This window comes from Pelodiscus sinensis, chromosome 22, assembly GCF_049634645.1.
Source record: "Pelodiscus sinensis isolate JC-2024 chromosome 22, ASM4963464v1, whole genome shotgun sequence".
NCBI lineage: Eukaryota > Metazoa > Chordata > Testudines > Trionychidae > Pelodiscus > Pelodiscus sinensis.
This window is the reverse complement of record NC_134732.1, coordinates 4,932,353-5,003,711: the sequence shown is the minus strand read 5'-3', so window position 1 is coordinate 5,003,711 and position 71,359 is coordinate 4,932,353. Positions and strand designations below refer to the sequence as shown.

Sequence of the window (71,359 nt, the reverse complement as noted above, 5' to 3'; positions counted from 1 at the left end):
GGCACGTGCCAGCCCCACAAGCAATGGGGCACATTCCATCTCTTTACAAATCCTAGTGTTAAGCAGATGGTACTCATTCCATCTTTAGAGACCTGCGTGGATACAGAATTTGCATAAATAAGCTGCATCAGTGGATGTGGTTACAAAGCAGATCTCTGCAAATTTGCAGAGTTCTAGATACAAAATCTGTATTCGCATCTGCATCCAGAAATGAGCTGCAGGTATAAAGCAAATATCTCAGGATTTTCAGGGCTTTATCCATCTTCCCAGAAATCTTAATAGCAAGCTGACTGTGCCTGGAAGTTTACACATCCAGTCCTAATTCTGCCATTCCCTAGCTTCCAACTGCTTGCCTTTATAAGCTTCTAGCCATTTTAGCAGAGGTTGGTGTGTAACATTTACATTGAGTCAGATCCTACGGGTGCCACATCTCAGGTACAAAAGGGGAAAAAAGGCAAGGCGTGTGGGATGATCCTGAACCCACAGAACTAGAGGGTGGGCAGGTGTTCACGGAGCACCTGGACAGATTTGCCAGGACAGCTACCTCAAATTAGCAATGATCTAAGGGAAACCCTGACAGGTGACAACCCTTCCAGGTCCTCAGCTGCTGAAAATGAACATAGAGGCATTGACTCCAATCACCCAATGAAGGATCCGTCCCCTTCTCTCTCGGGAGCTAGCTCGTTATTCCTCTGTTCCACTCTCTGGGAAGCCTGTCACCTCATTTTTCTTCTCCCCAGCAATGGTGGAATCCCATCAGTGACTGCTGGTAATTTTCCGCTACTTAAACTCTTTGCCATAAACCTGTGTTATAAACAAGAAACCCAAGGAGAAGCTGATGTTTGAATGATGCACACACGGCAGCCGATGGCCGTTGGGTTCCAACTTCCCCGCTTTTATTCTCAGTGGTAACAAGGCTGTGTCTCCACCCGGGAATTTTAGACACAGCTGGGGTGTGCCTTTCTGTCTCTTTTTTCTCTGCTCCCATTTCCATCCCCACGCCACCCCTGCAATGACTGATTGGAAAAAAGTCATGCTGGAAGGGCTTAAGCAAGCAACTGCTGTCTGTGCTCTGCACTGTCATCAGTGCAAAGAGGGGATGGGGCATGCTCAGTAGCTGTGGGGAGGCTGCATACTATCCCCTCTCCCTGGGGAAACCTCGCTGGCTGGCAGTTCAGCAGAGGCTAGGCTAGGTTGTGCCAGGTGGTCACCTGGGGCTTAGACCTGAGTGCCACAACCAGGTCTTCAGTGGGGATGGCTGGCATGAACATCAGCACTGAATACGGTCCCTGGTATGGGTCATAGAATCGGTTGGCCTTGTGTTCTTCTCACTCATACTGGCATGACTCCTTTGATATTGGTGGAGTTCACTAGTGGGACAGTGATATTAGTGAAGGTGACTCCAGTCTCTTCCATCAGTTTCACAGTCCTGTCCAGATTACAGAGATTTGTACAGCCCGAGAGAGAGAGGTTTTTGTTGCTTTTTTTTGTGAATCAGGTGCCATATTCCATTTAAAAGCTGCCGCTTTTTCTGTAATTTATTGATATCTGAGCATTCGCACTAAGCTAGTTGGCAGGACGATAAATGTCCGTAACTCCATATATTAGCAGTGTAAAAGAGAAATAATGTAGTGTGTGCTGATATAATTCTAAGCTTATTACTGTACAGTGGTGACTGCAGGCAGGTAAATTATGTTAATAATTCTCATAAATAAACTTCCTTGTTAACTCTAATTAGATACTCATACCAGCTTAATAAATCTTACATGCTAATATGAAACAGCACTCAACAAGCACAACTCTGTAGAGATTTTTGGCTCTGGTTTTGCTCTCTGGGAGATCAGAATCAGGTAGTCTGGTTTTGTTGTTCACTATTTGCAATAACAATAAAAATTGAATTTCCTTTGCCATTCGTTTTGATCTTTTCCCCATGCTTTATACTGGAGAACTTCCTCCTCACTCCATACGTAACACAAGCCATGGCTTCTTTGCTTCCTTGTATGCATTAGCTTTTTCACATACAAAGTATGATCTTGTGGTTAATGCACTGTGCTGTGATGCAGGAGATCTGGATACAAATTCTTCCTTTGCTGTAGATTTCCTGTATTATCTTGAGCAAGACACTTATTTCATGTCTTAGTTCCACATCTGTAAAATGGGAATAATGACTTGCCTTTCTCCCAGCTTCTCTGCATCTTCTTTAGCAAGGCTGTCCTCACACATATACAATTGAGTAAGGTATCCAGAAATTCGGGATATCACTGGGTGTCAACCCACGCACGTCTTCCTATCTCTGTTCAGTGGTTTCACTTCATCTGGAGAGAGTTTAGGTAACTTAAAACTGAAAAAGCCCACCAGAGCTATTAGCAGACACTGAACCGGTGAAAGACCCATACAAGCGGTAATGAAGCCATTTAACAGGCATTTGCCAATCAAAAGTATATACTGTTAGTCTAACTTTAAAAAAACAACCAGTAGTCCTGTGGTATCTTAGGCTATGTCTACACTGGATGTATCCCAAAAAAAGCATAATCGTTATTTCTAAATAATATTTCTGCTGTCCCTGTAAACCTCATTCCATGAGGAGTAAGGGACATTTTGGAATAGCGATTTATTTTGAAATAAGTGTTGTGTAGACAGTGACAAATTTTGAAATAAGTTATTTCAAAATTAACTCAAAGCTATGCAATTTGTGTTGCTCAAATTGCGTAGCTGATTTCACGTTCCAGGTGCAATGTAGACGCACCCTTAGAGACAAACAAAAATGTATAGTATTGTGAGCTTCATCGGCAAAATCCATTTCTTCAGATGAGGTGCACATGAAGTGGGCTTTGCACAACACTATATATTTTTATTAGTCTCTAACGTGCCACAGGACTACTTGTTTTTAAAGTATCAGAGGGGTAGCCGTGTTAGTCTGAATCTGCAAAAGCGGCGAGGAGTCCTGTGGCACCTTATAGACTAACCGAAGCGTCGGAGCATAAGCTTTCTTGGGCAAAGACCCACTTCGTCAGATGCATGTAGTGGAAATTTCCAGAGGCAGGTATAAATATACAGGCCAGAATCAGGCTAGAGATGACCAGGTGGATCCAATCAGGGAAGATGAGGCCCACTTCTAGTAGCTGATCTGAAGGTGTGAATTCCAAGAAAGGAGACGCTGCTTTTGTAGTTAGACGGGGAGCAAAGCAGAGCAAAGCGGCGGAGCACGCGGGCAGCGGACAGCCCAGACACGTCTGGATTGTCCGCTGCCCGCGTGTTCCGCGGCTTTGCTCCCCATCCCCCTGGTCTGCAGACCAGGGAGACGGGGAGCAAAGCAGAGCAAAGCCGCGGAGCCCAAGGGCAGCAGGACAGCCACAGCGTGTCTGGGCTGTCCCGCTGCCCCCGTGCTCCGCGGCTTTGCTCTGGACGCCTGTGGTACAGCAGCTGGGGCGCTGCCGGTTGGTCCTGCAGCGCCGCTCTGGGCGCTACTGGACCAACCCAGCAGCACCCCAGCTGCTCTGCCCCAGGCGTCCTGATTCAGCCACTGCTGGTCAGTTTCAGCAGCGGCTGAATCAGGACGCCTGGGGCAGAGCAGCTTGGGTGCTGCTGGGTTGGTCCAGTAGCGCCAAGGAGCGGCGGCGCTACTGGACCAACCCAGCAGCACCCCAGCTGCTCTACCCCAGGCGTCCCCAAGTCAGCCGCTACTGAAACTGACCAGTGGCTGACTACAGGAAGCCCCTGACCCGGGCTTCCTGGAATCAGCCGCTGATCAGTTTCAGCAGCAGCTGACTTGGGGATGCCTGGGGTTCTTAAATTGAGTCTGTATGTAAGTCAGAACTGGCGTCCAGATTCAGCCGCTGTTGAAACTGATCAGGCTGAATCTGGACACCAGTTCCGACTTACATACAGATTCAACTTAAGAACAAACCTACAGTCCCTATCTTGTACGTAACCTGGGGACTGCCTGTACTTTGCAGTTATTAGTGGGTTATGACTGCATCTGTCAGCTTCAGCTAACACAGCCCAGCGTTGTCACTACCTTGTGCCCCCTCTGCTGGCTGGCTGTGCAGCAGGAAAGCGTAAATCAGTCTTGAACTGTGCTTGGAGAGGCGCTCTGCAACACCGCGGTGTCTTGGAAAAGAGTTCCCCTCCTCCCCCAATTGTAAGGATGCAACAAGGCTCTCGTTGGGCGAGGTCTTGTCACCACTCCTCTTAATTTGTCAGGTCTCCTTTATCCGTGGCATCGAAGCAAAAATGGGCACAAGCCCTCTATTCCCCCACCTCTTTGCAGCTTACCTTTAAGCCCCGAAAGTCACTTGGTAACAAGGCTGGCCACCAAGTCACCAGCCACCACATACTACTTAAGGGGATTTTCCAAAATGCATCAAGGGCTTTGGGGCACACATCCATGGGACTTGTGCCCGATCCCTAAATCTTTCAGGTACATTGGGACTGGACAAAGTGGTGGACACTGATTTCCTTGTCATTCATGCAGACCAAACCCTGAAGTCTTTCCTTAGTAAGGGGTCTGCAGACAGAAAAAATATGCAGACTTTCCACCGCATCATTCTATCAGCAGGTATTTCCCCTTCTCCCCCCCCCCCCCAAAAAAAAAAAGAACAAATGGATCCATCCTCAAACTCTGCTGATGCTGAGAAGATTGCACAGGTGGTCTGTATCTCTGCAGGGCTGCTGACTCCTTCCACTTCCTGACAGGGCAGCCTTATCAATTGTTTCTTGCCATATTATTGGTTACATAGTACTTGTCTCTGCTATCACATAGCAGAGAAAGGGTCCCCAGTGCATTAGGCATTGGCAGGAGCTTAATAAGAGACATCTTGTCCATGGGCAGTGTGTGGAAGGCAAGCCCCAGCTTTGCCTCCTTCTGCTTGAGGTACCGCTCCTGTCACAGACTCATCCCATAAACAGCCTTGAGAGGAGACCAACATCACAAAACCACAGTATCTCGGCTAAACGCTGCTCTCACTTAATTTGGATTTACACAGACTCCATTTGGATTTACATAACTCCATTCAATCTGGTCATCTGTCGCTAAAGAAAAGATCTGCTAGACAGGACTGAATTTTTTTTAGCGCATGTAAGTTTGTTAGGGCACGTAAGCAAGCATGTCTCTACAATGAAAGGCAGATCAGAGGGGTTTAAACCTGCCCTCAGTGTTTCTTCACATAAGTCTGTTCAGATAATAGAAGGAAGTATTAGCAATATGATTATCATCCTACCACTTTCCAGTGCTAAAAAAGCTTGGACTTCATCTAAAAGGTCAGATTAAATGGGTGTATTTGCTTTAGAAAACCATCAAAACTATTAGTGTGCTTCACATCCTGCTTCCCTATTTTAGGGTGTCAAAGCGTGCCAACAATAAGGTACAATAAAGCCACAGCTCTTAGTCAAAGAGTTCCTGGATTCAAGAAACACCAGTTTTATTTAGCACAGCGTGACAGGGTCAAGCCAAAGGGCTGCAAAAGAGTAGAAGAGGGGGAGTATAATAAATAAGTCTATTTTTGTGAAGATGTATTTGTTTCAGATAAGTTATCATCGGAAAAGATTTTTGGAGAAGACCATCATCATTTTTCTAGTACCCAGTTTGAGACACCTTAAAGAGATCTGATTTTTAGAAAGTTTAGCTACTACCTTCTGAAATAAAACCATTTAAAAGTGCCTGAAGTTTGAGGGCCTCCCCCAAAATGAGGTACCCTAAATTATTATCCACTTTTGACTATATGAGCAGTTTAATTTGCTTCTTTGAAAGTGACAATACTAATTTAAAAAAAAAAAAAAAGAATCAGGCCCAGGGAATGTTGGAAGGGTCTCAAGTATAAGTCACTCTGCCATCCCACCTACATCTCCCGTCTCCACAAACAGGATGGGATGTATTTGTAACATATACGGTTGCAGAGTGCTTTCTCCAAACGCAAAGCCAGGGAAGCATTAGTCAGTGATCATAGAATCATATGTTGGAAGAACCTCAGGAGTCATCGAGTCCAATCCCCTGCCCAAAGCAGGACCAACGCTCTAGGGATGGAGATTCCACCCCCTCCCTAGGAAACCCATCTCAGTGCTTCACCACCCTCCTAATGAAATAGTTTTTCTAAATATCCAACCTAGACCCCCATATACACACGGCACCTTGAGACCATTGCTCCTTGTTCTGCCATCTGCCACCACTGAGAACAGCCTCTCTCCATCCTCTTTGGAACCCCCCTTCAGGGTATTGAAGGCTGCTATCAAATCTATCCCCCGCCCGTCCCCCTCGCTATTCTTTTCTGTAGATTAAAATAAGCCCAAATCCCTCAGCCTCTCCTCATAAGTCATGTGCTCCAGACCCCTAATCGTATTTGTTGCCCTCTGCTGGACTTTCTCCAGTTTGTCCACATCCTTTCTATAGCTGGGGGGGGTGGGGTTCAGAATTGGATGCAGTACTCCAGACATGGCCTTTCTAGTGCTGAATAATCACTTCTCTAGATCTGCCAGCAATGCTCCTCCTAATGCAACCTAATATGCCATTAGCCTCAGGGCCGGCCCAAGCCATTTTGGTGCCCTGCCCTCGGGGCGTGGGCCCGCACCCCTAGGGTGCACTGGCCCACCCCAGGACACACAGCGCATGAGCTGCCCAGCCCAGCCACTGCTGCTGGCGTGCAGCCCAGGGCGGGCCACACCTGGCCGTGCTGGGCCCCGCACCCATAGGGGGAAGGATACTGCTGGCCAGCACCTCGGGAGCCGGGCGTGCGGTGCCTGATTGCAGCTATAAGGGACGCCATACACCCCTGACAGCTGCCATCAGGTGCCCCCCATCGGCTGGCGCCCCAGGCAGCTGCCCGGCTCACCTACCCCTTAGTCCAGCCCTGATTAGCCTTCTTGGCTAAGAGGACACACTGTTGACTCATATCCAGCTTCTCCTCTACTATAATCCCTAGGTCCTTTTCTGCTGAACTGCTACATAGCTAGTTGGTTTCTTTCGGCTCAAGTGCAGGACTCTGCACTTGTCCTTTTTGAACCTCATTGGATTTCTTGTGGCCCAATCCTCTAATCTGTCCAGGTCATTCTGGACCCTATTCCTACCCTTCAATATATCTACCACTTCCCCTAGCTTAGTGTCATCTGCAAACTTGCTGAGGGTGCAACTCATTGCCTCATCCAGGTCATTAATAAAGATGTTGAACAAAGCCAGCCACAGACCCTCCCCCGGGGAACTCCATTTGATGCCGACTGCCAACCAGACATCAAGCCATTGATCACTACCCATTGAGCCCAACAATCTAGCCAGCTTTCTATCCATCTTACAGTCCATGTATCCACTCCATACTTCCTCAACTTGCTGGCAAGAATATTGTGGGAGACCGTATCAAAAGCTTTGCTAAAGTCAAGGTATATCACGTCCACCACCTTCCCCATATCCACAGAGCCAGTTACCTTGTCATAGAAGGCAGTCAGGTTGGTCAGGTTGCCCTTGGTGAATCCATGTTGACTCTTCTGGACCACTTTCCTCTCTTCCAAGTGCTTCAAAATGGATTCCTTGAGGAGCCCCTCCATGTTTTTTCCAGGGGCTGAGGTGAGGACGACCGGTCTGTAGGTCCCTGGATTGTCCTTCTTCCCTTTTTTAAAGGTGGGCACTGCGATACAATGAGATAAAGATGTAAATCACCTTAATGCAGGAAATCAACAAATGCAAGAGCCTCTCCTTTTCTAGGAAGTGCATGAAGACAACCCACTGCAAATTATTCTGCTGCTTGGATGGCTGCCCTGACCCAAGAGGCTGGAAGGCAGCAAAAGCTAGAAGAGCTTAAAAGGTTTGCAGATCTAGTCTCCATCATGGTATTACAAAACACCCTTCCTTGCCCATTCCAACAGGTATGACGAATTGATGAAAGGCAGTAAGGTAAAGCAATAGCATGAGCCAATGATTGTCAAAGCAGGTGGGAGGGGAAAATCCCCTAATGTATTTAATGGGCTATGGAACCAACCCCAAATTGAATGGCAAGTAGGAGGAAGGATTCTCTTTTCCTGGTGGGTGAAAGTTCTGAATTGGCACCACTATTCTTTACAACCTTGTTGCATGTGTCTCAACTACAGAGTTAGCTCAAGCTCCCCTTTGAGATACTTCATTCATGTTAGGCTGTCATAAGGGCAATTAGCTCAGGCGTTCCAATGTTCACCTCCACCCTGACACTCTGGTAGATTCAGAGACTGTAAGGTCAGAAGGGACCATTGTAGGGTAATCTAGTGTAACCTGGACATGGCAGGCCACAGAACCTCACCCACCCAGTCCCTCAGAAGTTGCACAGACTTCTGTTAGGGCACAGCTTATGGTTCTATAAGTCATAGAATCATAGAGCTGGAAGAGAGCTCAGGAGGTCATCAAGACCAGCCCCCTGCCCAAGGCAGGACCAATCCCAACTCAATCAACCCAGCCAGGGCTTTGTCAAGCCGAGACTTAAAAACTTCTAGGGATGGAGATTCCACCCCCTCCCTAGGGAACCCATCCCAGTGCTTCACCACCCTCCTAGGGAAATAGTTTTTCCTAATATCCAACTTAGACCACTCCCACTGTGCAGAGTGTTGTGGGAGAACTTGTCTGGTCCCTCTGGAGATCTCGGACAGATGCGATACAAGCCCAGCAGCTCATTAAAGTGAGCCAGTTTTAGTCTTCTACGGCCTTCATTCCAGCTAGTGGCAAGGCATGAATCCAACTCAGAGGAGTGAAACTGGGTGACTAATTGGTTTGTGAGTTCAGCCAGCAGAGAGAACCCCATACCAGAAAAGATAGTTGATCCAGTTCCAGAGAAATTTGGAATGTGTTGGAAAATCAGAAAAATCTGGTTTGGACCAGCAAACTATCTATGGACCCTTACAAATGTACAGACCCGGCCAAACAGTTCACAGGGCCCAAAGCAGCATGGCTAAGCCACACAGCCATGTGGCTCGCAGTCAGGGCAGCGAGTGAGCGGCCAGGTGGGCGGAGCTGGGAGCTGGGCAGCACAGGGCCCTGAATGCGTGGAGCCCAAGGCGATCACCTCACTCGACTTGCCCAAAAGCCGCTGTACACCCATGGGAAGGGGCACCCTACCCAAGCTGGAGACACATCCGAAGCTCCATTCTGAAGAAAAGAGATTCACTCCTACCCAGCAGGCTCCCGGCTATTCCTGGAGTGTGCTGCTCTCAAGTCTCTCCTGTTGATGCTGTTCCACTTCATTGCCATTGTCCTGGAGTCACCAGGAATTAATGATTAATCTTTAATTAGAGAATATGTCGTGCAATGAAACCTCCAGGAATACCTCCAACCAACACTGGCAACCCTTCAGGAAAACCAGGAGAGGCCCTCGCTGTTTTGACAGATGGACAGAAGGCATTTGGGGCTCGCCCATGCTCAAGTGGCTGAGTACAAATAAAAGGCTGGACAGCCAAGCTGGTGCAGGAGGGCAGGGAGCATTACAGGAGTTCACTCCCTGGCACTTTGGCATGGAGGGGGGCTGCCCTATTTGCCCCCTCCCTAGAGCTGCTGGTGAGACTGGTCCACACCCCTGAACACTGTCATTGGGTCAAGGGAAAAATTCTTCTGCCGATCTAGTTGCAGCTACACCAGCGGGTAGGTCACCCTAGCAACATTAACTACAACCATGGGAAAAACCCTTTCCATCACTGGAGGAGGTGCAATGCTGCTGTCGTGTCTGTCGCATAGACAAGCCATCACAAGTACTCCCAAGTGCTGCTCAACTTTGCCACCACAGGGACAGTGCAAATAGCTGGCACCGATGTAAGAAAAGCAGGTTGAGCACCTCAATGAAAGTCCCTGTGAAACTGCAGTCATATAATTAGCTCACTGGGCTGGAATCACCCCATTAAATCATTGCAATTGAAATCAACCCTGGCCAGCTTGAGGATGCAAACAAACAAATCCCTCTACAGAACATCCCTGCCTGCCGCGGGAAAGAAGCCCCAGGCGGTCAGACGGAGCGTGTTGCTTCCTGGCATAAGGAGGAAGACTCACGTCTGAGGAGCAGACGAAAGCCTGAGCCAGAAAAAAAGAAATAGAGCAGGCAGATGAAATAACTCTCCAATGTGGTAACCTCCTGGCAGATAGAGAGAAGAACCAAAGTCTAATCAACTCACTGGCGATAAATAACGCAAAGCACATGCTGAACCTCAGGATTAATCAAGTGATAGCCCACAGCTGCACATTCCTAGCAAGGCACAAGGCCTATTGAAATAACTCGGCTAATGATCCACATTCGGCCCTGAGCTACTATATGCAAGTCTAATTGTGTTCATAGCAACCCCAAGGGCATGGATGCACTGCAGCAGGTGAGCTGGGCCCAGCAGCATTTGTTGTTGCTAAAGGGGCAGTGCTCTGGGCTGTAGTTAAATTGCAAGGGAAATGAATCCAGATCAGATCCATTTGAGGGAAATGGCTCTACACTGCAGAAAGTCCTGTTATGTCCAAGAATGCTGACACCAGAGGATTGTCATGGGGTGGAACTCACCACCACGGCGCCTCCTGCTGGTAACACTGGGAACTAGCGCTGTCTGCAGGACACCCAGAGGAGGGGGAAAGGGTGTACTGGCAGTCCTTAGTTTCTGCGGCCACTGTGGCCAGCTATGGCCTCCACGCCCAGCCCCTCCATCTCAGGGGCAAGCCACAGTTTGTACAGGCCACACCTTGAGGGCAAGATGTGATGCCAGGGCAAGGAGGGGACACAGGCCTGCCCACTACTCTGGGTCCTGACCTAGGGACCCGCTGGTGGCAGCCTTGTCCTGCCCTCCTCTACCACCCTTCACTGACTTCTGTTCCCTCAGTCATTTCCCCTGTGACCCTTTGCACCCTCCTGGCCTTGTAGCAAGATCACAGCTTGGCAGGAATCAGGTAGAAGCCTCCCTCTCTAGACTCCACCCTGAGCTCTCACAAAGGTTCTTCTCCAGGAATCAGGCCCTGCACCTTCCCTGGTCAGTGCCTGACTCTGCTGGGCAGCTCCTTATATACTAGGCTGCCCCAGCAAGCTGCATCCTTATTGTCTACTATCAGGGAATAACACTATTTTTGAAATTATTATTGCTAAATAGCATTAGCATGGACTCTCTGGTGCTGCTATTTCAAAATAACAACTCCCCTGTCTAATTCAAACTAATTACTCCCCAGGGCTTCCTGAGGCGCTAAGTCGAGGTAGCGCTTCCACATAAACGGAGCCTTCCTCAGACTCATTTCAAGGCTTCCCTGGCATGAGGGCACGTTATTTCAATTCTGTTATTTCGGGACTTATTAATCGATTTGAATTATTTCAAAGGAGTTTCCTAGTGTAGACGTGCCCTCAGTGACCAAACCAGAGGCCCTCCCCACTGATATTGAACTGTTACTGTGGGAAGCAATAAGGCCTGGTGCTGCAGCCCCCACTCTCCCCCTCCCCATGCCTCAGGCCAAACCCAGTGCAAAGAGCCCTTTGTGGCAGGAGAGGAGCATGGCCAGAAGGGAGCCATCTCCCACCCACAGTGCACCTCCCATCCGTGGGGAAGCTGGTGCTGAGGCCTTCATCAGCTGCTTCTTGATCAGGGTTTCGTCTGTAGCAGAGCAGCCACTACGCTGCCACCTTCTTAAAGTCAGCCATTGATGCAGACTATCAACTCAACAATGAGAGGCTTAATAATCAAGCTGCAGGAAAACAAGGGAGGCGCAACAGTCCATCTCCGGCGGGTACCCTGAGGACCTGGAGGCTGGAGATCCTGGGATCCCAGCCTCCCACGCACTGCAACACAGACAGCTTTCCCCAAGCCCAGAATGCTGCATCTGTCTATAAGCAGCAGGAGCATCCTTCCATGGGACCAGCAGCACCCTAAGTCTTTGCTTTTGAGTCAGAGATTTTTCCAAAACTCTGGCTGACGGGGTCCAGTTTTACTTTCCCTGGACTCAAGTCAGCAGCTGGCCAAGCACACGTGGCAAGGCAGCTTGGTAAGCAAGCATAGCATGTTCTGAGCCCTGCTCGGCCACTTAGCTGGATAATTACCCAAAGTGAGAACCAGAGCATGCCCAAGACTTCTCTGGTGGGGGCAGTTGCTGCTGCTCTCCAGAATGATCAGAGTGGTTGGAGCACTAGATTCAAGTCGCAAGGTGCGTCTGTGTGGATTTGAATCCCATGCCTGGTAGGGCGGTGCTGCCTGCTGCTTCCCTTTGGTATCAGAAAAATGAGCTTTCTGCTTCTCTTTAAAACATGCTCTATTCTGGTCGGCCTGCTGTGTATGTTGCACAAACCTGCTCACCCGACAAAACAGGGAAACAAACACCTTATGGATGGAAGAACAACAGAAACTGCCCATTTGCTACCTAGGCCCCAATGAGATTTGGGCTCATGACCCCTCAGTTTCTAAGAGCAATGCTCTAGCCCCTGAGCTACACAGCCAGATTGCTTGGCCTACACACCCACGCAAGTAGGTTCCCACCAAATTCATGGTCCACTTACCTCCTCCTCCACCCAACCTCCATCCCAGACCCTGCACCTCCTCCTTTAATATGGTGGAGGAGTGCAGCTCTTGGCTTCTTACCAAATCCTTGAAGTGTCCCTAACAAAAAGTATTGCCCTCCCCGGTGCCATTGAGAGGGACGTCTCCTCTGTATCATCCATCTAATGAAATTAGACAGACAAATTGCTTGTAGATTCCAGCCAAAATGACTACACAAGGGCCGGACAGTGGTGTCAACTCACCCACACACACCCACACATTAGCTACTTATCTAAGGTTTATAAGAACTATTTGGTTAGCTTCTAAGAGTCACAATGGATTCAGTGGAAATGGATGCAGGAGAGGGCTCGGGTCACGATACGATTACAATTCTTGACATTTCCAGCATTTCCTGATTCTGGCCAGGCACAATACCTTGCCCAAACAGGCTTCCTTGCTGTTAGCGTTTTGATTCCAACCAGGTTGGAAACTCAGAAGTACAAATAAATCTCTCGTCAGTGCCTCTGGAATCTCTGGCACATCTGCTTGGCTGGGGATGTCTTGCTTTTAGAGCCAGACCTCCCCCCAGACATTTAGGGGACTGTACACTATAAAGGCAGCTTTAACTGGGTCCATTTAAAAACGGATTAAACCAGAGCCCTTGCAGGGTGCTGCATGTTGCTGTTGCTTACGCCTCTGGGTAGCATTGTCAAAGCCCATAACTGACTTCAGATCAGAGAACAAGTTCCATGGGAAGTCAGCTGGGCTTTCACTAAGCTATTCCCTGGTGTAGCCCAGGATGATCTGACCCCTGCAAAAACAAGAAAAAAAAACCCAAGGATAGCAGGGAGGGGAAGAGAATAAAGGGGTACAGAGGGGTACAGAGGAGTTCAGCTGATCACCTACACCTGACAGTGTTAGTCTCATTTCCCCATAAGTTCTTCACACTTTCAGGCAAGTGCAAAGTCACTTAAGGAAAAAGCACCCACGGGATGTTCCACAGTCAGTACCTTCTCTCCAGGATGCTTACTGCTCCTATAGTACCTCCCTAGAAATGGTTTTGCTTTAGCAGCCCTTTGTGACCAGCTTCTGCAGCTCCTCGTGCCCTGGATATGCGCTGGGTCTGGTGTGGAAGAAAATTGGCACAACCATATATACCAAATTGATACAATCACAAAAATGAACCCATGTGAAACTGACAAATCAAATTTTAGAACAGAGTGGGGGGTGAGGGGGGATTGTTTTACAAATCAGATCGCTCTGGGGTGTGCTTTGCCATGCTACATGCTGTGTAGACAGGCCCTCAATTTATACACGGCTTGAACTTTAAGCTCTTGGGTGCAGGATCTGTCTTTTTGATCTGTGTTTGTACAGCACCTAGCACAATGGGATCCTGATCCTTCCCTGGGGGCCCCATGTGCTACCACAATGCAAATAATCTTAACAATATACATCCCCATGGGATGCTACTGGTGTCTCAGCTGGTGATGGGCTAATGTTTCTGTTTACTTAGCTGCAAAATGGGGGCAATGCGACCTTTGAGAGCTACAGGTGTAAAGTGCTATGGAATAGCTGAGTACTGCTGGCAATTGAATGGGAAAGGCTGATGTGGGCTTTCTCTGAGAGATGACGTGGCCTCAGTGCTCAGACAGACAGCAGAGGTCTAGGCACCGCTGGAGCACTCAAATCGGAGCACAAAAGTGGTATCCTGGGGATGAATTTCACCACCTATCATTTAAAACTAAGATTCCCCTTATTCCCCATAATCCCTTAACCAGCTCCTGAACACCTGATGAAATCCCAAATTAATCATTTTACTCAGGCTAGCAGGAGATATTTTTTGTGACAATAAAATGATAATTGGGTATAAAAACATGTATTGTGCTTTAAAGACCCTGTTATAGACAAGTAAGTGTCTCCGGTACATCCTAATAAATATATTGTTATAGGCACTTGATCTTTACCACACAATAACTATCCCTTTACGTTGTAAATTACACATACGTTCGGGGACTTTAATGAAAGGCAATTTCCATGAAGTCTCACTTTATCTGATGTATTGCTCAGGGGGGTTCATATCTCTTAGCTGCTTCTTGGTTGCCACAGGACAGGAGCAAAACCACAGGGCCAGCAATTTTTGGAAGAGTCGGTTTTCTTGGGGTGAACTGAGCTCTTGCGAAAGGTGCTCGAGTCATGAACAGCAGAGGCTTCTGTTTATCCAAAGAAGAGGTGGGCAGCAGCAGTGCAAACTTTCCCCACCCTGCTTGGGAATAGCCAGCTACCAGGATTAGCAGGACATTCAGTCTATGCCAGGGTAATCTATTATTTTGCCAAGGTCCAAATTTTTGGGGCGTGATTTAGTCACTGTCAACACTCCAGAGAAAATAATATTAAAATAGCGACGATAATGATAATAGTAAGTAAATGAAATGCTTTCAAAAGCATCTGGGAGTCCAAATTTGTCCCATGGTCTGCCTGTTGACTTCCTCTCGCCTACGCAACCCAGCGCTACTCTTGCCAAGGCCTGCGCTGTAACCGTTAGACAATAGGCCCTCTATATTCCATTCTTGAGTGACCATGTATGACAGGACACACAAGATATGTCTTGCAAGCCAAATCTGGCCAGTCAAGCCACAGGATCCAGCCCATGGACCACCTTGCCGGGACCCTCTGGCATGCAGCTGCCACGGTTTTAAGTGGAGGACTGCTCCGTGTGGCTCTCTGCTCTAGAAGGAGGGGGAAGCTTTGTGTGATCTCCCTACCCCAATCTTCAGCTCCTATTGGCTGGAAATAACCAGCCAATAGGAGCTAATAGATTGACCTAGGGGATGGGAGGCACGGGGGCAGCATCACTTTATGCTCTTTTTTGTGGGCTCCAGCAGTGCCTAGGACCTCTGCTATCTGTCTGAGCACTGGGGCCACGTCATTCCTGTGTGCTCTCCCCTCCTATCACAGAAAGCCCACATCAATCCCAACACTTAACTCTCCCATCCAATTGCCAGCAGTACATGGAAGGATAATCCTGCAGTTTTAAGTGATCTGGGGCTACAGCAGGCAGAAAGCCCAGCCTGTCCTGAGGGTGCTGCAGGGCTGCCGGCTGGGAGACACTTATGTAAGCACCTCGCAGCCAAAGCCTGCCTCTGGCACCCCTACCCTTCCTGCAACCCAACTCCCTCCCCCATTTCACCAGCCAAACCCTCTGCACCTTCCCCCTCAGGTCACAAATCCCTCCCAGATCCTGTATCCCCCTCTTACACCTCACCCCCACGCCAGAATCCTCTCCTGCACCCAGACCCCCTCCCTGACCTACACCCCAATACCCTGACCCAGGTCACAACCCCTTCCTTCACCTAAACTCCCTCTCAGACCTCAAATTGCCTCCTGCACCCCAGTCCCTTAACTCATGAGCTCTTCTGCACCCAACCTCCATCCTAGATCCCACATCCACTCTACAGAAAAGTGAGGCCCTTCACGACTTTCCAAAATCTTCGAGTAGCCCTCCACCGAAAATTATTGCCCACCCCACCCCTCTGTGAGGATCAGAGACACATTCCATATATGCAGGCCAGAGCTCTTAACCTCCAGACCTGTGTTGTAACCACCAGACCATTAGTATAATCCAGGAATTTCACAGCCTTCAAATTGGACTTGAGCCATTTCAATTTGCATGTTGGTGGTGGCTGCTGATGGAACTGTCACACTGAGTTAGCCCAATACAGTTCAGGGAGTCAATGCTTGAACCAGATAGCAATAAGGAATTTCATCTATTGATCTATTTCCTTTTTCTTGCAGTTCCTATAGTCTGTTATTGTTGGAAGTGCCGTTGTACATTAATATGAATTACAGCCTCACACTGGATTCAAGCTCAGAGTTAGGAATAAAAAATGTCAAAAGCCTTTAAAATTAAAAGCCACGTGGAGTCTGCTTCAAATGGCATCCATAAAACCTTGCAGTGTTTTTTCCTGCACATGAAATTCTATGCTGCTGACAACACACAATTACACAAGAGCCATTGAAAATAAAGCAGTACAGGTGGAACCTCTCTAATTCGGCACCCTAGGGACCTGACTGGTTCTGAACCAGATAATTTTCCAGACCACGGGAGGTCAATAGTGTCTAGCAGCATTACCAACACTTCCACTGCTTACTGGGCTGTTAGAGGACATTTAGGGTATGTCTACACTACAGAGAAGATCGAAGCTGCTGCTGTCGATCTTCCACGGTTCAAATTAGCGGATCTAATGAAGACACGCTAATCCAAACTGTGAGGGGTGCTCTGGTCAATGCCAGTAGTCCTGCTTCCATGAAGAGTAAGGGAAATCAAAGGGAGAGTGTTCTCCCTTCGACTTCCTGCAGTGTGGACAGTGCCAACAGTTGAGTTAAGGTACTTCGACTTCAGCTATGCAATAATGTAGCTGAAGTTGCGTTATTGTAATTCAACTTTATCTCATAATGTAGACATACCCCTAGGGGTAAATTGAAGCTAAATAACAGCACAGAACACTGAGAGCTAGGACTGGTGGCTGTAAACAAACTTTATGGGAACGTGGGAAACTTGGACACACCCATGAAAAGTGGACATCCAACTAACTAAAATCATTCCGAGCAATGGATGCTTCCAAACCAGAGAGTTCTGGACTAGAGAGGTTTAACCTGTAGTATCACAGGAGTGTTCTTGGATTGCTACTTTGTAACACCCAAGTATTTTGATGCAGTGTTGTGCTTTGCATATTGTGAGTAACTTGCACCTCTCTTTGTAAATGATACACTTCAGATGGCACGGCCACTAATCACCAGCGGTGTTGGTACAAAATGAGCCAGTTGCATGGTGCACACCTAGCATAAAAGGATACAGATTTAAAAAAAAAAAGAATTTTAAATTATTTCCTTAGACGTGTGGGTGTGGCCAGATTTGCATTCAATTCCCAACAGTAAATGGCCCCAGGGAGACCAGGATCCACCATCCAAGTAGCCCTTTATGGCCAGGGGTGCTCTGGCAGTGCTCTATCTCTTTTTGACCCTTCTTCAGGGCTTTTTAAACAATACTCCACACAGTCTTACTCAGCAAACCATTTTGGGGTCCCATAAGGAAAAGTGATAGAATGCTTAAATATATTGTACAGGTCAGACACCAGGTGGCACTGCAAGTAAATTACCTTATATAAACAACCTCAGCCATACCTTGCAGAATCTTAAAGAATCTCAGAATGAATACATCTGGGGCATATAAGCAAGTTCTGTAGCTGGTCCGTATGGGTTACCGGGACATGACAAAACACAAGAGAAGTCTTCCATGGAGGTACTGCCTCTTCCTTGAGTACCATGACAGTAGGCCATCTCTCCTTGCATTTCCTGCCTGCCCCATCTGTCTTCATTGGGAGATTTCAGTTTCCTAAACAAAATCAATGAGCTGACAAGAGAATAGTGGCCTACCAGTGCTAAGCCGCATTGCATTGCTGAACGTTGTAACATTGGTAATTTTCTTAAGGACACGCTGCAAGCCCAACTTATCTCTGGAGCTCAGGATGAAGTACTTCAATGCCCTTTCCTTGATGAGTTGAATGTAACATTCACTGACAGTCAGGAAAAGGCTGTGGCATCATTGTAACCTAAGAAAAAGTCTAGATGAACGTAGGAGATAGCTGTGTAGAGAGTCTCTGGGTTAAGCTAAAAGGGGTAAAAAATGAGGGTGATATCATGCTAGCAGTCTACTACAGGCCACCTAGCCAGGTGGAAGAGGTGGATGAGGCCTTTTTTAAACAATTAACAAAACTATCCAAAGCCCAAGATTTGGTGGTGATGGGGGACTTCAACTATCCAGACATATGTTGGGAAACTAACACAGCGGGGCACAGGCTATCCAATAAGTTTCTGGACTGCATTGGAGACAACTTTCTGTTTCAGAAGGTTGAAAAAGCTACCAGAGGAGAAGCTGTTCTGGATTTGGTTTTAACAAATAGGGAGGAACTAGTTGAGAACTTGAAAGTGGAAGACAGTATAGGGGACAGTAATCATGAAATAATAGAGTTCATGATTTTAAGGAAAGGTAGAAGGGAGACCAGCACAATTGAGGTAATGGATTTCAGGAAGGCAGATTTTGATAAGCTCAGAGAACTTGTAGGTAAGGTCCCATGGGAAGCAAGACTGAAGGGAAAAACAACTGAGGAGAGTTGGAAGTATTTCAAAGGGACGTTGTTAAGGGCCCAAAAGCAAACAATTCCGCTGTGTAGGAAAGATAGAAAATATGGCAAAAGACCAGCTTGGCTTAACAAGGAGATCTTGCATGATCTCAAAATAAAAAAGGAGTCATATAAAAAATGGAAACTAGGACAAATAACAAAGGATGAATATAGGCAAGCAACACGGGAATGCAGGGGCAAGATTAGAAAGGCAAAGGCACAAAATGAGATCAAACTAGCTACAGGCATAAAGGGAAACAAGAAGACCTTTTATAAATACATTAAAAGCAAGAGGAAGACCAAAGACAGGGTAGGCCCACTGCTTAATGAGGAGGGAGAAGCAGTAACAGGAAACTTGGAAATGGCAGAGATGCTCAATGACTTCTTTGTTTCGGTCTTCACCGAGAAGTCTGCAGGTGTGCCTAACGTAGTGAATACAAGCAGAGAGAGGGTAAGTTTAGAAGATAGGATACACAAAGAACAAGTTAAAAATCACTTAGGAAAGTTAGATGTCAGCAAGTCACCAGGTCCTGATGAAATGCATCCCAGGATACTCAAGGAGCTGATAGAGGAGGTATCTGAGCCTTTAGCTATGATTTTTGAAAAATCATGGCAGACAGGGGAGATTCCAGAAGACTGGAAAAGGGCAAATATTGTGTCCATCTATAAAAAGGGGAATAAGAACAACCCAGGAAACTACAGACCGGTCAGTTTAACGTCTGTCCCAGGGAAGATAATGGAGCAGGTAATTAAGGAAATCATATGTAAACACTTGGAAGGTAATAAAGTGATAGGGAATAGCCAGCATGGGTTTGTGAAGAACAAGTCATGCCAAACTAATCTGATAGCTTTCTTTGATAGGATAACGAGCCTTGTGGATAAGGGAGAAGAGGTGGATGTCATATACCTAGACTTTAGTAAGGCATTTGATACGGTCTCGCATGATAATCTTATTGATAAACTAGGCAAATATAACTTAGATAGCGCCACGATAAGGTGGGTGCATAATTGCCTGAATAACTGTAGTCAGAGAGTGGTTATTAACGGTTCTAAATCCTGCTGGAAAGGGATAACAAGTGGAGTTCCGCAAGGGTCTGTTTTGGGACCCGTACTGTTCAATATCTTCATCAATGATGTAGATATTGGGATAGAGAATACGCTTATTAAGTCTGCAGATGATACCAAACTGGGTGGGATTGCAACTTCTTTGGAGCATAGGGACATAATTCAAAATGACCTTAGTAAGTTAGAGAAATGGTCAGAGCTAAACAGGATGAGGTTTAATAAAGAGAAATGCAAAGTGCTCCACTTAGGAAGGAACAATCAGTTCCATACATACAAGATGGGAAGCAACTGTCTAGGAAGGAGCATGGTGGAAAGAGATCTAGGGGTCATAGTGGACCACAAGTTGAATATGAGTCAACAGTGTGATGCTGTTGCAAAAAAAGCAAATATGATTCTAGATTGTATCAACAGGTATGTTGTAAGCAAAACTCGTGAAGTCATTCTGCCGCTCTACTCTGCACTAGTTAGGCCTCAGCTGGAGTACTGTGTCCAGTTCTGGGCGCCACATTTCAAGAAAGATGTGGAGAAATTGGAAAGGGTACAGAGAAGAGCGACAAGAATGATTAAAGGTTTAGAGAACATGACCTATGAAGCCAGGCTTCATGAACTGGGCTTGTTTAGTTTGGAAAAAAGAAGATTAAGGGGGGACATGATAGCGGTTTTCAAATATCTAAAAAGGTGTCACAAGGAGGAAGGAGAAAATTTGTTCCTCTTGGTTACTGAGGACAGGACAAGGAGTAATGGGCTTAAAGTGCAGCAGGGGAGGTTTAGATTGGACATTAGGAAAAAGTTCCTAAGTGTCAGGGTGGTCAAATATTGGAATAAATTGCCAAGGGAGGTGGTGGAATCTCCCTCTCTGGAGATATTTAAGAACAGGTTAGATAGACATCTGTCAGGGATGGTGTAGACGGAGCTTGGTCCTGCCTTGAGGGCGGGGGGCTGGATTCGATGACCTCTCGAGGTCCCTTCCAGTCCTATTATTCTATGATTCTATGATTCTATGAAAATGCGTGTCACAGTAGCCAAGATGAATGCTGTCTGTCCCAAAAGAGGACTGTCAAGAAACTCAACGGCACAACAGGAACTTAGTCATATTGAGACCAGATTAGTCATCTGAACCCCCAACACTTGGCTTGGCCATTTAAAGACACTGAGTGTCATTTCTGCAAAAAGGAAAGGTCATTTCCAGTGAGCCTCCCAATCAAAGGTCAGCAGTGTGAAGCAAAAAACCCCCAAGATAAGTAGCCTCAAGCATCGAACAAATCCAATGCCTCCTTTGACAATAATGTCAAGCTTTTTCACATTGAAAGAGTCCACAGCAAAGATTCTCGGGGTTCTGAAGTATTTATAACTGCGTTCATCAATAACCATGATTACAAAATGGAAGTTGACCTCGCTTCTGGAATGACAATCATCAGTGAAGATACATTCTGTTGGTTTTTTTCTTCACATTGTCCTCCCAAATTATCCAAATGCAGCCTCTGAGACTGCAAGAGACAAAATGTCAACCTCCCTGGAAGTCGTGATGTGAATGTTTGCTCTGGCTCTTTCTGTGAACGATTGCCTTCTCATTGTCACAAAAGGTCAACGTAAAGGCCACATCCATTGGAACTGATTCACACCTTCGGAAATCAGCATCTAAGAAGTCCATATCATCAGTGTCAAGAGCAACTAAGACAGATCATTGATGAATTCTCATAAATGATTTGTGAGGAACTGAGAGTTTACATGAGACCACCAATGTCATTCCCCTTGGATTCAGGGGTCATGCCAATCCACAAGATGGTGAAGAACATACCATTTGCCCTTGTCCAAAGACTGAGGCAGAACTAGTCTTTCACTGTGTGAGGAATTCTTGAGTCAGTTATACATACAAAATAGGCTTGGCCAACCATTCCCATACTTAAACCAAATCATGTAGATTATGAGTGCACTTTGAACATGGTTCTCAAACCATACCCTTACCCAATGCCTGCTGTTACCCAGCTTGCTCACTGTTCTTGCTGAAGAAAAAGCCTTCACAAAACTTGACCATGCCAAGTGTATCAACAACTGATGGTTGACAAAGACACTGCAGAAGTGAAGACATTTATCAGTCTTCATGGGGCATTTTGAGTCAAGCATCTCCAGATTGGATTTTCCATTGCACTGGGAATTTTCTAATGCTTCATCAAAACTCTGCTTTCCAGAAGACTTCCACATGCAGAACCATATTTTGATGACATCCTGATTATGGGATTAACTGAGGACGGATTTGATGAGGAACTTTGAGAAGCCTCGTACTGATTTGAGAAGTTGGGCATGTGAGTCAAGAAGGAAAGATGTCACCTTCTTGGGCTATTCCATCAATGCATCTGGTGTCCATTTAACTGGAAACAAAGCACAGGAAATCCATGATGCTCCTGAGCCAAAATTCAAACATGAACTTCCAGCATTTTGGGGGTTGCTCAACTTCTTTCTTTGTTTGCTTCCAAAAAAGGCAATAGCCGTTGAACCTCTTCAACACCTTCTTGACAAGGAAGTCCCATGGTAATGAACTCGCCAGTGTAATCCTTCAAAAGTGTCAGGAAGGTACTATCGTCCAACTCTATCCTTGTCTATTATGACAGAGGCCATTGATCATTATCTGTGGTCAGAGCCATTCTTAGCCATCACTTTGCCAGGTGGAACTGAGGCACCTATCACCTGCTATTCAAGAATGTTAACATCCACCAAGAGAAACTATGCGTATTCGATAAAGAAAATGCTCACTATCATTGCCACAGTCAAGGCATTCCACAATTACATCTACAGTCATGCATTTGAGAGTTGCACTGATCCCAAGCGCCACTTCTAGATATTCTCCGCAATAACAAGATGATACTGCCGGTCGTGTCACCATGAATTCAGTGATGGAGGATCATGCTAAGTGCTTACAACTACATGCTTGACTACAAGTGAGGAAAGTCAATCTCCAGCACACTAAGCCAAATGCCAATATAGACACCAAATTCCTATACCCACTGGAGTTTTGACATTGGAATCCCTTCCAAATCTACATCTTAAGACTGACTAGGTCACAAAAAGGACTTCCAAGGATCTGATCCTGCCATGTATTTTAAGCTGCGTGTGGAAGGAGTCGACAGCTGGGGAACTGCCTGTTAGTTCATACCCTTTTAAAACCATCCGCATGAGTTTTCTGCTCATAAAGGATGTGTTTTATGGAGACATTGCATTGTTATTCCAGAAAAAAGTCGCTGAGTCATCTTAGCTACATTAGACACATTGCATGGAAGGAAAAGGTCGCTGAGTCATCTTAGCTAAATTAAACATATTGCATGAAAGAAAGAGGTCACTGAGTCATCTTATTTACCATATACATTCAGGAATTGTGAGCATGAAAGTATTAGCCAGAAGTTTTGTCAGGTGGCCTGGAAACGAAGCCAACATAGAACACTCATAAATGAGTCTTGTGCATGCCAAATTACTTGACATAACTCATCCAAAGCCCCAGTGTGTCCTTGGGAAATGATCAAGAAACCATAATCAAGACTCTTTATTGACTCTGAGGAGACCCTTTCAGGGAAAGAACTTCCTGATTGCAGTAGACACATTTTCAAAATGGCTCAACATGATCTTAGCCTCATTGCAATGTCTGCAACTATCATTGCTCTATGTCAATTGTTTGGGACTCATGGGTTACTGGATACTATTGAGTCCAATAATGAAACTGCTTTTTCACTGACAAATCCAAGGACTTTGTGCAACCTCATTTGAGCAATGAAAGTTCCACCACATCATACCCAAGCAAATGGTCTGGCCCAACTTATGGTGCAGACAACCAAAGATGCCATCAAGGGAGACTGGCCAACAAGGTTTGCCACGTTCCTCATCACTCAACATGTCACTCAGGGTATGTCTAGACTACATGCCTCTGCCGACAGAGGCACGTAAAATAGGCTACCTGACATAGCCAATGAAGCGGGGATTTAAATATCCCCGGCTTCATTAAAATAAAAATGGCCACCGCGCTGTGCCGGCTCAGCTGATTGTCAGCACAGTGCGTGAGTCAAGACACGGATCGGTTGACAAGGGAAGCCTTTGTCGACCGCTCCCTTATGCCTTGTGAAACGAGGTCTACAGGAGCGGTCAACAAAGGCTTCCCTTGTCGACTGATCCATGTCTTGACTCGTGCGCTGTGCCGACAATCAGCTGAGCCGGCACTGCGCGGCGGCCATTTTTATTTTAATGAAGCCGGGGATATTTAAATCCCCACTTCATTGACTATGTCAGGTAGCCTATTTTACATGCCTCTGTCAGCAGAGGCATGTAGTCTAGACATACCCTCAGTACCCAGCTCCTGGAATTAGCCCAGCAAGCTATTCATGGGATGACATCCGAACTCTGAGCTATTTGAGGAATTGTGGTTTATGCAGAATCAGGCTCTGGATTCCTCCATGTCCTCCTTTACCCTGCTTTCCTTCACACCACAAAAAAAGTCTATTTGCTAGAAGTTATGGAACTGGACCAAGGTTGGTGACTTTGACAATCATTGCGATCACCTATTCCATCTCATATAAGGTCTGAATGGCCAACAAACAAGTTTGGCTTTGCCAAGTGGACTGGCTGAGAAGATGCTCTTCTCCAAATAATATTACTCTGGACAGGCCTTCAGACGGGCTTCCTCCAGGGCCAACCATTGATTCCTCGTGATCAGTACTTCCTCCTATTTCCTTGATATTGCTAATCAAAGGGGACAATGCTTCTGAATCCCTGGGGGTTCACACTGACTCACAGTCACCAAAGATACCTGCCCTGCCGAGCATCACACAGAGACCGCAATGCAGGCGATTGTACCCACAATGGTTAGGTGGTGATGCGGCCCAAGTGGGTAGGGGTGTTGTGCATGTATGGGGGGGGCTGTAATTTTGTAAAGGGGAATGTGCTCACCAGAGGCACTGATGTTAGAACCAATGAGTAAACCTCTTCCCACAAGGCATAACAGGGCGGTCAACAAATGCCTTTGATGTTGACCGCGGAGCGTCCAGACTAGCGTGCTGAGCCGACAAACAGCTGATCGGCTCAGTGCGGCAGCCATTTTAATTTAAATGAAGCGGCGATTATATAAATTGCCGCTTCATTTGGGTATGTCTAGTAAACTAATCTACATGGCTCTGGCGACAGAGCCATGTAGTCTAGACATACCCTGAGTGATTATATGAATTCCTCCTTACCACCTAAATACAATACATGGAATCTGTCCCCATGGGATTTGGGCACCTCTTATAATATAGTGTGTAAATACAGAGAGATTTTTATCTCTGTCTTTCTCATTCCTCCCAAGAGAGACTGGGCCTTTTTTTTAATGACTGGGGAAAGGCTCGGCTGAAGAAGTGCGCTGTGCAATTTGCTTCAGGGTTCATGGTCATTTGACCCCATCTAGGAGTTTCAGATTCAAGGGCCGGTTATCAAGAAAACTCAGTTTCCTGCACTTGCTAGGCTCAGCCATGAGTCTAATGATCCCATTGTTCTAGAGGAATGTGTGGTGGGAGACTATAATCATGCAGAGCTAGCGGGTCCCTCAGGTAACAAGAGCCAGTCCCATACAAAGATGAAACCTCTGACTGGATCTGGGATTCTGCAGTGAGACTGTGAGGAGAATGGAACGATAGGGCAAAGTGCTTTTCCGGCCCTGTATTGCTGACCAGATAACTTGCTCTGATCTGAAAAAAGCTTTGCCTCCTTCTTAGCATACTCACAATGTACCTCGAGTGACCAGGATTCAATGTCAAAGGTGTGTCCAGACTACATCCCTCTTTCGACAGAGGGATGTAAATTAGATGCTTTGAAATTGCAAATGAAGCCAGGATTTGAATTTCCCATGCTTCATTTGCATAATTGCGTCATGGCGCTCTTTTGAAAAAGCGCTATTTTGAAATTGAAACCGCAGTCTAGACACGGTTCTTTTGAAAATAGAAGCCTTTTTCGAAAGATCCTGTAAACCTCAAAAGATGATGTTTACAGGATCTTTCGAAAAAGGGTTTTATTTTCGAACAATCCCTGACTAATCTGCTGGGGTTTTTTTCGAAAAAGCCCTGTTTCGAAAAAAGTGGCAGCCACCATTATGCAAATGAAGCGTGGGAACTTCAAATCACAACTTCATTTGCAATATCGACATGCCTAATTTACATCCCTTATCCCTTTACTGAAAAAGGGATGTAGTCTAGATTCACCCTACATGTGGTCTGCTGATGGGGAATATAAATAAGGAGCCCAGTAAAATGTCATGTACGGCAAATCAGGAGCCCAGTAAAATGTCATGTACTCCAAACAAAGATTTCCTTTCTTTTTCAGAGTGTCCAGTATTGGAGCGACCCGGTGGCCTGGGAAATGGCAAGATATTTGTGATAGATCTTCTGTTCCTCAGAATATGTTCCACAGAAGATCAACTGTAAATGTCTTGCCATTTCCCAGGCTTCTAGGTCACTCCAATATTGGACACTCTGAACCAGAAAGAACATCTTTTGTTTGGAGTACATGACATTTTACTAGGCTCCGATATACACTGACGACAATGAGCTTTACAGACACAGCCTGTGTGTCTGAAAAGTGCGTTCTTCGGAAACTGGAGTAAACACCCTTTGCATGTTTACAAAAGCACATCTTGCCTTGTGTTTCCTTACTATGAACTCCACTCAGTGCTATAAAGCAGCAGCTGCATTTTCCAAGGGCCAGCATCACTTTGACCCGGAGCTTTGGTTTTGCTCCATTCTTCTGTTTCCCATTAGCAAGTAACTGCCGCTGAATATACTTGTACACCATGTCTATTCAGCCAGAATTTTGAATGAATTATAAGATTGTAATGCCGGGTCAGACCCCTGGTCCATCTACTCCTGTATTGTCTGCAAAACAGCTTCTACCAGATACTTAAGAGGAAGGTGTAAGGAACTCTATACCATTAACAGGTCTGATGTACTTGCATTGCTAAAGGCAATGTACACTGATGTACACTGCTAAAGGCACTTGCATTCAGATACTATGGTAATGAATGATATCAGAACCTAAGCATAGAGTAGCGTACAGCACCATGCTCTGTAGTGTCCCTAGCCTACATTTGCCAGAAGCTGGGGTAAGCAACAGGGGAGGGATCACTTGATGATTCCCTGTTCGGTTCATTCCCTCTGGGGTACCTGGCATTGGCCACTATCAGAAGAGAGGAAGCTGGGCCAGATGGATCACTGGTCTGACCCAGCATGATCATAGAACCAGAGCTGGAAGAGACCTCAGGAGGTCATCAAGTTCAGCCCCCTGCCCAAGGCAGGACCAATCCCAATTAAATCAACCCAGCCAAGGCTTTGTCAAGCTGAGACTTAAAAACCTCTAGGGATGGCGATTCCACCACCTCCCTAGGTAACCCATTCCAGTGCTTCACCACTCTTCTAGGGAAATAGTTTTCCTAATTTCCAACCTAGGAAACATGATGGCTGTGTCTAGACTGGCAAGTTTTTCCGCAAAAGCAGTTGCTTTTGCGGAAAAACTTGCCAGCTGTCTACATTGGCTGCTTGAATTTCCACAAGAACACTGACGATCTCATGTAAGAAATCAGTGCTTCTTGCGGAAATACTATGCTGCTCCCGTTCAGGCAAAAGTCCTTTTGCGCAAAAGGGCCACTGTAGACAGCTCAGATTTGATTTGCGCAAAAAAGCCCCGATCACGAAAATGGCAATCGGGGCTTTTTTGTGCAAAAGCGCGTCTAGATTGGCACGGACACTTTTCCGCAAAAAGTGCTTTTGCGGAAAAGCGTCTGTGCCAATCTAGACACTCTTTTCCGCAAATGCTTTTAACAGAAAACTTTTCCGTTAAAAGCATTTGTGGAAAATCATGCCAGTCTAGACGTAGCCGATGATTGTTCTTATGTTCTAATACAGTAGAATAACCTGCCTGCTGATATTGCATCTTCCTGCTTTCCATCAGTTATGAGATGACTTAGTACTTTTCCAGCTCTCAAAGAATTCATGGAGGATTCTCCATCTCTGCAAATACGGCCTCCTTAAACATCCGCCGGATAGCGTGGAGGAACAGTTTTCATCCTGTGCTTTGTTTGAGGGTGGCCCATTGTTTGCTAAGTCTGACTGGGTATTTAACACGGGATATTTTTCTGCACCCTGATTTGAAAACTGGAGCTTTTTCAATGGGAGAATAAGAAATAACAAAGGATGTTAAGTGGCACGTGGTGACCAGCACTTATCCTGGATCACACATGAATCCTTTTGCCCGCATGTGTACACAGGCATATGGCCCAAGTACAGCTGGTCCCCAAACAATCCTGCAAATGGAAAACTATTCACACGGGTGATCACAAACAGCAAGTAACAGCTCCAGCAGAGCATGTACTGACTCAACAGCTCGGTACCTGCTCCTTGACTCCCTAGTCCTTGGGCTGCCTCCAGCCACTTTGACTGGCATCCAGACTTCAATTACGGTCATGATCTGGCTTATCTATGGATTGTGACCCACGGCCTGTCCCTGGATTCCTGTTTCAGTGCTGCCCTCGGCTCACTCCCTACTCTTTGCCTGCTTTGACCAGCACTCCACTCACCAGGCCTGACTGCCTAGAACCCAGAGCCTGACAACTGGGCTAGAAAACTCAGGAGAAAAAGGTTTTTTCATGTGATTTCTGAAATTTGCTGCTTCCGGTTAGACTGAAAATACCTTATAAAAAAGCCCTTCTTGCAGTACAGGGCCAGCCGGAGAGGAGGGAGCTAAGCTCAGGGGGTGCGGGGGGTGGGGAGGGGGCCCAGGCAGGGACTTCAAGGAACAGAGAGGGCAGGAGACGTGGCAGAGGAGGAACTGGCTAGGGAAAGCCGGACAGGGCACTGAAGTCTGAATAGAAGGGGGAATAGGTACGGAAGAGAATATGGTTGCCAACTCTCCTGCTTTCACTGGGAATCTCCCAGAACCACGCCCTATCTCCCACAGGTTACCTCAGCCAAACTGGGACGTTTTGGCCACTAGCACTGGTGAATTGGCTCCAAATACCTTTTACTTCTCAGGCTTAGAGGGAAATGCTCTATTTGAGGGAGGCCATTTGGGAAGCGATGGCCCACAGCAGCTGCAAGCAAGGGCCTGGATGAGGGCTAGACTCAGCCATTTTTCTTTGTTATCATTCAAATGGATTTGGGGTCATGGCTGACCTCCCTGCCATCCTATGGCCTTTGCCATGCACAGAGTGGTATCTCCCTGCCAAGTCCCATTCCTAGGAAGGCTAGGGAAGGTAGAAGAGGGGGAAGGCTGCAGTGTGATCTCCCACCTCCAGGCAGCCAGTGGCCTATGCTTGCCGCTGCCAGGCCGGAGCCTCCACATTTATTTATTGGCAAATAATTTGTAAATTGGGCAGAGTTTTAAAATATTGTGCTCAGAGTTTTTAATGTTGTTGGTGCTGAACTCCCTCAGGAACGTGGGGTGCTGGGCAGCTGTGGGGGGGGGGGCTGTGAAAGGTGCATAGGGATCTGTGGTGGAGATCTCTGGGTGAGGGGCCACTGGGCATGGGGAGTTGCTAGGCATACGGGGGTGGCAGTACTGGGTGGGGCAAGGCATGCTGTTAGTGCATGGCTGGGGTCAGGGACACAGGCAGGAGGGAAGTGCAGGCGTTAGGAGTAAAGGCAGCACTGTGCAGCGGTTAGAGGCAAAAGCGGGCACAATGCAGGGGTTAGTGACAAAGGGGGTGCTGGGGCTGCGGAGCCCATCGGTGTCAGGGGAAATAGGAGGGTGCTGTGCCCATAGAGCCCAGGGCTGCCAAAACACAGGTTCACCCTGGGCGCCATTTTCCCTAAGGCCGTCCTGGTTGTCATCCTGGGAGTTCTCAGTGAGTGGCAGGCAGTGTCTGTGGTATTTCACTACGGGCTCCTCTCTAGCACATGGACTTGCACTGGGCTCAGGTCATGCACTGGGCTTGGTGAATTTCTCTGCCATAACTCATGAGAGCAGCTCCTACCTCAGGCCTTTTCTCTTTAATCTATCGCCATCTAGTGTGCCGAGTCAGTAATGCAAAAAGCCGAGACTACCCTGCCTCATATAGTCTCCAAGGGCACGTCAACTGCGTAGCTGAAGACGAAATAGCTTAATTCGGCTTTTGGCGCTGTCTTCACAGCAGGAAGTCCAAGGAAGAGCACTCTTCCTTCGACGTCCCTTACACCTCGGGCAATGAGGGTTACCATGAGGCAGCGTAAGAAGTCCTGCAGCTCGACGTTATTTCGAAATAAAGGCTTGTAGTGTAGACGTGCACTATGTTATTTGGAATAACATCAGTTATTCTGAAATGATGCTGCTGTATAGACATACCCCAAACGAAAAACTCCTCAGAAACACATTCAATTCCGAAGGCAAATCAGACTCCGCACAGATGGATTCAGTCCTACACCCTGCTATCTGCACTGCCACAAGATGAGGGCTGCAATTATCCTTGTTCATCTTTACCGTTCTTTAGCCAAGGGGAAAGTTTGTCCATTGTGAAGGCTGCTGTCCTCTCTGCATCTGCAAAGCAGGCGTAACATAGGCAGCAGCAGAAGAAGCTGCCCCAGTGCTCATGTAATGCACACACCTACTGGGTATGATTAACTGTCCCATGCAGTGGCACTGAGACCACCTACAGAGAAAGAAAGAATGAGTTTGTTCTACAGCCTGAGCTGAGAGCCGGGGAACTTTATATCCCTAACTGTAGAGGCTCATGCACAAAGCTCCAGAGATCCCAGATTTGTTTCTGTCTGTCTAGACGCTCTTTGTCGACAGAAGCTTTGTCGACAGTATCTGTCGACAAAGCTTCTGTCGACAAAAGCCTGTAGTCTAGACGTACCCTAAAAGACCTAAATGGGGGGAGAGGGAGCAAGATATCCCATATGGGCCTTCTGGAAGGTTCTTACCCCTGCCTACGAAGAAAACAGGATGCTGGAGTAGATGGAGCTTGGGTCTGATCCTGCCTGGTGAATCCTCTGCAACCTCACACCCAATGCAGTGTGTGTTGGCAGAACAGTTGCTTTTCCACACTCAAGAGCAAAGCCCAGGCTTTCAGACTACACTAAGGAAAGAAATGTGACAAAAAAGAGTGCAGCTTGTGTATCTCTTTAGCAGCAGTCAGAAGCAACTCCTGGCTGCAGAGAGTCCATCAATGGAGACACTGCCCTGCTGCTAAGAGATGCTGAGGGAACGGCTGCTCCTTAGAGCAACAGAACTGCCGTAGGGAAGCCAAGCAGCAGGACTCTGAACCCCATTAAGATTGCATTGGGCTGAGGTGCGGTGAGACCTCCTGCTGCAGGGAGATGAGACAAGGATGTAGCCGCTTCACCGCCATGGCAGATGTTTCAAGAGGAAAAGCTGTCTTTGAAAAGCAGCAACCTGCTGAGTCAGCTGTGCAGGCACAGTCCTTCCCTGTGGAGGTCTACCACAAACACTGTGTGGGGGGGATGGTTGGAGCTGGAAGGAAACCTCAGCCAGATTGGTGCCTTGCCATGTCTGTGGTTGCAGCTCAAAGCTGGAAGCACAAAACTTCTTTAATAAAGTGGGGGAGGAAGGAGTTATTCAAAAGAAGCCAGAGAACGCTTGAGGACAAAATGGCTGCCGACTCAGCTCACAGGCAGAATTCTGGGATGTTGCATTAGAGAAATCGGAGCCCCTTGCTGCATTTAGTCTCTCCGCTCTCGTGGGAGCAAATCTCAATTCCCTCATTGCCTCAGATATAGAGGGGCCTGGTGTTTGTGGAAATGGCATAGGGAGGAGATAGGATTGCGTGGGTGTGGGGGAGGAAGATGTGTGCATGGTCTGTGTGCACCACAGAGATCTTTACTCTAGAAGGGAGATGTGGGCAACTGGGTGGATCAATACAGAGAGAGGATCTGGCTTGTTCTCCCTCCACTCCTGGTTTGTTCCACCTCCCCTCAGGTATTGAGGCAGATGGAGCAAATCCCACAGCTTGGGCATGCGTGCCTAACAATCACTGTATAACCCAGGCACCGTACCCAGGTAGGCCAGGGGTGGATCTGAACTCCGCCCCTCAGAGCCCTACCTGGAAGGCAGGACAGCACAGATTCACACAATACCCTCTGGCCTTTGAGCTACATGAGTCACGTTACTGGGGCAACAGTGGCAGAGGGAAGGAAATAGAATTGTAAAACATAAACCACAGCCCAGCTGACAGGGAGAGGAGAGGAGAGCGGAGCGCGGAGCCAAAGCAGCAGGGAAGCACAGCCCGGCTGGAGCCCCGCCAAGATGGTCTGAGTAATTATCAACGGTAAGGAAACCTCTTTGGTTCAGGCAAAATAGAGCAGAGGGGGGTGGTTGGTTTGTAAGTACAGGTGTGCCCCTTTCTCGAATTGGTGCCCCCGTTTGCAGGGCGAAGCACGATGGACGAATTCTTTGTAATGCAGTTGGAAGTGCTAGGCCTTTGCTAGCAGTCTGTCCTTGCATGGGTGTTGTCTTCATTACTGCAGGGGAGGCTGTTCCCCACTGCGTATCCCAGCCCTGGATACAGAAGGGTCTAGACCTCTGTGGTATCTGCTGTGTCACACAGCAAGGGGAGGTGAAGTTCTATCCGATAGGACTCCACAACTTTCCTTTCCCACAATAGGCTTTGTCGGGCTGGGGCGTGGGGGGTGTGTGTTAGGTCTGACCTCATCCACATGGGTGCAAAACAAGCATAGCTCCACTGAGTGTCTTTAGGGCGGATTGTGGACTCACACCACTGTGAATCGGGGTAATTCTGCTAGAATGACACAGGAAAAACCTGGAGCTTGTAAGCAAGCAGCCAGGCACATTTCATTCTGTTGTTACTTTACTTCTGTGTGATTTGGCCAAGCTCTTGCTCTGTTCAGGCTTTTTATCCAACTCCGACAGGAGCTGGACTTGTATTAGCAGAGCACGCATGGTGGCAGGTGCTGTAACACAGAGAGCAAAAGGAAAGTCCTTGCTCCAAACTTTCACCCTGGAGCTATCTTCTTATTGCAGTCTGGACATTTTGCTGACCGCTTGTTCTAGCTCCCCTAACTCTCCCTATGCCCGCTGGTCAGGACTGGGCTGAGACCGACTAACGGTGACTCGCTGGGTCACTAGCTCAGGTAGGATCAGAGGGAGGTGATTTGTTCCTGTGAATGCCACTTCCCTCTTGGTGCCTTGTGCAGCTTCTTTGCCCTCCCCCAATATTTGCCCCTTAGTTTGAGGAATACAAGCCCATGATCTCCTTTCTCTCTGCAGCCTGCAGGTATGTGGCAGCGAAGATTAGAAGCCTGTGTGGCCAGAGAAATGAGGAGCCCCTTGAGACCCACCCCGCTGACCACAGCCAGAACCAAAGTACGTAACAGTCTTGCTGGTGTGGAGCCGGGGAGAAGAGAAGGGCAGCAAACATATCGGCTTAGAAAGGTGGCGTAGTGCAGTGGTCTCTGCTCTGCTACTAACTCACTGCATGGCCAGGGGCAAGTTACTGCACCTCTGCTGATGTCTGTAACATGCAGAGTCCACTGGGGGCTACTGTAAAATAACCCCCCCAATCTGACTCAAGGCTGGGTGTACCTTCACATTTGGGACTTCCAGGTGCTTCCATTCACTGTAGTGGAGACACAGTACATGTTGCATTTTTTTGTCATTCCCCCCTCCTTCCCACACAAACACACACACACACACACACACACACACACACACACACACACCAATCAAAGTAGCTTTGCCAGCTCTTAAAGTGGCCTATTAGCCTTCTGGAGAGCTAGAAGCTTTACAAGTAAGAGCTGTAGAATTGGGTCCTATTCAGAGTGCAGGTGTGGCTTAGCCCCTTACAGAGGAGACAAGCAAGTGGCAGGGGGTATGGAGGCCCAGAACTGGAACAGTAGGGCTACGTCTAGACTGGCATGATTTTCCACAAATGCTTTTAACGGAAAAGTTTTTCCATTAAAAGCATTTGCGGAAAAGAGCATCTAGATTGGCACGGACGCTTTTCCGCAATTTAAGCACTTATCACCCTCCAGTTCCCAGCTCTAGGACTCCTTAGGGGATTCCCTGTTAGATGCCAAGATGCTTCATCACACACCAGTGTCGGGCACATACGGATCCCTTCTTTTCTTACCAAATCACTCCCATCCACTGCATCAGTTAGAAGACGCTATTTAAATACACACAAGTCAGCATGACTTAGCAAATAGTTTACGTGTTACCCAAGAGGGCTGTGGTTCTCCCAGCTGCCTGAAATTCAGTACCTTGATACTAGCCGCTGAATCACCTGGGACACGCACTCCCCTTTATGATAAGCTCTTGGGGACACTACATATGACTATCACTTGACAGACTTGCACTTTTATTCCTGCAGTAGAATACACCCAGCCTGCCCCACTTCCTGCTACAATGAGGATAACTGAATTGCTGTCCTAACTCTGACTAAAAGGGGTTTAGCTTGAATTTGAAAATGTGCTGGCAATTGGATAGTAGAGTGAGGAGACTGAAGTTCCAAAGAAGGCTCCAGATCATTTGCTCGAGCTCTAAAAGAAGCAGTGAGGGGAGGGTTTATATGGTCAAAGGTAAGAGCCTGAGTCTCCTCTAGCTGACACTAGTGTGACTCCATCAGTCTCAGTGGAGTTTAACCCCGATTTGCTGTACTGTAAGTGAGCTCAGAACTGGGTCCAATGGCAAAAAGATCGTGTCAATATCAACCTGTATTGCTGTATGCAGCAGCAGGAGATATGGCTAGGGCTATTGATATCGGTAATGAGGTATGACTAAAAACCAAACCACTTAAAACAGGCTGACTACAAATGGGGAGGAGGGGGGAGGAATGCTGAGCTTATGGAGGCCGAGAATTGGAGTAGCAAGCATTTAACAGAATCAGAGAAGTTGCCTTGTCAGTCAAGTATTTAAACTTCCCCTTTAAGATATCAGACTCCTCTTCAGCTGGCGTAAACCATCATAGCTCTATTGGAATCAATGGAGCTCCATTAATTTACACCAATGCTTTATGACAGAGCAAGCTAGCTCCTTAGCAAGTACACATCAATAAAGCTGTCGTGACTTCAGGGGAGCTATGATGATTTACGCCAGCTAAGGATCTGGCCCAGAATATCAAAGGCTAGGTCAATACTAGACATTTTTGCTAGTGTGGCAACATTAGTTGGGAAGGAGTGACTCTTTTGTGGCTTTTCTATCTCAGCAAGAGTGTGTCTACACTGTACCCATAGCTCAAAATAAGCTACCCAATCTGAGCTATGCAAATAGCGAAGCTTATTTTGAGTCAGTTTCAAAATAGCTTATTTCTAAATTTGGTGCTGTCTCCACAACACTTATTTTGAAATAAACCGCTATTCCAAAATGTCCCTGGCTCCCTGCGGAATGAGGTTTACAGGGACGTCGGAATAGCAAGCCCATTGGATTTCGAAATAACGGGTGTGCTCAAACGATGCAGAATATCTATTCTGGGATACTCCCGGTATCCCAAAATAACGCTGCGTTGTAGATGTAGTCCAAATGAGACTCAGACAACCTAAGTCCCCATGTCAACAGAGATAGTTCCATGGAATAATTCTTTGGTGGATCTAGCTACCCCCTCTCAGGGAGGTAGGTTAACTAGAGTAATGAGAGAACACTTCCCATCACTGTACTAAGTGGCTACAGCAGCAATGCCTTGAAAGCCGCCGATGTGCCACTGTAGAATTTTAAGCGTAGACATAGCCTCAGATTTACCTGCTCTGTGCAGTTTTGAATGCAGCCCTTTTGTAAGCTGATCTTGAAGCTTTGTCCAGACAACTAAAAGCCTTTTAATGCCCTTAGCTGATTCCTCATTTTTTCTCTCTTGCACTTGCATTTTCAGATGTAAGTTCAGTGATATCAGAAGGCCCCCAAGTGACGGACCCTGTCAATAAGAACAAGATGCTTGGCTCTGAACGACCCTGCGGTCCCGAGGGTAGCTGATCTCTGCGCCCTTCCTAATTCTTCAAGGGCCTTGGCCTGCTGGTGTTTCTGTTCCACAGGGATCAGAAATGTGTGTTCTCCCCCAAATCCATCTTGCATTTGTACTCTATTCATTTGTATAACAGTATGAATTGGGCATATTAATCCCTTGCTAATAAGGATTTCCCAGCATGAAAGACTAATTAAAACCAAAACTCAGCACCAGCCATAATTGCTGGCTGCAAAACTCACTCAATGACACTTGGCCTGGGTTGCTTATTGTAGAATGCATATCCCTTCTCAATCTAAAAATGAACCACAGTCTTATGCAATTCATCTATGAGGTCAAATTCCGGTGTCACATACAGTGGGTGTAAATTCAGAGGAACTTCACTGAAGTTAACAGATTCTGATCCTCAGCTGGGTTGCATTGGCTTCCCCCCATTGACTGGAGCTATGCTGATTTGCACCAGCAGAGAATCAGGACCAGAGTAGATCTGGTGTAACAGAGAATAACATCTGGCCTTGCAGGCTAAAATTGGCTCTAACACTGTTATGAAGGAAAGAAACTCCATTGATTTCAATGAAGTTACTCTGGATTGACACTGGAGTAAGACAGAGCAGAATTTGGCCCATAGAGAGAAGACACTACCCTTACTGCCTGGTTGTCGAAGCGATGCCATGCAATGTGGTCCCAGGTCACTATATGGATGGACGGGTCTGGCCTTGGTGGTTTGATTCCCTTTCCTCTGGAAAGTTCTCCCTGTACTGTCACAGTGAGCAATGACGACAGTTTCACAAACTCCTCTATGTGGAGATGAACAAGTCTGAATCCTGCCTGTGCTACAAACACAGAATTTAACCAACAATAAAGACTAACATGAGCATGAAGGCAGGTGTGCTGCACATTTTATGGCTTTCTGGTGGTGTTCCATTTGCGAGCATGTATTCCTTTTGAGGATATAGTGAACTATTTCCTAGGTATATTACAGGGTTGGTGTAGAGGCCCCAGCCCAGATTAGGGCCCCATGGGGTCTTACTGTATGCGCAAACACATGGTAAGAAAAAGTGTCTGCTCCTGAATTGTTTACAGTGAGCCCTCGCTACTTCGCGGTTCGACCATCGCGGATTCACGACTTCGCGGACTTTTTTCATTACGTATGTATATATTATAAAAGAAATATATACATATTTTCCGGAAATTTCGAAAATAGCCGCGATATATGAAGACCCCAAATATTTCGTTAATTCCATTAATAATTAGTAATATCTGCTCTTACTGATGGTTCATTGCATTACATATGACATATAATTCAGTACAGAAAGAAATAAAAGTCTGAATATACATGTTAAATAAATACGTAAATATGGTGTCCCTACTTCGCGGATTTTCAGCTATCGCGGTCGGGTTTGGAACCTATCTACCGCGATAAACGAGGGTTCACTGTACTGCCTACATGGAAAGACAGACAGAGGATGGGAAGGGATTTAGCAGAACTGTGAGTGATTTTCTCTCAGTGCCCTGTGGGTACAAAGGGGCCATAACTAGGGTTGCCAGGTGTCTGGTATTGATCCAGACAGTCCGGTATTTTCACCACCTGTCCGGTAAAAAAATTCAGAAAATACCGGACACCTAAAATGTCCAGCATTTTCTGATTTTTTTCTCCAGCCAGGAGGTGAAAATACCGGACACCCGGCAACCCTAGCATCCAGGCCCAGCCCCGGACCTCTCTCCTCTCTCCCTTCCCCAGTCTCCCACCCCTGGACCCCATGCTTACCTGGTTCCACAGGGGAGCTAAGTTCTGGCTTGAACAAGAACACTAAATGACCACTGGCAAAAAGCCTAAAGACCAAAGGGAAGCAATGCCTTCCCTGGGTCTTAGTGCTCAACCACTTCCCTGTTCCTATCCCTATTCTAACGCTGCACTCACTCTGAAAGGGGCCATGCTGTTTTATTATTTATTTAATTAGCTTAATAAGTCTCTGAGTCCTTTTTTTTTTCCCCTCAACAACTTTGGTCTCCCCCCCCCCCTTTTTTTTCCCCCCTCAGCAGAATTTTTTCCCCAGTGTTTTTTTGTTTTTGTTTTTGCGGGGGGAGGCGTTCGGTATTTTTGGTTCAACCGTCTGGCAACCCTAGCCATAACAGGCCCTCTTGCCTCACGGGAGAGGGGGAGTTTATTACAAAAACAGAGCACAGATAATTCTTAAGAAAAAACCCCCAGACATAGTCCTGTGATCACTCCCTATGCTCCACCCCAGGGAAATAGTCTTTAAAATCTAGCTCACCAGCATAGCACATGCCATACTTCAGTGCCATCCACCACACCTGGGCTTTTCTTCTGTCCTTGCCTCTCCTTCTACTCAGACAACTTGCCAGCTGGAGTGCAGCCCCTTTCTTCCCCACAGGAACCCCGACCCCCCCCCCCCCCATTGGTCTCTCTCCTGGGCGATTATCCATCACTCCCCAGCTCTGTTAACCTCTCCTTCCAGACAGGCCTCTCACTCCCACTACTCCCCTGGTATCACCCCTCCAGCTTCAATTCGCTGGCTTTGGAGTCGCAGGAAAGTCCCTGTGCTGCTCTCCTGCCTTCAGCCTTCCCCAGCTTGGGGAGGGCAGCCATAAACCCCTCTGCAGATCTTTAGCCACCAACTGTCCCAAGAATCTCTAACACAGAGGTGGGGAAACTTTTTGGGTCAGAGGTCACTGACCCACAGAAAACCAGTCAGGGTTCACACACAATTGAGAAACCAACCCCCCCCCCCAAAAAAAACCCCACAAACCTCACTGACATGGCTCCTGACTGAGAAGGAGGCAGACATTCCCACATTCCCCTCACACACCAGAGCCTGGGGTAGGGGGCAGGCTAGTGGATTTTGTGTGCTCCAGTCCCTTGGGGGAACAGGGGAGAGGGCTGAAGCATCGGCCTGGGGTCCCCAGTGCTGGGGGATGGAGCCTCTGAGGCTAGATCCAGGTAAGCTAGGGGCCACATCTGTCCCCCAGGCCCTAGGTTCTCCACCCCTGATCTAACAGATTCCTTCGAGGACCTCCCACTGCCGTCCTGTCCTCTTAACCAGCCAAACTGGGAGCACACGTTCTGGCCCAAAGAAGCTGAACTTGCTTCCTTTAAAAGGGCCAGCCACCCCGGGATAGCTGTGCAGAGGGAAGAGGCTTGCCTGTGTCCGTTGCTGGCCCACTGTAAGCACCAAAATAACCCGAATCCCAGTCTAGTGCCCTATCCAGACAAGCAGGGGTAACATTGTCCATCTACAGAAGCTTCATGGGCTTCAAAAATTGATTGAACACATACAGTGAGATAACACAGCTACCCACACTTAACAAAAAAATTACAAGGGGGCATAAACCACACATTTCAGGGCATACACCAATGATCAGCTGAGGGAGGAAGGAATTTCTCCTGGGAGCAGGTTACTTTATTCCCTATGGGTTTTCTTGCCCCTTCATCATAAATATCTGATAGTGGCCTCTGTCGGAGACAAGATACTGAGCTGGATCACACTGGGCTGATGTGGTCTTGCAATTTCCATGTTCCTATGTAATAGGAAGAGTAGATGGAGCTGGATTTAATGATCTTTATGTGCCTCCACGGAGAGGCAAATTTAAAATGCAGGTGTTTCATCAACAGAAATAAGATATCCAGGGGATTTTACAATTAGAAATAATAGTGCAGGAGCACATCATTACAGCTAGCCCCATACACCCTGATCAGCACTAGAAGTTAGGTCCATCAATGGCTATTGGCCAGGATGGGTAGGAATGGTGACCCAAGCCTCTGTTTGTCTGGAGATGGATGACGGGAGTGGGATTACATGAGGATTCCCTGTTGTGTTCCCTCCCTCTGGGGCATCTGGCATTGGCCAATGTCGGCAGACAGGATACTGGCCTAGATGGACCATTGGTCTGACCCAGGATGACCGTTCTTATGTGCATCTGGATATCTATGGCAGCTACTACACTCTTACACATACAACTCGTCATGCTTGTGAGTTCATATAAATCCTTATGCACTGATTATATTGGCTTTAACCCCCTGTGATAGGGTGGACAAGGCCCTGAGCCCAGTAATGGCCATAGAGAGGTCCTCCAAGCAGGCAAGAGTGGCAGAGGAACTGGCCAATCAGTGACCAGGGAGGCCTAAAAAAAGGAGCTGCAAAGCTCAGCAGCAATCAGTGCAGGCCAGAGCTCAAGGAGAGCAGATCATGAGGCTGGCTGAGAGAGCCATCTCCAGGGCTATGTCTACACTGGCGGCTTCTTGCACAAGAACATCTTGTGCAAGGGTTCTTGTGCAAGACTTCTTGCACAAGAAAATGTCCCCACTGCCATGTGCGAGCTGTGCTTTTGCACAAGATCATCCATGGCATTGTGGACGCTCTCTTGTGCAAGAAAGCTCTGATTGCCATTTTAGCCATAGGGGTTTCTTGCGTAAGAAATCCCTGCTGAGTGTCCACACTGCCCCATACTGTAAATTTCCTTGTGCAAGAGCGGGCAGGCAGTGTGGACGCTCTGCGGATTCTTGCGCAAGAGCGGCTGTACTTGCACAAGAAGCCACGAGTGTAGACATAGCCCAGGAGTAGAAGCCCTGGAGGCACCACTCTCTCCAAGTGGGGAAAGAGACGGAGGGGAAACAAACTCCATGTGGAGGGCTGGATAAAGACAGATGAACTGTGATAAAGTCCTAAGCTAGGGGCAAGGAGTTGCCTCCAGGAAGGGAAACCCTGGAGGTACCACTCTCTTTGGGTACGTTGACACAGTAACATTATTTCGGAAAAACTAACGTTATTCTGAAATAACATAGTGCACGTCTACACTACAAGCCTTTATTTCAAAATAATGTCAAGCTGGAGGACTTTTTACTTCAACTCATGGTAACCTTCATTTCACAAGGAGTAAGGGACGTCAAAGAAAGTGTTCTTCCTTAGACTTCCTGCTGTGTAGACAGCGCCTAGCTGAAGTTGTGTAGCTTAATTCAGCTTTAGCCCTGCTGTATAGACGTGCCCTTCCAGTGGGGAACAGATTAAAAGGGACATTCACAGAGGATACTGAGATGGGCTCCTTTTAAGTGTGTACCCTGGAAGGGGGTTGAGATACACAGGGTGTGACTTGGCTGGTGTGCTGAGTTGCCGAAGAGGCTTTCGGCTTTCAAACTGAGGCAGTGCAGGAACCTAGACTCACCAGACCGGGGTGAGCACTTCATTCACTTGCCATTTATTAAATTAACCCAGAGACAAGCAGACACTTTGTTCTCTTGTTTCAAACAAGTTCCTTTTCCATGTCATCTACAAATGATAGCCAAAAAAAAAATGCTGTCCCACAACTGTAGAAAAGATGGTCAGTAAAGAACTTTGCTTTAGTTTTTAGCGTGCTTCATGTTGTCGGTCTTTGGCTGCGAGATGCTGGATTCTGGTGGTTGTTCATCACCCCTAACTCCTGGTAGGGTCAATGGGAGCCAGGGATATTCTTATCATGCTCTTAGGTTAACAGTTCTCCAGCTCAGAGGGTGTGACATTCAGTGTTTCGTACAGTATCTGCCTAACAACTACAAAGAGAAGTCCATGGCAAATGGGATGCTAAGGTATTGTGTGTTTTTGCCAGGGTGGAACAAGCATGAGATACATCACACACTGATCTCCGGGGCCAAAAAATATATAGCATGCCTGTGCAAGGAAACAGATTATTTCCCCTGCTCGAAAAAAATGCATGGATCTCACATGCATGACGAAAGGAACATGAGAGGAGCATAAAAAAGGGAACTTAACTAGCCATAATCTGTCCATGTTCTTGCATCAAATATTCAGCAATCTGAATCTTACATATGGTGCATCATATAGGCATGATCTGATAGCTCATTACAAACACTTAAATGCAACGATTTGTAGTGGATGGCCACGAGACGTGACAAGAAGTAAGGAGGTCACATTCCTAAGCAGGACAATTTATTTCTTCAGGCAAGATTTGGCTCCTGAGCCGGGGGCAGTTAGGCAGTTAAGTGTCTGTCTCGTTTATTGTCTCTGAGTGGCATTTTGAATATTTAAGTAACGTCACATCCCCCTTATCATTACTGTCCTCTCATTGGTTAAAACAAATTCCTGATGCAGTTGTATCTCTCTCCAGGACCTCCCTATACTCTGGCTTCTTCCATGGACCACTGTATGTGAACTAACAACTCTTTCTAGGTTCCTCACATCACCTGACCTTGAAACAACAGTGTCCCGTATCAAGCACGTTGGTTTCTATGAACTGGCAAAGGCAGGGGATGTTTGTGTGTTCCACATGCCGTAACATGAGGACCTCAGGGAGCTGGCCGCTGATCAAGAGTCTGATATAATAGGCACTGAAGATCACCAAGAGCTGCTGGGCCATCACCTGGAACAAGCAGGAGATCAACATCAGAGGCATTCCACACGTCAGGACCTGCACAATGTCCTTGGTGACTGAGTTCTACGGCAGTATCCATGGTAACAGAGTCTTGGGGCAACCATAGGGATCAAAGATGAAAAAGGCCTTTTCGATATTGGTGCCTCTTCCCCATCAAGGAGACATTTATCCCACAGTTGATGATGGGTTAGATATTAAATCACAGAGGCTAGGTCTACACGGCTTGGGGAGGGGGTTGGAAAAAGGTACGCAAATTGTGTATCACAATTTACGTACCTTTTTCCAATTCTTTTTTTCAGAAGAGGCTTTGCCGATATTTGGCCCATCTACATGGGGACAAATGTGGGTAACCTCCTTTTTCGTAAGAGCCTATATTTCTCATAAAATGAGGAACACAGGGCTTCTGAAAGAGTGCATCTGCTCTTCTGAAAAAAATTTCTGTGCAAGGAAATTTCTGTGTAAGAAAAAAATTTCGGAAGAGCAGACACATTCCCTGGATGTGGCGGAGTTTTTCCGGGATACCAGAGGTATCCTGGCAAAATTCCGTAGTGTAGCCATAGGCAGAATCACAGGGTTGGAAGAGACCTCAGGAGATCATCGAGTCCAACCCCCTGGTAAAATGATCACACTGAATGTATTTCTCCTTACTATGCCTGATCCAGGCCCCCAAACAGATGCTTCAACAACAGTGGACATTGCCAAGTCCAATGAAGACATTTCGTAGCTCTATTGCTTTGCACAAAAAGGGGATGCACACGAAGGGCTGCGAATCCTGAGGGAAGTCCCAGTAAAGCAAGAGGTTAGGTCCATAAAAGGCTATCAGCCAGGGGATAGAAATGTGTCCCTGGCCTCTGTTCGTCAGAGGCAGGAGAAGGATGGCAGGAGACAAATCGCTTGATCATTGTCTTCAGTCCACCCCCTCTGGGGCACCTGGTGTTGGCCACTTTCGACAGACAGGCTACTGGGCTAGATGGACCTTTGGTCTGACCCAGTACAGCCGTGCTGTGCTGTGTTATGAGGATCCTTCTGCATCCAGAAGCTTAAATTTGTCTGGGCCCGATTTTTGTTTACACTTAGGCCCTCTCTCCATTAGGGATGTGAACAACTAGTCGAGTAGTCGACTATCCAATAAGCAAATGCTTATCGGATAGACATCACACTAGTCGACTAGTTGTTTCTCCCCGCCTGTCAAAAAGAGGCAGCGGGGGAGGGGTGCTTCCACGCGGTGCTGCCGTTGTGAAACATGCATGCAGCCCGGGGCCAGCTGGGGAGTCCTCAGGCTGCACACAGCATTTCAGTGTGGCAGAGTTACATGGAGGCTGGGATCAGCTGGGGACTCCCCCACTGACCCCGGGCTCCATGCGGTGCTGCTGCTTTGAAACGCCGTGGAGGCGTACTTATCGACTAATCGAATAGTCGATGCAAATTGCATCGACTATTTGATTAGTCAGTTAATCAAAATTTAACATCCCTACTCTCCACCACTCTGGCTATGGAAAGTGATCGAAGTTACATTCATTTTAAAGTGTACACACTTTACACTGCCTTCCTGCAGATGTGGATCAGGCCCTCTGTCCTTAATGGCAACATTAGTGAGAAAACTTAAAAAAACAAACTAACAAAACATGTAGATGGTATCATGAGCTTTTGTGGGTACAGCCCACTTCTTCAGATGGATGAAGTATAAAAGTCCAGTTCCAAAATAAATAGGGAGGGGGAGAAGGAATGGGCAAAAATAATGAATCGGAGTGTTCATGTTACATGAAGCTGATAGAGAAGGTGCTTCGTGCAACACGAACACTCTAATTCACTATTTTTCCCCCTTCTTTCTTCCCACCCCACCCCCCTCCCAGCCATCCCCTATTTATTTTGGAACTGGGCTTTTAATATTCCATCCATCTGAAGAAGTGAAAGCTCATGTTTTGTTAGTCTTTAAGGTGCTGCAAGACTATTCGCTGTTTAAGTGTTTCCAGTTACAGCCTAACTCAGCTCATCCTCTGAAACTTTGGAATATAAGTGAGGTCACTAGATGTCTCGAAAGAACAGTAATAGAAAACCCTGATGGCTAGATCACTGCTTCAAACACAGCTCCAGTCAGCCGTGACAATGTTATTGCCATCCAAGAGCCATGGCGGGACCAATGTGAAATAATTCCGCATGTCAGCTGTGGTGTCGATCTCACAGAAGAATCACCACGCTTGCTGTTAGCTGACAGACCCCGCTGAGGGGCCAAGGATGAGGTGGGCCACAAAGACTGAGGAACCTCATCCTGACAGGGGCCAGGGCTGAGCCAAGTGGGCAGGGATGGAGCAGGGAGGGGAGTAAGCTCACTTTGCCACAATGCATGTTGTGGCTGTTGTACAGGTAGCCAGACGGCTTGAGTTTCCAGGGCTGTTACCAATATAAAAACATACACTAAATCAAACCCACCCCACAGAAGCTCTCTTACTAAGCCAGCGAAAGAACCCAGTTGCTGCTTAGCCTCCAAGTTACCTCCGGAGCTCCCTCTGGGATGAGAGGAAGCAGCTCATTGAACGCCAGAGTCCCTTTCTTGCCATTGGGTAGAAGAGGGGAGTCTTCAGATGAACTCTCCTCTGCTCTTCCTTGGCCCATCTGGATCACTGTCTCCATGGTGACACAGAACTGGTCCAGCTTGTGTCTCAGGGCTGACTGAAAAAGACAAGGAGAGCTCTTGGGATCTCCAAAGGCGGGCTGCATGGTCCTTCTGCCTTTCCTCTCGGAGGAGCTGACAAAGCTAATTTATAAGGTGTGCTGCTGCGCTGCTATCAACCGTTATCCACATTGGAAAAGAGGGCACGAAATGGATGTAGGCTTGGAAGGATTCCATTTTTATCAGTGAATGTCGGTAAAGTCATTTTTACTGCACTCACACACACACACACACACACACACACACACACACACACACCCAAGGGGGAGAAACTGCCCCAGAGCCCAGCAATTCAAAAGGGCCCAGGACTTCCAGCTGCTGCTGCCACTGCTACTGAAGCAGCAGCGGTGGTCAGAACTCCGGGCTCTTGCATGCTCCTGGCAGCTCTGACAGCTGTTGGGGGCAGCGGCACTGATCAGATAGTGCTGAGGGCTTTCTGTCCCGGCCTCACTCCTTCTGCCTGAGGCCTCACCACTTCTAGTAGCACAGAGCCTCCCACCTTGCCCATAGGCCTGGCAAGTCTGTCAGCCCCCCCCCACGAATACACACATACAAAACACCAATGAAAATATATTTCCAATAATAGAAATTTACTCATAGGCAAAGTGCAAAAAATGCTAGCAGAGAACTACTGTCCAATTCAATGATATTTACTTTCTGTTTGGACATGCAAAGTTGACAATTTATGGTTTAATAGTCATCAAGCTTTAATGTTTTGTGTCTCAGGGCCTACTGTCCTTAAATAATGTATTGTCTGATTTCGGCCTCTATTGTCTGACACCTTGCCCCCATAATTTCCTGCAATTGTGAAAATTTAAATCAATAGACATTGAAAAAGTACTTACAAAATAAACATCAATATTCTCTGTCAAATTTATAAATAAAAAACACACTGAATTCTGCCAAACCTAAAAAAGTGTTAGAGACACTCACACCACTCTGAAACAGGAGCTAGCTGCCTTTCATTGAATGGTGCGTACTATGTTAAACAATTCTACCACAGAATGTAACCTGCATGCAGAAGAAACTAGATCTGTGTTTTGTACAGCATCCAGCATAGTGCCAGGACTACACATAAACCTCTTACATACATGGGTGAGCAGTGGCTCACAAGAAAAACCCACTCATTTCAATGGTGTTACTTGTGTAGTGCCAACAGACCATGGTCGTTGGCTGGTGTGATTGAACCTGGAACCTTAGGGTTAAAGCAGTGAGGGACAACTTAGGCTAGTGAGTGGGCTGTATGAGTAGCCCTCCAGCTCCATGGGCTGCAAGACTGTTGTAACCAAGACCAAACTAGGGGAGTTTTGTCACCTGTGCTTGCATACCTAGAATTTGCAGGGTATTCCAATGGAATTGCAGCAGCACTGTGATTGGATGCAGAGGGAGCACGTGGTTCTCACAGTCAATGCTGTAGGCAATCAGCCTTTACCTCACTTCCCATGTCCTTTATTTATGTGCATGTCACTTTAGTAACATCGGTAGGGAAAAAAACTATGCCAACAAAAACCAGCAGAATCTGGCAACCTTGCCAGGGGAAATGGTAAGCAAAATGTCTCATGGGTCACACACTAAGCTAATACTAAAAAATAAGAACTAGGGGTCACCAAATGAAATTGATAGGCAGCAGGTTTAAAACAAACACAAGGAAGTATTTCTTCACTCAGCACACAACCTGTGGAACCCCTTGCCAGAGGATGTTGTGAAGACTAAGACTTTAACAGGGTTCAAAAAAGAGCTAGATAAATTTATGGAGGTTAGGTCCATCAATGGCTATTAGCCAGGATGGGCAGGGATGGTGTCCTTAGCTTCTGTTTATCTGGAAATGGGTGATAGGAGAGGGATCACGTGATGATTACCTGTTGTGTTCACTCCCTCTGGGGCATCTAGCATTGGCCACTGTTGGCACACAGGATACTGGGCTACACCATTGGCTGGTGAACCATGTTTCTGTCTTGTGTTACTAGTGTGGGGTAAGGCCATCAGGGTATACTTCAGAACCTGGCCTATGCACTATACCCATCATTTTTTCCAAATCCTAGAGGTTGTTTGTAACACAGTCAGCTCGGATCCCTCCAAGCATTGTTTACCTGGTCGTTGCTCTTCAGTTCTGTAATACAGTCTGCTAAGGATTGAAAACACTTCTCCAGGTTGAAGTGGACAAAGCCAAGCTGGGAGTGGAGGGAATGTTAAGGAAGGAGCGTTTTACAAGACAGACACCCGTACAATTCCTTAATGCTACATCTTGTGTGCTAGTAGCATATCTACCTGTAGCTCTTGCCTGCCAGTCTGAGGGCTTCAGACACAGCTCCCCCAGGCATAGATTGGGACTGCCTATCTGCTTGGGCGGGAGGGTCACACCTAGGAACGAGACTGGCATGCCAGGGTGACCAACCTCTGGCCCCGAAGAACCTGAGCTGGGCTGTTCTCTGTGAAGCTCAGTCTGAGGGGTGAAGTAACCAGAGAGGGAGAGACACATGGGAAGGAGGTTGGCTGTGGCTTTCCAGAGCTGCAGGAGAGGCAGCTATTGTGACTGACCCAGTGAGATGGCCACAGGCCAAATCACAGACCCTCTCCATAGTAGTGAGAATGAGCCCTAGGAAGCTGCATCCGAGGAGGGTGTGTGGAAAAAAAAAAAACAGTGGTGCCCATAAGCCCCCCCCCCCCCCCCCCCCGCAACAGGAGCCAGAGTTCGGCCAGCTCTCAGTACTGCCCAGGATGCCATGCAGCTGGACATGAGAAGGATACCAGCTCCAGCCCCACTGCCCAGGTTAGGCCTGCGAGGAGACTATAGTGGTGTATTTCTTGTTTGTGGGGTTTAGTTGTTGTTCTGGGAGTAGCTGGGGCCTTATTTATGTATGTATTTATTTTCCCTGAGAACATCACCTGTTCCCCCATCCCCCTCTCCTCCCCCCCCCCCCCTTCTTTTTAGTGACCTCCAGGGAATAAACTGTGGGTTGTTTTTCTGTGGGCCTTGATTTATGACCAAGTAACCTAGAAGTTGTTGGTTTTGTGCTCCAAGTCACCAGCACCTCTTCCAAGTGCTTGTGCAATAATCCACAAAAGGTGGAAGGAGTAGGGAACAAGGGAAGGAGACTTGCTTACATTTGGACCTCTGGGCCTCCATTTTTAAAATAACCTAAATGATGTAGTGGCCCTCCATTCAGGGAAGGGGCTAAATTGGAACATCTTAAAGATACCCCATTTTTAGAAAATGCTGAGCATTCACCCTCTTAATATCAGGCCCCTTAAAAGTGTCTAAGGTTGGGCACACCGAGTCAGGAGGGACTTGTGTATAGTGTGTGCTATGTATCCGAACGAGTTTGTCTTCACAACCCAGAATGCTAGCTCATATTCCTTTAGATATGTACACACTTGAGTGCCCTGTTAGCAAACAACAAATAATAATGAAGAATTATCATCAGCATCATCAAATGTTAGCCCGCTCTTGGGAAGACAAGCCTACACAAAGGCATGGTCTCTACTAGACCAGGCAGGTCATCTTAAGGTACACCATCTGACTACACAAAATATGTAGCTGGAATTAGCTTACCTTAAGCCAAGCCACCATGGCATCTGCACAGCAGGAGGCCAATAGGAACACATGTTCCTGTCAGCTTCCCTTACTCTTCACAGAATGAGGAGTACCAGCTGCCAGTGGGGGCTACCTTCAGCGTTCGATGAACACGTCTACATTAGACCCACTAGAAGATCGATCTCTGGAGGGTTGAGTGTACACATGCTGTGTACACTCTAGTGTACACATGCCGAAAGAGACTAATCCAAACCCCACTGAACTCAGTGGGCATCATTATTTTCTGTGAATCAGGCCCCCAATAAGGGGGGGGGAAACCTCCTCTGGAGAGCCTCTTGGATGATAAATCCCTCCAAAATCTATAGGCACCAGAGATAAGAGGAAACTGTCTCACCCGGAAAGGATACCTGTAGAATATTCTGGTGCCTGTCCATGACATCTGTGACCCCCAGAAGTACGTTGTGTTTCATGAAGACTTCATTGGCCGCTGCCAATCTCACATCAGTATTCACATGTATCTGTTAAATAACAGGGAAGATGTTAGCCTGTCCCACGGTGACTTGCCAGGCCAGCCTGCAACCATGAATTGACTCTGATGGTTCCAAAGTCCTAAGTCCCTGAAAACAAAATAAGGAGAGAAACTATCCATTTCAGGAAGTCTTTTCAGAAACTCCCAGCTCTGGCCATTGAAGCAGGTTTACATACCAACCCAGCTCTATTCAGCCAGGCTGTGTCTACACTGGCAAGTTATTCCGGAAAATCAGCCGCTTTTCCGGAAAAACTTGCCAGCTGTCTACACTGGCCGCTTGAATTTCCAGAAAAGCACTGACAATCTAATGTAAAATCATCAGTGCTTTTCCGGAAAAACTATGCTGCTCCCATTCGGGCAAAAGTCTTTTTCCGTAAAACTGTTCCAGAAAAGGGCCAGTATAGACTCATAGACTTTTAAGGTCAGAAGTGACCATTATGATCATCTAGTCTGACCCCCCGCACAGTGCAGGCCACAGAATCTCACCCACCCCTCCTAGAATAATCCTCTCACCTATATCTCAGATATTGAAGCCTTCAAATACTTTGAAGGCCCCAACATGCAGAGAGTCCTCCAGCTGTGTGTAGACAGCACAATAGTGTTTTCCGCAAAAAAGCCCCGATCGCAAAAATGACGATCGGGGCTTTTTTGCGGAAAAGCGCGTCTAGATTTGCCACGGACGCTTTTCCGGAAAAAGTGCTTTTCTGGAAAAGCGTCCTGCCAATCTAGATGCGCTTTTTCGAAAATGCTTTTAACGGAAAACTTTTCCGTTAAAAGCATTTCCGGAAAATCATGCCAGTGTAGACGTAGCCTGGGAGTTTTCACCACCAGACATGAGATAATCCCAGAAGATTGAGGGGGAAATGACTTGTAAGACTATCGGACCTATTCTTTTCCCCACCTGTCAGTTCAGGATAATCTGAGACAGGCCTGTATATCTTCCAGTCTACATTCAATACCTCCAACAAGGGAACTTCCACTACTTTCTTTGGAGGATTAAATCTATAGCTCTCATCATTAGACACTTGGCTCAGAGTCCATGGTAGTCAACAGAATGACTTTCGTTGACTTTAACAGACCGTGGATCAAGCCCCAGGACTTCTATTTTTTTTTTCCCCGATAGGCAGTTTGTCTTTATCTTTGTGCTCCATTGCTTCTCCTAATATTCCCATTCTAAAATATTTTGCCCCTTCTTGACTATTGCGTTCTTGAAACGCGTCTAGACAACCACCTTGTTATCTGTTTTCTGGGGAAAAAATACATTGTTATGGAAGTGAACACATGAATAACTTCTGCTCACCTTCTTTTGATGTTGGTCAATAACCAGGATAACAATTATTGTGAGTGCCATCGCCGCCAACGTCACCAAAATGCTGACTTCCCAGTGTAATCCAAAGGAATACAGCTGCATGGTGGAGTAAATATTTGCCCAGATGGAGATGTAGAAAATCTATAAAGATCCAGAGAGACTCAGAAAACAAAACTCACAAAAACAACAAAAGCAGAAGAAAGGTCAAGAGAGCAGGAAAGTTCCCGTCTCATAAATTAGTTAAACCCCCAGGGATTTTATGAGGGTAAATGGACAAAAGATGCCTCTAAGAAGAATGAGAGGGAGTGGGGAAGAGGTGTAGACTGAAAGTCGGGCTTGAATGAGTTCCTGCGTTATATCCAAGAAGAACTGATCATCAAAGTCAACAAATGAATTCTTGATGGCGTTTCATACTCAAGATTTCAGTCGAGTTCCTCCATTTCAGTAAGGCATGCATTCGCCCAGACGGATGGATAATACTTATTATAGTCACTGTATTTATATCAGGTTACCACAACAAAGCACAAAGAGTACCACCAAGACAATAAAATAAAATAACGCACCAATGCGTGACATTTGCCTCCAGAGGCAATTCTAGAGACTAAGGAGGGAAGAAGAGAGTCATTCATTTGACTGTACTTTGGAGCAGCATCTTATGATGGGATTTGGATATGCAGCTATATTAGGGTGCATCTACACTGCAGGGCTTAACTCAAAATAAACTACGCAAATTGAGCTACGTCAATTGCGAATCTTATTTCGAAATAGGGAGCGTCTACACAGCACTTATTTCGAAATCGAGCACTCTTCCTCTGACTTCCCTTACTCCTCATACAGTCGGAGTAAGAAGTCCTTCAGCTTGACGACAGTATTTTGACACCATTTCGAAATAACTGCCTACTGTGTAGACGTGGACTAAGTTATTTCGGAATAGCACTAGTTATTTCGAAATAGTGTTTCAGTGTAGACATACCTTAGAGAATACAGCTTGGTACAATGTTATCTGGGAAGGATGGAGGGAACCAAATAGAAAACAATACAAATCCAAACATGAAAATCCCCTTCATGAAAATAAGGGGACTTGTTACATAAAGGCTGATATCTTTAATTAATTAATGGAGATTGCCTATCTCCTAGAACTGGAAGGGACTTGAAAGGTCATGGAGTCCAGTCCCCTGCCTTTAGAGCAGGAACAAGTACCATCCCTGACATATTTTTGCCCCAAATCCCTAAATGGCCTCCACAAGGATTGAACTCACAACGCTGGGTTCCGCAGGCCAGCGCTCAAACCACTGAGCTATCCATCCCCTCAGAGAAAAAGATCCGTGCACTCTTATTTACACAAGGGCCACTTCACCCCACTCCATGCATAGAAAGCGGGTGCAAATATAATGTAGTCCCATCTTAAGACTCCTTGGCCATGCCTGAGAAGCGTGAAGGAGAATGAGACCTGGAGTGTTTTCAGAGCTGGGAAGGAGGGGTAGATGCTTTCAGGTCCTGGAGTTCCACCTCTGTTAAAGCCAGCCCAGCAAAAACTGTGCTAACTGACAGCCTGTGGTAGTACTCCTAAAAAGTGGGCAGTGCACACCTACATCATTGTACAGCAATCTCCACAGGATGGGATTTCCAAAGGGGCCTAAGGGAGTTAGGTGCTCAACTCCCATTGAAAGTCATTAGGGGCTGGACATTTCCCCAGTTGCACCTAGGAAATGGCACCTAACTCCTTTGGGCTCCTGCGAACATCACAGGGGCAGTTTTCCGTTGCTCATCAGAACTAGCACGTACCACAGCAATGGCTATCCCGAACGCTCTGGAGTTGTAGAACATGTATCTTCTCACTTCGGGGTCCAGAATGGCATTTTGAATTAAACTCTTCCACTGATCCACTGGCATCTGTGCAGGAACCAAGAACAAACCAGCCCACTCACTTTTTCATGCAAAACAATGCAGCAAAAAGCTGAACGGCAGCAGTCAAGAGCCAGACCAGCACTTCACAACTCCTAGCTTATGAGACTTGAGACGCCACAGGATCCACCTGTGTCCCAGACTCTGCCTCCAAACAGAGGGAATTGGCCCACATTTTGATCTGAATTAATCTGGTGTAACAGATTTTAAAAAAAAAGGCTTGAAAATGGATTTGTGCCTCAGTTTCCCCATTTGCAACTAATACCACCAACCTTTGTAGAGTGCTTGGAGATCCTCAGTGGAAAGGATGCTATGTCAACCAGCAGAACTGTATTGATTTCAGAAATTTAACTGACAGAATTCTAAGCCAGTTTCATGAAACCAGGCTACAAGGCTGCATGGACATTCGTATACTGCTTTAAACCAAACATACCTGGGTTGAACTGAAGGCAGTACGGAGCAGGTTTAAGCTAAAGTGAAGGAAGCCACTCAAACTGAAGTAAGACTGTCCCCACAAGGCTTAGCACCCATTTAACTAAGGTGCGTGTGCAAACAAGACTAAGAGTTCAGTAAGATGAGTCATTGCCCTGGAAGCAATTGAAACTCTTTGCAAGCAGATTCACTGTCCTGCATTGTCTCAAGGGATTAGGAGTCAGTGCTGTGTCAGATCCCATTGTGTGAATTCATGTCAGATCAAGATCATATTTAAGGGTTCATGGGAGTTCACCCCTCTTCCCCAGTCCAATTCCATGCAGAAGAAGCAATACTTCCTGGGATTGTGCAATTCCTGGCTCGGAGCTCAGAAGATACCTCCCCTCTGCTCCATCCCTTGCCGTCTTCAGCCCAAGGAAAGGTTTGTCTAACTCAGGGCTACTCAACATGCAACCTGCAGCCCATTTGTTTGCAGCCCACCTGTGGTTTGGGTTTACATGGGGCTCAACACATGGCCCGCGGGTGGGATCCTTTGAACTGGCCTCCACTGGGAACACGTTCCACAATGGCGATTCAATAGAGCGGTCTTCTGTTGAGATGTGATTTAGTCGTTACATTCCTGAACTGTCATTGCTTATTAAAAGTGCTGTCAAATGGGGGGAAATTGGGTAAATATTACATTTTATTAATATCAGCAGAACTGACTTAAATGGGGCCTGTGTGTTGTGTAGTCTTGCCTTAATCTTTGCATTCATGCCCATTGGCATGAAAGACGCTATTTGCATCTATATTTGCATGTACATGCAACCACACTTAAGTTGTGGCCCTCGGCAAGCACTGTGAGTATCATCGTGGCCCCCAGGGCTTCCCAAGTTGAGTGCCCTGGTCTAACTGGTCGGTGACCACTGGGGAGCAGGTGACTTCCATTGGGAATTTGACCCTTGACTTTGGTGGGTGAAAGATGAGATCTTTTAGTGCCCAGATCAGGTCGTTCAGCGAAACAGACTAGAGAATAAAAGGGTTGAAAGGGCCCTCAGGGGGCATCTAGACTAGTCCCTTGCACTCATGGCAAGACTACGTTTCATCTAGAGCAGGGGCAGGGAACCTTTCTTGGGTCCGAGGCCATTGACCCACAAAGAAATCAGTTGGGAGCCACTCACAAATGAGAAGAAAAAAAAAAACTGTCTCACATGGGGAAAAAAAAATGACACACCTCACTCATGCAACTCAGGCCACCAGGGGACCCCTCAGGCTCCAGACACCGGGGGATGGGGACTGAGGCTCACACACACACACACACACACACACACATTAACTCTTCTGGGAGCCCCAGAGGATAGTAGATGTTGAGGGATCTTCTAGGCTCTGCAGTGGGGCCAAAAATGAGGGGTTCAGTGTGCAGGCGGGGGCTGCACCTCATCTACCACTTCCCCCCACAAGGCTTGTTACCTTGTCAAAGAAAGCCATCACGTTGGTGCCACGTGATTTGTTCTTGACCAATCCACGCTGCTACTGATCACCTCATTATCTTATAGGTGCCTGCAGGGCTTCAGACCTTGTTTACCTGAGCCAGTTGAGACTCACGCCAGTTCAAGTGACTCAACTCCCCATGTGGACACGCCCTGAGCTACACAGAGCACTTGTCACCAGAGAATCTCAAAGCACTGTCATTGCACTTGGTAATACCACTCTCGCAGACTCAGCTCCAGGGGCAGAAATGTACACCCAGCCAACCCCATGGAAGGTGACAGGTTGTGATGCTTGGGCTAAGCCAACATGACTGCAGGGCCACAAGACCAGTGGCCCAAAGGTGATGGGGGAACACACAATTAGAAGACTGGAGGGTGGGCTGCCACAGCTTGCTGCCCTTGGCGATGCAGCAGTCACATGGCCGAATAACTTCAGGCACACAAAAGCAGCCTGAAGTCAGTAGGAACGCACAGGCGTAAATGAAAGCCCTCTTCCTATAGGCCGTCTATACTTCTGAATGACAGCTATGAACCAGGGGAAGTGGGGAGACCAGGAGCTGCTGACCCACAGTAAAATCAGTCGGGGGCTGCACACGAGTGAGAAGCAAAGAAAAAACCAACTTCCCCATTGACAGGACCCCTGACTGAGAAGGAGAAAGTTTCAGAGGGGTGTCCATGCTAGTCTGTAATTGGAAAAACTTAAACAACAAATAGTCTTGCAGCACCTTAGAGACTAACAAAAAATGGAGATGATATCATGAGCTTCTGTGGGCACAACTCACTTCTTCAGATGAATGGAGTTTAAGGGGTCAGTCCAGTTTTCAAATAAAAAGCACGAGTGGGGGGAGGAAAAAAATGGAGAAAGAAATTGCCAGTTAGATTGTCCATGCTAAGTGAAGCTGATAAGAGTACTTCGTACTCACTTTAAGTACCCTTGGTTCGTTTTTTTGTGTCATCCTGCTGACGTCTTTGTTTAGACTTCTGTTGTCAGAATCAAACTTGTAAATGGAATTAAGTTCTGCAGTATCCCTGTCGAGCTGGCATTTGAAATTGGTTTGAAGTAATATGGTGGCTTTGAGATCCCTTAGACATTCCCCCCACACACCAGAGCCTGGGGGGGGGGGGGGCTGGGCTAGTAGATTTTGTGTGCTCCAGCCCCACAGGGTGGCGGTGGCCAGCATGGGCTCCCCAATACTGAGCAGGAAGAGCCCTGAGTCTCGGGGGGCCAGATCCAGGCAAGCCAGGCCTGAGATTCCCCACCCCTTGTTACACGGGCAAGTAACACAGGCATAATCTACCCCTCACCCCTGCTAGCCACCAGGGTAGCCAGGTTCCCAGGGAAGCACTCACCTGAATTCCAAAGGTCTTCAGTTTCTCTGCACAAAGCTCCATGTCAAAGGAGGTGGAAGAGCAGGTATTGTTAGCAGTGAGAACCAGAAGCACTTGGCCATTGTGAGGCTCTGCAAAAAGAACCAGGGGAGAAGGCTGGGTGTGACCACACGGGACAGGTCAGGGAGGAGGAGGTGTTTTCCTCAGGAGCTTGCAAAGAGAGAAAGCGCCAGACAACCAACTGCACTGAGAAGCTATCAGTGGGTGACGGCCTCTGAATTGTTCCTCAGCCATTTTTCATCAAGTCGCATTGAAAGAGCTGCACCACGCTCCAGCTATAGTGCAGGGACCAAGGGCTGGAAGGTGAAGCAACCAAATCCTACCGAGGTGCAAAGAGGAAGCAATCTGACTGGGAAGGGGTCGTGTGTCAGTCCAACGGCCCATGCGCAAGAAGGTGACAGGGTCCACCCACGCGCAGTAGCTGCCAAGACCTGTGATAAATGGCTGTAAGGGCCTGCAAAGTATTTAGGTGCCTAACTCCCATTAGTGTATCAAGGTGTCTAAATACCTTTAGGACACTGGGCTTAAATTGAAAGTGGCTCCAAATCTGCTCCCTCAGTCCTGGGACTGCTCTGAGTTGTGCTGACAGCAGTACTCATCAGAGCATAAGAACGGCCAGACTGGGTCAGACCAAAGGTCCATCTAGCCCAGCGTCCTGTCTGCCGACAGCGGCCAATGCCAGGTGCCCCAGTGGAAATGAACAGAACAGGGAATCATCAAGCAATTCCACCCATCCCCCATTCCCAGCTTCTGATAAACTGAGGCTAGGGACACCATTCCTACCTATCCTAATAGCCACTGATGGACCTAACCTCCATGAATCTATCTAGCTCTTTTTTGAACCCTGTTAAAGTCCTGGTGTTCACAACTTCCTCTGGCAAGGAGTTCCACAGGTTGACTGTGTTGCACGAAGAAGTGCTTCCTTTGGTTTGTTTTAAACCTGCTGCCTATTAATTTTGTTTAATGAGCACCTAGTTCATATGTGATGGGAGCAAGAAAATAACTTTTCCTTATTCACTTTCTCCACACCAGTCATGATTTTATAGGCCCCCATCATATCGCCCCTTAACCTCCTCTTTTCTCAGATGAAGTCTTTTTAATCTCTCTTCATATGGGACCCTGTTCCAAACCCCTCATCATTCTTGTTGCCCTTTTCTGAACTTTTTGCAGTGCCAGTATCTCTCTTTTGAGATGAGGTGACCAAATCTGCACGCAGGATTCAAGATGTGGGCGTACCATGGATTTATACAGAGGCAATAAGATATTCTCCATCTTAGTCTCTTTTTAAATGATTCCTAACATTCTGTTTATTCTATTTCATAGAGTGGGAAGGAACCTTGAGAGGTCATCAAGTCCAGTCCCTGGCCCCCTTTGCAGGACCAAGTACCATCCCTGATAGATTTGCACCAGAGCCCTAAATGGCCCCCTCAAGAATTGAACTCACAACCCTGAGTTTAGCAGGCCAATGCTCAAATCACTGAGCTATCCTTCCCCTGTGCTAAGAACTAGCCACAGTGACTCCAAGATCTCTCACAGCCCTTGCTGCCTTGACTCAGAGCCCTGCAGTGTCTGCCCCACCTCCTCCCACCCAGAGCCCGCCTCGCCACACCCGCTGCACCAGCTCTTCCCTACTTCATGATTCCCGTGTTGCGTAAGACGGAAGCCAAATTCCTTCCCTCAAGGTGTGGCCCATCCCGATTAAAAGCCAAGTAAGCACATCTCAAGACCGGTGGGGAATGTGAATGAAACAATGTTCTAAACATGTGTGCTGCGATGAACGTCATCAGAAGGTGAGTCGTGGGGTCTAGCAGACGGGTCTGGAGCCACAGTGGAAAATCTGGGTTCTTCTCCCAGTCCTGCTGCTAACTCACTTTGTGACATTAGATGAGTTACTTAGGACAAAGGCCAATCATTTGGGATGCCCAGCGTTAGCTCTGATTTTCAGAGATGCCGGACATCCTGCAATGGGAGCAGTGACTGCTCAGAAATTCTGCAAGCAGGCACTAACCACTAGGCATCTCAAGAAGGGTATAGCAAAAACAAAGGCGCTCAGAATGAATGGACCCTGCTGTGAATGGGCTAATATCCAGGTAAGCCAAACACTGGCAGCTCCCATTGACTTCTTTCAAGGTCCCTTGGAAACCTTGGGCCCTGCTCCTGCAGCTGGATCGGCCCAATCTGACCACACAGTGATCTACGCATGAAATAGGGGAATCCAGGCGTTAATTACTATTGCGGCAGCATGTGGACATGGAACGTCAGTCCGTTCCTAAAGGAGTGTCGCAGTAAGCAATACAAACAGAGCACGGCTTTGGCTTTGCCAGTCCCATTACAAATCCAGGCAAATATTTTCAAAAGTGATCAATGATTTTAGGTGGCCAAATTGAAATGCTTTCAAGGGGTCTAAAATTTTCAGCAGACCTGAAAATCCAGCCTCTTTCAAGTTGCCACCTCAGGCTCCCCAAACTCAGGGCACCGCAAATTACTGGTCACTTTATTTAACTCTTGGCCAGGATGCGTGTACTTTGTCTAATTATTATAATGGGTACATTCCTTCTATTGAAAATGATCAGAAAACCATTTTCTTAGTTTAATGCCATTTGTTTCAGCATGTGTCTGTTGCAATCAATAACTGGAGCTGTTTGCTTACCTTTCCCCCAGTGAAGGTCGCTTGCTTGGGTCCCATAGTAGAAGAGGGAGGCAGAGGTGGGATCTTGTTTCTCAGTTCCAGCTGGTTGGCTTTCACAGGCCATGGTGAAAAAGTAGGTTTAGTGCGGGCCCCTCTCTCACGCCGTCATGAATCCAACACTGCATTCATGATTCTGCTTCTTTTTCTGCATAGAAACACCCGGGGAACATCTAAGTTAGCCTGGCATAAGACTGCACTGTGGCTGGGATGCTTTTTCACACGGAAGGAAAGTCCCAGGGATCGGCATGCGATGTAATACATGACTTGACTTGAGCAAGTGTGTCACAATCCTGCCTGCAAGGAGGAACAGAAATGACCCACCTTGCACAAAAAGACCATCCAGCACCACTGCATCCAAACTCTTGGGTGCACTGTGGACTCTACTCCTGATGGACTTTGCCTGAATGATGAATGGAGCATTTTGGGGTCAGCTCCAGAGTCCTCATGGCTAACGTGTGCCCATATGAACCCTGCCTGTGTGTAGGTGGCGGCAGGATTAGTGCCACAAGGCCACACCTCAGTCCATGAGGCAACAGCTCCTGGGAAAGACCATCCTTTCATTGAACACGATCGGGCACATTTTGGAGGCAATTAATCCACAAATGGGCTTGTCCTGAACCTCTGGAGGCCAGTGGGAGCGTTGCCATTTTCATCCCTCAGAGGACCATCGGGACCAGGGAGAATTCACATTATTGGTGCTTTGAAGCAGCCAAGATATTGAACTGTAAATATTGGGCACTGGAATGGACTACAGGCCGGACCTCCCTGGTCCACCACCCTAGGGGCCTGAGTGGTTCCGAACCAGAGAATTTACTGGACCAGAGGAGGTCCCCTGCCACTGGCCCCCCCTTACCGCCAGTTCAGGCCGGGCTACCCTCCCAGGTGCCGCCACCCTGCCGCAGGCTCCAGTCCTGGCCCTGCACTGCTGGGGGATGCCAGGAGCTCTGTCCCTGGCCTGTGCTATCACGGGCTGCTGGGAGTTGCCAGGAGTTCTGGCCCCAATCTCGGCCCCATGCTGCTGTGGGCTCTAGCTCCGCACTGCCATGGGGCTCCGGCCCTGGACTTTGGCTGGGCTGCCAGCCCTGATGCCATTAGGCTTCTGGGCTCTCTGGTCCAGAAGCATCCATGGTCCGGCGGGACCACAGATGTTATCGGACCAGAAAGTGCTGGTTTTCAGAGGCCCAACTTGTACTGCATGAGAAAGAGAAAACCACTTCAGATAAGAAATGATGAGGATACCGTGATGGGAACATCACAAACGCACAGAGAAAGAGAAAGTAGAATTTCCACCCAGCACCACTAAGGAACTGTTTTGCTAGGCCAGAAACATGGGGGTACCCCTTTTTTCTCCCCATTTTCACCTTCGCCTGGGCATTTCAGTTCTTAGTTCCAGAAATGGAAATGGCCCAGCCCTGTGAGAGAATCTGTGTGTATCAGGAATGATAACTTCCTGCAATATCCCAGACAAACCTTTTTGGATTAAGTGTAAGATTTTAGGAGTACAGTACAACCTCAGAGATCCAAACACCAAGATCTGGATTGACTGGGTAATCATTTGGGACCAGTAGTGTGCAATCAGGCAGAAGCAGAGACTGACACCACACACACACACACACACACACACACACACACACACCTGTGTTAAATGTAAACTACTAAAAATTAATAAAGGGAAAGCAACATTTTTTCTTGTGCATCCTACCTAAAGCTTCACAGCTGTATAAAGTCAATGTTCAGCTGTAACTTTCTGAACCACCACAATATTTTGTTTGGCATTAGGGAACATTTCAGAGCAAGAACAACGCCCCTTCCTGAGATGTTGTTAACACTGAGGTGCTACTGGATTGAATGTCTATGTATTACTGTGAGAGGCAGAGGTCTGTACGTGAGCGGTGTAAACCCTGGGAAGTATGATGAGCTTCAAAGGACTCATTTAAACAATGTACTAGACACAAATGGATTTTCAGTTGAGCGGGTTTCCTAAGAAATTCTAAGGGGGAAGGGAAAGGCAAATTCCCATCTCGAGACCCAACCTCCTGACGCTAGGCCCTGAGGAGCAACCCCGTCTGCTGCTTACCTGTGCCCAAGGTCCCAAGGCCAAAGGTTCAAATGGTATAAAGGTGGGACTCTCAGTGGTGCCTGTTTTCAGCTAATGCTGCTAGGAACCTGTAACCACAGCAAACCCGTGAACGGACTGAAGAGCGCCCCAGCCCCACAGTCCTTCCTGGTAGGGTGACGGGTGAGTTTTCTGGTAATCTTATTAGCATGTGTGTAGGCTCTTTTCTTGGCTTACTGTGTTTTTTCTGAAATGCGTTTGCCTTGTGAATAAAGGTGCTTGCTTAGAAAAAGGTGTGAAGTACCTTATAATTATGAGCAATTATGCTGCTTGTAGTCTCTGAGGAGAAAGCGAGCAGGCCAGCTTAGGCAGTCTGACTTGCTGGGGAACTCACAGTGTAGGCGAGGAACTGTTCAGCCCACTTAGAATGGAGTAAGACGGGGTCTCCGCCCAAAAGAGCTGATGACTCGGAGCTAGAAGCTGGAAAGTAGGCACCCTGGCTGGATACAGGTTCAGTTGCCATAGACTTATCCAATATGAGCATATGAATGTTCTGAAGCTTGTTATTAGCTTGTAATTCATCAGTCACTGCCCTGGGAGCATGGGGATCACCTGCATCTCTAGTAAAACCTGGACCATGCTCCACAATTCTACCCTTTTCTCCTGTCTTACCTTTGTTCTCAAGTGTCTGTGTTGCAGCTGCCGGGCTCCCTCAGAAAGCCTGTCAGTGCTGTGCCACAGACACCGCACTTCCGTGGGCAGCCCCCGGTGTCACCCCAGTTTAATCCAGTCACCTCAATGCAGGACAGTCATCACCAGCCAAAGTGCAATCAAACAGGAAACCGACGCAACAGAAACTACATTCAACGATCAGCATGATTGCAACAGGCGCCCACAAAGGGCAGGAAATGCAGTTAAAGGAGCAACGCTCCGATCCTTTCAACAGCAGTGGAGGGGTGTCTGAACTGAACCCAGCAATAGGGTGTTTTTCAGACTGCGTTCTTAGGAGAGTGCGTATTCCTGCAACCCCTAGAAAGCAAGTGAGCTGCTGGGGCAAAGAAAACCACGAAATGTCTCCATTGTGACAGCAGCTGTCTTCACACAGACATGCACGCACACGCACCAAGCCCTTCACCAAACCACATCACCCTGGCGCGCGCCCAAAGGAGGGACGGTTTTGGTCTCAAACAATAAATCCTCACTCCAGCCTATTTCCCTTGGTGATTGAGGGTGAAAACCTCTTCTCTCCAGGCAAAAAGGCAGGTGGTGAATATCACTGCCCCGTGCCCTGGCCCTCAAATCCTGCCCTTTAGGGAGCAAACAGGTAGGAGAATGAAAAAAATGAGTCTCATAACCCAACCACAGCAGAGAGTCCAATGGCATAGGCACTAAAGGCACCATCAATGCTGGTACCACGCAAAGCGAGAGTTGCATTGGGCTACCCGTTTACACAGGCCAGATATTTCTGTCGCCTGAAAAGAGCTCCCTGTCGGAGGAAACCTCCCGTGGAACAGCTGGCTGGGAGCAGGCAGTTCACAGAGAGCATCGAAGCTGCTGCCAGGAGCCTGCCCCTCATATCGAGGGAGAGGGTGCAGATTCCATGGCTCCCCCCCCCCCCCCTTACCTCTTTATCCAGTGTGCATCTCGGTCCACTGGGTTCTCCCTTCCTGCCGAAGCAAGGTCCCTCTGTGGAGATCTGCGTCTCCCCCAGCTCCTTCCAGCTCCACCCTCCCTTCCTCGATTCCCCTCTTCCAAAGCTCCCTGGGATTCTGCCTTTGGCTCCTCCTATCTTCCCTCCCATTCCATGCGCTCTGCCAACCCTACCTTTGTGACTGCGCCCTTCACCTCCTTCATTCACTCCAGGCTTCCTTTTGCGACACCACATATTCTTCCCAAAGCTCCAGCCTGATGTTCAACAAGACCCATCCCCCCCGTCCTGCAAGAGATTTTGAAGGCTCACCTGTTCCCGGTTGTCTTCTGTATCAAGTGAGCCCTCCCCATTTGCTGCCTTCTCTCTGTCTTTTGCATGGTCCTGTCCAACAGCCTACCTCTCATGCCTTGGCACTGTTGATCTTTGGGATGGGGACCTCCTTCTTGTTTGCTGTTGTCCCGACTGGTTGTTGCAGAAATAAATCAGCCTCATTTACCCAAACTCCAAGGTCCAAATGAATACACTGGGGCAACCCACGGCAATCAATAGGCTTGTCACCGCTGTGTATTTCCCCTTCCCTACTGCTCTCATTACACTGTGTTGCAGGCACCAGCTTGCAAAATATCTCCTGTGTGTGAGAGTTTTCCCGCAGGCATATTGTATCTAGTGCTTTTAACCCTGTCGAGTGCCTCCACCGTGTTTCCCCATCTGTTACAACCCTAGCGATAAGACTCCACTGGCAAAATGGGGATGTGGATTTCAAACGTCTCAAAGTCTGGGGGAGGTCAGATCTGGGGTTAAACCCCCCAGCTTTCAGGGAGGTACAGGAAGCGGATGATCCACATGGCCCAAAGGGGGCACTTCGCCTTCAACAAAATGAGGGTCACCTTGGATGTGGTCCCCAGGTTGCATCATCTTCACTGCCATGGGTGTATTAGCCGAAGCAGGGTACCAATGCTTGTGCCTGCAATGAAAGCCTTCGAAAGACAACCGCTGACACTGAACAACGTGACACTTGTCTTTGCTCACTGCACGGTGACATTTCCTTAGACAGAGCAGCTGACTCATAAGATATAAGTGCTCCAGTGAAGGTTCTGATTATTGCCATGGAAAGCTGGCCCTAATCAGTCATCCCCAAACCACAAATGCACCAAGGCTGCTGTTGAGTGGTACTAAACAGTTCACTCACCTCTGCCCAACAAGCCCAGTGAACAAACCTGGATGGCAGTAGCTGTTGCCCTTTTCATTAAAGAAAACCATGGCCGTCACGCACATCCGCCCCCCAGTGACAGAGGCAGGAATTAGCCAAAGCTGTGGCTAACCCGTCTAGCTGTGAAATGCACAGAGATTGGGGATTTCACACAGAGAGCTCAAGGCTGGGAGTAATATACTAAGAAAATGGTCATGCAAATAAACAGAGATAAGAGGAAGGGGTTATAGAATGGACCAGCTAATTCGGGAGTTTTTCTGGCTTCCATTATGAATAAATTGCAACACAGAGACACTATGGCTACATCTAGACTGCACCCTCTTGTGCAAGAAAATATGCAAATGAGGCAAAACGGTGAATATTGCCACACCTCATTTGCATACTTAACGAGCCACCATTTTTGCACAAGTGGCTTTTGCAGAAAAAGGAGCCATCTACACGGCTCCTTTTTGTGCAAAAACCCCCTCTTGCGCAAGAGCCGTTCTTCCTGGGGAAAAAAAGCAGCAGAATGGCTCTTGTGCAAGAGGGGGTTTTTGCCTAAAAATGGTGGCTCATTAAGTATGCAAAGGAGGCATGGCAATATTCAGCACTTTGCCTCATTTGCATATTTTCTTGCGCAAGAGGGGACCATCTAGATGTAGCCCAAGGGTATGTATATGCATTAGCTTTGCATTAGGGGAGCTAATCCATTTTGGCAAGCAGTGTTCCCTCTAATTTTTTCCATCCGTGTGTGGAATAATTTTATGTACATCAAAGTATGTGCAGAAGTGCACCACCAGTAGAAACACATGGTACCGGCTGTGGGTGCTCTGCCAATTAGCTGGACAGCACCTGAATCTCTCCTGGGTAACTTCCCAAGTGCTCAGCTTACAGGGAACACTGCTGGAAAGACTCCCTTTCATTTTAGTAGGCTTGGTAGTGGATCTTAGGAGACCCTTGTTTGTATAGAATGCACGGCACTGGTAAGGCACTTCTTGTGGAGATGTAGCACATATTAGCAAAGCTATGTCAACCGAAGCAGAGTTTATTTCACACACATACACTGTAAAGTACCACGGTAAAAGCACAGATTTATCAGTATAACTGTGTCTGTTCTAGGGGCTTTTGCCAATACATGCACATCTCATTGCTTCTTTCCCCTAACTGGCACAGTTGTCCAGCAAAAGTATCCTGGCCTGGATCAGATCCTAGCTGGGGACTACTCATGTCTGCTTCAAAACAAGAGGATGAGCAATCAGCCGACCTCAAGGACTCTCACTGTTCCCCTTCCCTACCTGCAGCCTCCATCCCAGCCCCTCCCAAAGAAATGAGAGAGGGATCAGCCAGGAAATCAGAGGGAGAACCACCATTTCCTCTCCATGGTGTAACTCACAAGACTAGGATGACAGCTTCCCCCAAGCAAAGGGGTGGAGTGGGAAGGGAGACATTTCATTTTGCATTGTCTGTAGCCACCATGTTGCCATCCAATTGGGATATACCAGAAATGAGCGAACATGAGTGGTTCTGGGGAGGCATGAGATAGATCTAGTGTGCTATAATCTCAGACTTGTTTATACCAGCCAATGCAAATTAAAAAAGGATTAGTTCCAGTTAGTGTACATACTCCTCGTATGATTCTCTCGGAGCCTGGAATTTCTCTAGTTCAGCTTACTCTGACCGTTACTAGGCAATGTGTTGTTAATTGAAACACAGGAATAACTTTGACTTCATAGCCTCTTACCCACCTGGGGCCTTATTACATTGGCCACTGCAGGCTGTTACAGCAAAACCCATCTCTTGTGGGAAAGAAAATAAATCCTCTCTCGGTTGTCATTAGCACATAGTATCAGCTCCTCTCTACAAACACGGGTAGGTAAAGCTCGAGATGAAATTGCATAGGCATCACATCCAGACAAATAATTGCACCTACCGTCTCTTCTCTCCCAGATAAGGATCCAGGCACAGCAATAAAACAGTGGCACAGTGTATAGGAAGGACGCTGTAAACAGGTTATTATAAATGGCCTGTGGAAAACCACAGATGGGGAGCAATAAAAATGACATTGAATCTCCCTAAATGCTTACTTGCTGATTAGCTACAGTGTATAAACCATGGTACTTGTGAGAAAAACTTACTTGGAGAAGCTGATCTCCGAGCCAAAGCCTGAACCCCTTGATACAAAATGCCAATGGATTTCAAAGGAACCAGAAAGGTAGCAGAGGGGCAAATCCTTCCAGCCTCTTCCATGGCTGCAGGAGCCTTAAACCTAGTGCTTTTGTTGTGCAAGGAGAAAACTTGGGATCTCCTCCTATGATGGTGGGGAGGAGGGAAGAACGTGATTCCACCTGCTTCCATGCAGGTCAGTTGGTGTGGACTGTGGCTCATGATGTCATTTTGTGCATCCACCTGCCATTGCTCCTTGCCCAGCTAGGGTAAAGGGGCTGCTAGAGCTTGGTGGCTCCTAAACATTAATTCTAAGTCAACCCTTAGGCCCAGCATGGAGGCGCTTTGAGAAATCATAATCAAGTCTCAAAAGGAATGCACCCCCCAAAAGGAGGACCCCAGAATCCTGGGGCCTCTCATAACAGCAACAGATTTTCCTTTGAACCTTCCTTCCCTCCCTCTTTCCCCTCCCCAGTGCCAAGCACTGCCCATCAGAACCCAGGGATCAGGAGCCATTAGGTTTAATTTATTATATTCCAAGATATTTCTCAAATTCTACATTTGAGATTAAAAAATTTGCTCACACTTACCAGAGAATATGCAGTTCTTGCTTTTTCTACTTAAGTCTTACTTCCTGCTGGGATGAGGTGCTTTACTTTTTTTGATTACGGGGATACAAAAACCCTTTCTTGCATGTCAAATTAAAAATGAGGAAGCAAGCGGTTTTCTGTTTGGCTAATGGCTCTGATACTGAGCCAACAAATTCCTTAGTAGAGATTTTGAGGTAGCTGAATATAATTTCATATCTACTTAAATATAACTCGTAAGCCAGTCTGAGCAATCATATTTACTACACAAGATTAAAGTGTTAATGTCTCTCTTTTCATAAGGTGTTTTGCAGCATTAACTTTTTAGACAAACCATTGCTATTTGAGGATGGGGACAGGGTCCGATATTCTTTTTCTCTAACGTTTTAGGTCAGATGCTCAGCTGCTGTGGATCTTCTAGCGGAGCACCTTTACCATTGGTTTTGAATTATTATTAGAATTCATAATGAAATCATAAAGTGGAGGGAGGCGCAAAGAATCTAAAACAAAGAAGGAAAAACTGATCAAATTTCATCCTGGAAAAGATCTCCGTATATTTTAGTGTGTGTCCATCTGTGTGTCTTCAAGTCCATTTGTTCAAGAATTCCTGAACAGTAAGAGCTAGGACCAAATTTGGTATGCAATTTCCTTTTATTCTAACTTAAAGCAAGGTCAGAGTTTCATTGTGCCAGGAAAAGGGAAAGTGCTGGGAATGGGAGTGTTTTCCACCACATGGAAGGAAGGAGAGATGCAATACTCACAGTGACCACTGGGGGCAGTGAGCACAGGGAACAGCTACACTGCAGAGTTGACTACTGGGGGCAGCCTCGCTAGTAAGACACTGGTCAGATGAGGACAGGGCCCCGCATGTTGCCAGCCAACATAAGACCGGCCATACTGGGTCAGACCAAAGGTCCATCTAGCCCAGTACCCTGTCTTCCGACAGCAGCCAATGCCAGGTGCCCCAGAGGGAGTGAACAGAACCGGGAATCTTCAAGCAATCCCTCTCCCGTCACCCATTCCCAGCCCCTGACACCATTCTTACCCAGCCTGGCTAATAGCCATTGATGGACCTAACCTCCATGAATTTATCTAGTTTTTTCTTGAACCCAAAGTCCTGGTCTTTACAACAGCCTCTGGCAAGGAGTTCCACAAGTTGACCGTGCACTGCATGAAGTGGGTATGTGGCCCTCCTGCCCCAAATAGTGCTAAGGGGTAGGCCCCCATCCCCTGACTCTCAAGAACGGCCATACTGGGTGAGAGCAAAGGTCCATCTAGCCCAGTATCCTGTCTGCTGACAGTGGCCAATACCAGATGCCCCAGAGGGAGGGACAACAGGTAATCCTCACATGATCTCTCCCGTCACCCACTTCCAGAGAAACAGAGGCTAGGGACACCATTCCTATCCATCCTGGCCAGGACTCCTCAGATTCCACCCAGGAGACTCCCCCAGAGGAGAGGCTAGGAACCAGGTCCAGCTCCACCCCCCTCCCAAAGGGAGACACCAAGGAGAAAGGGTCTGGGAACCATGGCCCGGGAACAATGACCCAACCCCAGACAGCCTGCAGGCCACAGGGAGGGGAGAGGTGGTGCTGTAGGCTGGGGCTGGCCTCCATAGCCTCTCCCCCCCCCCCCCCCCACCCAATAGTCTACAAGCATGCGTGGGGGGGGGGGGGGAGGGCTTTTCTTCCATGTTATCACTTGAAAAGGAAAAAGGAAGTGAAAAATGAAATAAACTTCCCTCAAAACTGAAAAAGGTACTTTTGGGGGGGGTGTAAAAAACCCCACAAACGCCTGCTGTAAACATTTTCAAACAAAATAAAAAGTTAGGTTTTAAAAAAATGCTCATAACTTACCATTTTACAAGGAACGGCATCTCTAGCCTCGATGAAAGATGAAAGCTTATGCCTCCTGATCTTATGTTAATAAATCTGATTAACACACACCGGATGACCACTTTGCAAAAAGAGCCACTGTTTAATGTTCTGGGTAATCTTCCTTCCCGGCTGTCATGCCCCTCACACTGTGCCCCATGGAACCTAGACACTAAATGATCCAGGGCAGAACAGTCGTTATCTCAGCAAGTGCCACACTGCAAACTACACCCGTTTGCTCTCAGTGTTGAATCCCTTTTCCTTCTCCTTTCCTTTCTTGTCTATTTAGATTAGAAGTGTGACAGCCGCCATCATGGCTGAGCATGCTACAGCTTTTGAAACTAACAGCACTTCAACCACTACCTGAGCTCAGTTTACAGTCCACCACACACAGCTTTACGATTCACCATCTGCCACTTGGGCAAACTTCACTCAAAACACTGTTAACAGCTGGTGTAGGCTTCACCTGTATTCAACAAGTAGCCATTAGGGAAAAGGTGGAATTTTAAATGATTCTGATCTGAGAGCTGAAAGACCTTTCCTTTAATGTATGCCCCTGCTTGCAGAAAATTGCACCCCGTCATACATTTGCTAGTGCACAGACTAATTTTAAAATGAAACGCTGTGCGAAATCTAGTAGGTGAACAATAATGGCACTAGGTGTCCTTTGCCCACAGCGAATCGGGAGGTTTACGCATCCTTTCATTCCAAAGGAAATCTTGACGTTGCAAACAAAGACACCCTGCCTGGAGAGAAAACACTGGAGAGGTTTGCACAATCAGATAATTTTAGCCTGTTAAAAAATGGCTTTTCGGGAACAGCACACCAACGGCGAGAAAAGTGACAGACTGTTGGCATTCCTAAAAAGCATTAGAACTTCAGCAGGAGCTATATCTGAAGTCTTTACAGTTCCAGCCAAAACAGGAACACTGGAGTGGAACAGAAAAATAATCCACCGCAGACCAGAGGAGGCAGAAGGAAAAAACAATGTCAACAAAGCAGCTTTGGGCACTTAGAAATTAACAATGAGGTGCTTCCAAATTAGTACAGCAAGAGAGAGAGATTGATCTACATCATTTCTGAGACTGGCAAGTGAGGGGGTGGAGGATCTAGCTACTGGAGAAGAGAAACCGCAGATAAAGATACATACGGCAGTGTTGAATTAGCCGGAAGTTCTAAGAATACAGAACCAGAAGCCTGCATCATGTGGCCATAGCAATAGTAGCACCAAATGCTTCAACACAAATCGATCTAGGGGCCAAGCACCTCTCCCCTAGGAAAAACAGAAGTCGCTCATCCAGCCACCGATATGGGCTATTTACAGTCCAGCGGAGAAGGCTGGATGAGCAAGGCTGAAGTAATTCTATGCCTCATATTCCCCTGGTTCTTCACCAGCCCCTGCAGTGGAACACAGGCTGCTCCAGTGTCCTAGCCAACTTGAGAGCTTGGTTTCTGAAGAGGCTCTTTCAAGATCTGTGATGAGAATTTAGCTTAGCCGTTCAGAGAAGACCAGGGAGGCAGCAATACCTGTTGTCAGTGCCTCCCCTCACTGTGGGCAAATCACCCTTGTCATCCATCACACCTTCAAAAAGGTAGCGCTGAGGTGCGCTTTCCTACCCCCGAGGGTGCTCTGAGGCTTCAGAGCGGTTTGGTTTGAGCCCCTCTGACAAACAATGCTACCTGACCACAGGGTGTTATTTCTTGTTACCACGCAACACGCTTTTGCACCAAGTAGAACGTTTCTGGCTTAATTATAGAGACGCCACCCACAAAAGCAGCCCATGCTTGGGTGGTCTCCCTCCCTCCCCCTTTACAGAGCTTTTATCCAGATGAATGATTATCACCCCCGCGCACACACTAGTGGCGAGATGAGGCTGAAACAAGAAGCCTGTACATGGATTCTGATGCACTTAGATTTCTTTGTGAGTCAGGCTACAATCAGAGACACTACGATGTACAAGCGTATTTTGTCCCACGCTGTTCTTAAGCTCAGGAGGGAGCTGCCTAATCAGCAGGACCTGGGTATTACAGCACAGCAGAGAACGTAAGAGCGGCCATACTGGGTCAGACCAAAGGTCCATCCAACCCAGTATCATGTCTGCAGACAGTGGCCAGGTGCCCCAGAGGGAGGGAACAGAACAGGGAATCATCACGTGATCTCTCTCCTGTCACCCATTTCCAGACAAACAAAGGCTAGGAACACCATTCCTACCCATCCTGGCTAATAGCCATTGATGGACCTAACCTCCATGAATGTATCTAGCTCTTTCTTGAACCCTGTTAAAAGTCCCAGCCTTTACAAGGTCCTCTGGCAAGGAGTTCCACAGGTTGACTGTGCTCGGAGTGAAGAAAAACTTCCTTTTGTTAACGTGCTACCTATTAATTTCACTTGGTGACCCATAGTCCTTAGAGAGAGAGGAGACGGAAGGATAGTTACTCCATTCGTATGTCTGACTACTAGAATACACTGGAAAGAATGACTAGCTTCCATTTCGCCAAGTGGCTGCACAAGAACCACTTCTTCCAGGAGCTTTTTGGGGAAACATGGAAACCTTGTGGCCAGGAGGAGGAGTCTGGACCACCTGAGTTTTATTCCAGGGTCTGTGACTGACCTGCAGTGTGACTTCAGGGAAGCCACTTCATCTCCTTAAGGCCGCCCTCCTACTCTCCGTCTTATTTACACTGTTAGCACCTCAGGGCAGGGACCCATGTGTGTACACAGCAGCTAGGTGCTACTGTAACAGATAAGTAAGGGTGGGGGGGGGGAAGAGGAAAAAACACAACTGAAGAGACTCCAGAGTTAAATAAATTCTTTACTTTCAAATATAGTGCCAGACTTCAACTGAACAGTAGACTATATGGAAGATGCTTAAGACAGTAATTCACAAGATCCTGAGGATTACTAGCCAGCACTGCGAACCCAGATGTTTATCTTACTGGAGTTAACCCTTGTTTTAAGGTTCCAATAGGTAGACTCAGATTTAAACTGATCCAGCATCTATTCCCCTTTTGTGTGTCTCATCCCTTTTTTAAGCAAGGAAAACCACTTAAGATCCACCCAGAAGCATGGCATGTTAACGCTCCTCTTAAATACCTAGATCATACTTAATGCATATTTATCTGAGACATGGCCATGAAATCTTTGGATAAGTTCTGAATCCAAATAAACTAGAGTCTCTCCAACAAGACCGAGGGCCTACAACTTACTGAAATAATTTAACACCTCTACAAGAAGCACACAGAGCTATCACATAACTAAAGGCTGTACACTTCATCTGACGCATCGCTGTTATTGCTAACACTTCCATAGGCCCATTCATTCCTCCTCCACTACCCGTTGATGCGGTAATTCATGTGGATTTCTGGTTTGATGTCACAGACAAACATCAGCAGGTTATTCAGCACTTTCTCCCTGTTCTTCTGGAAGTTGTCCTGGATTGTGCTCATCTTCATCTGGGTCTCCTTCTCAATTTCCGTGGAGCAGCTGCCATGAGACCCAAGAGCCTAACAGACAAGAGGGAGAGAGAAGCACACTTTAGAGTTCCTTGGCAGCCCTACAAAAGGAGCTCAATGCATGAGCTGCCACTCTAGGTGGTTACAGCCTCTGGTGTATGAACTCGCGGTGAATGGACTGCCCTGGGAGCCACGAGACCTGGGGTCCCTTCCCAACAAGTCACTTCATTTCTCTGTGCCTCCGCTTCCCCCTCCCATCCTTAGCCTGTCTCGCGTACTTAGATTAAGCTTTAGGGAGCCAGGATGGACTCGCTCTAGGCATTTGCACAAGACGACCCTGATTCTAGGCACTATTCTAATAAAATAAATTCAAATGAAAAAATGCCACAGACGTTTACAAACAACGTACAGTAATTCCTCATTGAACGCGTTTTCGTGCTAAGTGAAAAGGTGCTATGCGGGGTCCATTTTCCCATTAAAAATAATGGAAAAGGTAGGGGTTG

General features: G+C 47.2%; 2 protein-coding genes and 1 long non-coding RNA gene across 6 annotated transcripts in view; 1 reads left to right on the top strand and 2 right to left on the bottom strand.

Moving 5' to 3' along the window:
* The first annotated feature begins 31,770 nt into the window (after positions 1–31,770).
* LOC102455202 (uncharacterized) lies at positions 31,771–36,452 on the top strand. Its single transcript, XR_332975.4, has 3 exons — positions 31,771–31,929; positions 32,889–32,984; positions 35,482–36,452. It is a non-coding gene; the product is annotated as an uncharacterized LOC102455202 (long non-coding RNA).
* A 4,310-nt stretch (positions 36,453–40,762) lies between these two features.
* On the bottom strand, positions 40,763–62,733 carry TMEM268 (transmembrane protein 268). 4 transcript variants are annotated; one of them, XM_006137184.4, is made up of 9 exons: positions 61,900–62,733; positions 57,845–58,028; positions 55,156–55,265; positions 51,785–51,892; positions 49,991–50,140; positions 48,569–48,679; positions 46,717–46,797; positions 44,449–44,625; positions 40,763–41,943 (listed from the first exon to the last, which is right to left on the bottom strand). In XM_006137184.4, exons 2-9 carry the CDS (start codon positions 57,945–57,947, stop codon positions 41,764–41,766), a joined length of 1,020 nt encoding a protein of 339 aa, XP_006137246.2. In that variant the 5' UTR covers positions 57,948–58,028; positions 61,900–62,733; the 3' UTR covers positions 40,763–41,763. The 4 variants fall into 4 exon arrangements, with proteins under 4 accessions (XP_006137246.2, XP_006137245.2, XP_025034298.2 ...); XM_006137183.4 differs by lacking the exon at positions 61,900–62,733 and adding an exon at positions 61,564–61,720; XM_025178513.2 differs by lacking the exon at positions 61,900–62,733 and adding an exon at positions 60,612–60,826.
* A 7,465-nt stretch (positions 62,734–70,198) lies between these two features.
* ATP6V1G1 (ATPase H+ transporting V1 subunit G1) overlaps positions 70,199–71,359 on the bottom strand; it is a 9,912-nt gene continuing 8,751 nt past the window's right edge. Inside the window, exon 3 of the mRNA XM_075905234.1 lies at positions 70,199–70,907. Within this exon, the coding sequence (XP_075761349.1) occupies positions 70,734–70,907 (174 nt within the window). The 3' untranslated portion in view covers positions 70,199–70,733. The remainder of the gene's footprint in view (positions 70,908–71,359) is intronic.

Bases quoted from the DNA above. Each gene is read 5' to 3' on its own strand.
- TMEM268 (XM_006137184.4), bottom strand. From the start codon at position 57,947: ATGGCCTGTGAAAGCCAACCAGCTGGAACTGAGAAACAAGATCCCACC. The intron at 51,893-55,155 runs GTGAGTGCTTCC...GTTCCTGCACAG, and splicing joins TGAAGACCTTTGGAATTCAG to ATGCCAGTGGATCAGTGGAA. The intron at 44,626-46,716 runs GTAAACAATGCT...TGTCTTTTTCAG, and splicing joins AACTGAAGAGCAACGACCAG to TCAGCCCTGAGACACAAGCT.